The sequence below is a fragment of the Cupressus sempervirens genome, chromosome 2 (genome assembly GCF_028749045.1).
Source record: "Cupressus sempervirens isolate cs-2001-9-10 chromosome 2, ASM2874904v1, whole genome shotgun sequence".
Taxonomy (NCBI): Eukaryota; Viridiplantae; Streptophyta; class Pinopsida; order Cupressales; family Cupressaceae; genus Cupressus; species Cupressus sempervirens.
The window spans coordinates 573,164,687-573,236,775 of record NC_143119.1 but is presented as its reverse complement, the minus strand read 5'-3'; the positions used below and the strand labels follow the sequence as shown (position 1 = coordinate 573,236,775).

Genomic DNA, 72,089 nt, shown 5'->3' with positions numbered 1-72,089 from the left:
AGTCACAAAACCTTTTTGGGTGCGAGATATTCAAATGCAAACATAGCCTCCTGTCTTTATTTGACACTAGAGCAGAATTGTAAATTTGACAAATGCTTGAAATAGGACTTCGCCAAACAGCTCGAAATATCAATTTAACATCATAAAACACTTAGACACACTGAATGCAAGGTGCTAGAAATATTAAACACCATTTATGCGTTAACTCAATAGCGGGGTACATAGACTTCACAAAGCATTTATAGGCCTGATTTTCTCAAATTTCGAGATGTGACTAAAAGATGAAACATGGAAATTTTAGTCCCAACAGGAAGAAGTTACTATTATTGGGACAAATCTAGCTATATCCTCTAAGGATTTATTTTAGTGGGGTACTTTTTTTTTTTTCCTTTTTAGTTGGACTCTAGTTCTAGTTTATGGTCCTAGGCTTGCTTGTTGGTAAGTTTTTTCTTTCTCCCCTTCAGGAATTTTTATTTTTAAAAATTCTATCTATTCTTGGGTTTTAGGTTCTTGTAAAACATGGTATTTATGTTGGTACTATGGACACATCTATTTTAAATTCTTGATTTGTATGGGCTTTTGGGTCCCCTCAAAACCTATTTGCACTTTAATCCAACAAAAATTATATAAAAATTAAGTTAATAAATATAGTTGTTGATTAAGTGGCTACTATTACTCCCATATATATAATCATGTTTCTAATTAGTGTCAAAACGAGTGAAGAAGACATGAACTTGTTAGTCGGTGAGCATAGTAAGAAAGTCACCATATTGACCAAGTAATGAAGGAGGAGATGAATGAGTTTTACAAATATACCCAAGCTCAGTACTTACTAAGTGTTTCTATGTATACTATGTGGAAGACACCACCAAGCCAGATAGAGATCATCAAGAAAAGATACAACTGAGCAACATCACAAAGATTAGAACATTTGCAAAGTGAAATAAAGGACATCTAAATATTTGAACTAGCATATAAAACTATGTGAATGATCTAACCAAGTGGGAAACATGAATCCTAGTGATCGAGACAAAGATTTGAAAATATTTCTTGAAAAATGTGATTTGGTTGTTGTATGACTTCCAGGTATAAAAGGTCCATGAAAAATTAAAAAGGAAAGTATGGAACACAATTTATTCTAGATCATTGATTTTGTTCAAATTCTTGGACCCTTATTTGGTTAGAGATCAAAGAGGAAACATGAAAATATAAAAGGACCTATAAGAAACTATTTAAAAATTGTTGAAAAAGTGAGAACAAGGGGTACTATTTCTACTATTGTTGAGAAAATTTTATGACAAAGGGATGAATTAAGGATATCAGAAGTCACAAATTCAAGTAGTGAACCAAGGAATTGATAATTAGTCACAAGAGATGATAAACATATGAGCAGAAGTGAGATATGACCAAGCAATATAAGTTGCTATCATATAGATCATTTTCTTCTTCTTTCTTATCATTCTACTAGTTCTAAATCCTTGAATAAGGAAGACTTAACAATCTTATGTTAAATATCTTAACTGAGTACACACTTAGGATAATGTTGTAAAATCTTCAAAGAAGGTAGATCCTAGTAGATATGACTATGTTCTCCTAACATAGTAAGTCATTATAAGTGATAAAAATATTATAGCCCTAATAAGATACCCTCTTACAATAGTAGTGATGGATTTGTGCGTACCATTCCCACTTAATTTTCCCTCTAACCAAGGGTTTCTATGTGACCAAACATTTGTGTTATGTGTTATTTTGTATGGTTTACATGGTTGATGAAAATTAGATTAAATAAAGCTATTTCATTTGCAAAGTATTGTGATTACTATTTTAAGCGTATCAAATTGTGAAAAAGATAAGGGAATCACTAAATTTGTTTAAGGAAATTTTTTTTTGAGGATACTAATTCACCTCCACCCTTAGCATCCTACCTTTCCTATTATTCTAACAATTGCTATTAGAGCTTAGTTATATAGTTAAAGGTTTTACCACTTAAGAGTATAGATCTAAGTCATGGAGAGGTATAAGATTTTAATATGACTATTGAGAATCAAATACTAGAGCTAAGGATGGCCATGAATTAAATCAATGAGATGAAAGACATGTTGCAACAATGATTAAAAATGAGGATACAAATTGCTCCACAAAAAAATGAGACAACTTATTAGGAAGAAGTGATTGAAGAACTATCTGATGGAAACATGTGTTATGTATTTGATGCTTCTATAGCTGATCTACTAGAAAGAAAATATAGCCTTTCCAAGTAGAGAAAAACATTAAAAAGAGAACAATAATTGCAATCTAGTAGGACGTGTGAAGTAGTGAAGGAAAAGAGAAGAGAGGAGGATGACAAGAAAATGATGGAAGAAGAAAAGAGACAAATCATTGCAAGACTAGATGCTAAGGATGAAGAAATTTCAAGGTTGACACAAAACCATTATGATATGGTAAATTAGGCACTCAGTGAAAATAATTCAATTGATAGAAAGATGGAAAATATTGTTGAATTAAGAGTTGAGAATGAAAAGATGAAGAGTGAACTAAAATCTAAGAAATAAAAAAATGAGAGACTAAAGAGATTAGAGGAAAGTATCAAGATATTGGGTGAACAACTTAGATGATAGAGGTAATTGAGAGATACATTTGGATTTTCTTACACTAAAAATTCTACTACCAAGAAAGGATAATCATAAAGTAAGCTTAAAAAAGGAATGTGTATGCCAATCCAAAGCCAAAGAAACCTACATGATATGACTATGAAAAGCCTGGACACAATAAATATTTGCAAAAGAAAAATTGGTAAGTCTAATGTCACTCCAAAGTTTGATGGTTATTGATATCATTGCAATGAGTATGATCACCAAGAATATGAATAAAGATCTAAGTTCAATTAGGCACCTAAGAAGTATGCATTCAAAGGATACTATTATCCTTACAAAAAAAATAGACATAAGTCTTAAGACTATAGATCATTGATGTAGTTTAACTAAACATCAAGAAAGAAGGGTAAAATAATGAATTGGGATTATAATATGTGGTATAATAATGGAATGGAATTCTATAATTTCCACATAGCTGATCACTTAAGGAAGAACTATAGGTACCAAGTGTCAACACCTAAGGAGGAAGATCCAAAAAGTAAATGAAAAGGTAATATAGATGAATTTTGTGTGAAAATAAACAAGAAGTGGATAATGAATATAGAAGACAATGAAATATCAAATACAACTGATAGTAGAGTCTAATCAAATGGATTATTTGAAACCTCCACCTCCAACTAAACCTTATATGTGTGAGTGGTAAATGTGGGCCTCTATGATTCACACACACTTCAACATGATCATTATCTAAAGAATCATTCTAAAATGAACATTGGATCATTCATTTGGAATAACCAATAGGTTGATCTATTACCTCCTAACTAGAATAATTTTTCTAATTTCTCTTAGATAGAAAAGCTACCAACCAAACATCTAGAATGAAGGATTTGTAAAGGTAAATGATGTGCAAAATTAATCTATATGATAGGAAAATATTAATCTAGAAATAAAGAAAGCATTTTGATCTAAATGAGTGCATACTTAAACTAAAATGAGATTAATATGCAAGAAGGTCAAAGCTATGAATGTAAGAAATGAGTGATTATTTTAGAATAAGTTAGATATGATTCATTTGAAACCCTCCTAAATGAGGAATTGAGCTTCTTAAATAGAATTATAGAATTTTATAAATGGTCAAGATAATTTGAATAAACAATTGAGATTAGAAATGAGATTCAGTTAGAATGGAAACTTCCTTGTGCAAATGAAGTTAACTATTTTCTTTTGAGTGGAATAATGAGTTAACTGATTTAATTCCTTTTTTGATTTTAGTCCACTTAAAGTTTCCATTTCTGAACTGAAGAGAGTTTTTGGAGAATATATTTAATTCAATAAAATAGAATATGACCTCATAAATGCATAATCTTAATACATTAAATAATTAAATTCAATACATTAAGATGAGGATATAGTTAATTAAATCAAATACATTTAATTCCTTAATGTATATTAGAAAAAGAGGTAAATTAAATTAAATTAAAGTGCCATGACTCATAATTAAATTAAATTTATTAATAGGTTTACCTTTGCTAGTTCAATTAGACTTAGGAATTAAATAGAGTATGTAATTAATGCAGATTAAGGGTTTTCTATATTTGACACTTAGGTCAAGTAGCAATTATAAGAATCAAGATTGACTAGTAAGATAGGACTTATGATTGATTAAATAGACTAGAATTGGTTTAGCATTTCAATGTGCCAATTTTGGGGTATTACATTTTCCCCTCTTTGAATGACTGTCCGAGCAGCACATTCAATTCAAAGAAATTAAAAGTATGAAGCATAGGTCTGTTAGAGTAATTAATTGTTTATACTTATTAATTAAATCACTTTGATTTAATTAAATAAGTTGCCTATTACTCTAGTTTTCTTAAGCTATCTTGTAGGTGCATATAATTAATATTTTATTAATTATATTGTGCAACCTAGCTTTTTTAGGCTTTAGGGCTTTCGTTCACCTTTAAGGTTGAACTCTTGTAATTTTTTTTTCAAACATTCATTCAATCAATCTAGGAATACAGTTTTTCTCTCATCTTGTTGAGTTCTTCCAAGCTCTGCTTTTTCCTTCTTTTTTGGTTTCTCTTCAATAGGTTATTTGCATGCAGGTGACCTTGGCAATCTATGAAGTTGGTTTTCACAACTTCTACATGGTATCAGAGCCTCCCTGCTGCTTCTTGTTTGAAGGTTTTTTGAAGCCACGATTCGAAGACACAAACCCCAGTTTGTTTATGCTTTTTTCTTCAATCGAGAGGAAGACCAATTTTTAAGAGCACTTTGGACCCAAACAAACCCTACCATTAGATTCAGAAGGCCATTTACAATCAAGATCCATATAAAATTTATCTTTTTTTGGCTTCTGAGCATCTGGGAATTTTTTTTTTTCCCCTAGAGAGGTTGTACAGAAGAGATTTTGCATTTATTGCAAAATGTTTTATTTTTTAAAATCAACTTTTGGGCGCTCTGCCAGTTCACCGCCTAGTGGCCACCACTGCGCCACTGCAGCCCTGCATGTGCCTAGCCCGTGAGCAGCCATAGTCAGTCGTGCTACCATAGCAAAATTGCAGCCTAGCTACCACCCACCCATTGCCCTTTCTAGTGGCACTGTTGGCGTCTACTGCCTCTATGACCACCATCGCCTGTGTCTGCCGCCCTCCTATGGCCCCGCCACCTATTTTCCTACGTGGACACTTTAGCAGTCCATGGTACATTCAATGCCCCATAACATGCAACATAGTTGGCATGACACATGGCTGCCATGTGGCACGGGTGCCATGTTGGCATCTACCACGTGGACCCCGACACATCACCAGCACATAACAGCCCTTTGCTATGTGTCATCCATGTGGCACTGCCATGTGGCATGACACATGGCCTTCTTTTTTGTTGCAACGACCCCTAGGCCATCAAATTTAAGCTACGATTTTGATGATGTCATCATGATGTCATCCTACATCAGCACCCCTACTAGCACTCTAGGTCCTTTTTTGATCTACTCATAGTTTTTTGGCCATATCTTGAGCATACAGAGGTCTTTTTCTGATCTAAAAGAAGTGCTAGAAAGTTAGTTCTGAGGCAGAGACAATGGTGTAGGATTTTTTGAGTTTTTATGTAGTTTAGTTTTTTCTTTTTATAGTTGAAGTCTAAAGTTCTATTTTTGACTCTGGCAAGCATTTCTTATGCGTCCCATCTCCATTTTTTGAAAACGTGATATTTTTAGAAAGCTGGTTCTGTCTACTTTTCAGAAATGATGTAATTTCTTCCAAATTCTACCCCATGATCTTTCTATCATTGTTTTGAACTTTTTGATCTATGGTGGATATCTTGGGTGTTTCAGGTCTGAGGATCATTTTCTTGGCATGGGATCTTTTGTTTTGGGCTGTACTATCTTTTATATCAACTTTTTTCACTTTCTAATCATTGGTGATATCATTTGTAAGCATCATTTTGGAAATGCACTAAGATAAAGTGCCACTCTTGCATTTCGAGATCCTTTTCATCATTGTGGTTTGTTCTACTTGCACTATTTTATGAAGTTTTTTTTTTTTAGGGGGGGGAGGGGTAGTTGTTTGCTAGTTTTGTGCCCTCTTCCTCTTTTTGCCTCATGTAGTGTCGATGACACGTGCCTTTATAGGTGTTTGGACCTCACTCTCAATGTGTTTGGTTCTTGTGTTGTAGGAGATTTTTGGCCCATCTTTTCAGTTGCCTGTCACCTCACCCTATCTGCATTAAGGGAGGGTTATATTGTTGGTTCTAATGCTTCCTTGGTTTGATGATTTGTTGGAGTGAGCTATGTATTTAGTATTTTGATCCTATATACTAGGTGATTGCAGTGGCTGGCTACCTATGCATTTCAGTGAGATAGATCACCTACCATATAGACACTCTCAGTTCATGCCTTCTATTTCCATGGAGGATCTTCAGATCAATAGTTTCTTTTTGACAAAGTTTGTAGCTTCTTTTATTTTAATGGTTTTCTTCATAATCTTCTCTTTGTTCCTATCTTCTAGAACATTCTTTGCTATCTCTTTTTGGAGAGGGGTTTTTCCCACTAGGTTTTCTCCTTTGTCTCTGGTTTATAGAGATTTCCTTGTTGTGATTGGGTACCTAATCAGGCCTTGTTGTCGGGACCCATCTTTTCCTGCTTTCTTAGTTGTGTTAGGTTAGCTTACCTCCTAAGCTTCGCTTAAGGGGGGGGTGTTAGAGTAATTAATGGTTTATACTTATTAATTAAATTGCTTTGATTTAATTAAATAAGTTTCCTATTACTCTAGTTTGCTTAAGCTATCTTGTAGGTGCATATAATTAATATTTTATTAATTATATTGTGCAACCTAGCTTTTTTAGGCTTTAGGGCTTTCGTTCACCTTTAAGGTTGAACTCTTGTAATTCTTTTTTCAAGCATTCATTCAATCAATTTGGGAATACAATTTTTCTCTCATCTTGTTGAGTTCTTCCAAGCTCTACTTTTTCCTTCTTTTTTGGTTTCTCTTCAACAGGTTATTTGCATGCAGGTGATCTTGGTAATCTATGAAGTTGATTTTCACAACTTCTACAAGGGCAAGAAATGAGATTGGTTCCAAAATTGATGATACATAGACCAATTGATATGAATTTTAAGGTTATCTCTAGAATGAAGCTTAACCTCAAGGAATCTAGATAGAACACCTAGATACCAATGTTGATAAGCTTTTTAAGGTTATTTTCATAACAAAGCTTAAGTTTAGGGAATCTAAACAAAACATCTAGATACCAACATTGATAAGCTTTTTAAGATTATCTCTAAAATTAAGCTTAACCTTAGAGGATCTAGATAGAACATCTAGATACCAAAATTGATAAAAAAAAAGATTATCAAACTGCACAGAATTGTTCCCAAAATGAGACTCAATTCTTAAGATTTAGGTTTAGAATATCCTGATACCTATCCATTAGAAGCTAACAAGATTAATCAAAATTCATAAAATTATCCATATAACAAGGCTTAATCCTTAGGAGTCAGGGTTAGACTATCCCAATACCTATCAATTAAATAGTGATTGAAACAAAGAGCTTAGAATTGTCCCTAGAATGAGGCTTAATTCTCTACAAGAATTAGGATTATCTTTAGAACATAGCTTAATCTTGAGCAAGAGTTTGGATCTCCTAAATGGAGCTTAATCCCCCAAAGTCTAGATAGAACACCTAAATAATGGTCTATAAAAGATAAAAAGATCTATCATGAGTTATAGAATCATACCCAAAATGAGGCTTGATCCTCAAGAGTTTGGGTTAGACTATCCCAATACCTATTAGACAAAGATGTTTCGAGTGATGAGATGCCTTGAATGATGAGGACATAAGATTTAAATTGAGTCGAAGCCAGTTTTGAAAGATTCAATGGTGCAATCATCCTCTCCCCTTCAGGAGTGATATCAAAAGATGACACACCATAGTAATGATGCTAAGTAATTAGTAATTATTTTGTTTACAATGACCCTTGTGTTCATAACCTAAGATAGAAGTGTGCTAAGTATAATCACAATGACCCATATGTTCACTTAGTAGGGTGAGTATGAATATTTACTCTAGCATAGACAATTCACTCAAACAAGAAAGGAGAAGAACCAACCTCACTATGTTATCCATATAGAAGGAGTTGAGGTACACATGGCCATCCACTATGAGATTGAGGCTCTTATAATGGACACCTCTTTTACATGGATGCTTCAAATCATTGGAACTTGACTATCAAACATAAGATAAAGAAAAGATCATGCCCCTAGTCCTTGCTTCTCTAGTTGAAAGAAACATCGTTGAGTTTCTCAAAGGAACATGATAAAATGAAAGCATATTTCAAACTAGTATGAATGTCATCATTTCAATGTTTGTGTTATAGGATTGATGTCAAGTGTCAATGTTTAGAACATATGTAAAGAAAATCTCTTCAGTAGGGTGACAATAGGAGACACACGTAGGTAGAACAATTGGAGACTAAAGTAAAAGAGGAATCTTTAGTAAGAAGAACCTTAGTAGAAACTAAGTGATAATAGATAGGCATAGTTGGGACAACTGATGACTAAAATGAAAGAGATTTTTCCATGAGAGGAATCTCAATAGTGACACAAGTGAGAGTATGTAGATATCATTAGGACAACTAATGACTGATGTGAAAGAGATTTTTTGTGAGAGGAATCTCAATAGTGACATGAGCGATAGTATGCAAATGTAGTTAGGACAACTACTGACTGGTGCATAAGAGATTTTTCATGAGAGGAATCTCAATAGTGACATGAGAAATAATAGGTAGACATAGTTAGTGTTAGTGTAGTTTTTTATTTTTCCTTTTTTGCTAGGTTTTTCCTACACTTTTTAATAATCTCGCTTAGGTTAATAAAGCATGTCTTATTAGGTGAATGGTTGTGAGGTGTCACCTTCCTACATGTGAGCATCCATTAGCTATCTTGGGAAGATACTTTGCTATCTTTAGTCCGATAGATGGTTGCTCCTCATTGGTTGGTGTTGACACCTCCTCCCTCTTCCTAGCCTATATAAGCATGCTACCTGGCTTGTATTTGCATCTCTTATTTTTGCATCCTCTTAATGCTATTTCGCTTCCAGCATTTGCATTACTCTCTTGGAGACTAACTCTATGATGCTATTTTGATTTTGTATCATTTGCATTCATAGTTTAGATATTTACTCTTTGCACTAGTTTTCTGGGTTATTAATCTTTTCAGATTCTAACATGGTATTAGAGCTTTTCTATGTGTAAGAGTAGATTTTAGTTTCCTTATTTGAGAGATTCGGGGGGGGGAAATAAACTTTATTGTAGTTTTTTGAAAAATGAAGTATGCTCTTCTCTTGCATCTTTGGATGATCCTGAGAATCAGAAAAGTTTTGACAAAAACAGTTTTTCTCTGGGGTTTCAATCTCAAATTTGACAACCAACTTGCATATTTGGAGTTTTCAATCAGTTTTGCAGGTTCTAGCATGCCATTGATGGACTTAAGAAGTTGATCCAGCATTTGCATGTCATATTTTGGTTGCTGGGGTCGTTTTCTGATTTTTGGAGCCGTTTTTTACTGTCAAAAGCGTCTGATTTACACTACAGCAACATCTTCTGTTCATCAGCGAGAAAAATGCTTTCTGGGTTTTGTTCGCAGCCTCGAAAAACCATCTGGGTATCTTTTAGATTTTGCATGCAAGTTGTATATTTTTCAGAATCGAGCATGCAAAGCTACAGCCATACCCCTCTCCGTTGGCAGCCGCAGATCTGAATGCAGTTTTCAAATGTCTCGTTATTGCTCATACGGACTTCGATTTTGATGATTCTTGTTATAAACTTGGCTATTTTTTTGTGCTCTATCTACTAATGGAGTTAGTTTTTGATTTTCATGCATGAATTCTTCAGAAATTGCAGATTCTCAGCCGTGACTGTGCACAGTTCTCATTTTGAAAACTTCGGAGGATCATAACTTTCTCATACGATCTCGTATCGAGGCGATTCTTTTTTTGAAAGTGCATTATTTTTCGAGTAGATCATAGTGGTGCTATTTGTTTTCTTGATTATTGTGCCCAAGTTTCACTTTTAGCATATGCTCTTCATGAGGGTTTGTAATGCATTGAAATCAAGACCACTAAACATCTCTTTCTAGTGGTAATTGTAAATGCACTAAAATAAAGTGCCAAATCATATTTCTTTGGGGGGGGTTCTTTGATTGAGTAAAAAGGGGGGGGCATTGTCGTGGCTGGATTCTCTTCCTTTTAGCATTTCTTTGCATTCCTTCATCATGGATCAAACAAATATGCCCATCCTAACTCCATACAATTACTTTGAGTGGAAATCACGCATGATAATTCACTTAAGGAAAGCTGGATTAAATAGGATAACTATGGGACTTGAAACTGAACCTGCTAAAGATGAAGACAAGCCTAAGTGGTTTAACAAATGTGATGAGGCATATGGAACATTGTGTTTGTCTGTTTCTCCTGACTTGCTATTTCACATTGAGTCTTTGGATACACCAAATGAAGTATGGACAAAGCTAGAAACATTATTTGGCACATAAGATTCAATGAGGGGTCATATGTTGGAAAATGAATTAATTAGTTTGAGTCCAGGCAATTTCAACACAATCCAAGATTTCTTCACCAAATTGAAATCACTAAGGCTGTAGTTAAAACAATGTGGAATTGAAAAGAAAGATGAACAACTGATTCTAAGTATTCTCTCTAAGCTAAGTTCAGAATATTCTGTGTTTGTCTCTACCTTCTATGCTACTAAGGGTGCACTTGGTACTCAATTCACCATGCCATCTCTAGATGATTTTGCTTTCAATCTTACTCGAGAATAGGACAAGCTAATCCAAATGGGCACTCTTAAGTCCTCTAAGTCACATGCCTTAGCAACCAACCAAGGCACAAAAGAACAAAAAGGACAAAGTAGTAACAACAATAGTAAGGATGAGAAACAAAATAATAGTGAGGAAAAGAAGGATCAGATACCAATTGCTTCAAAAGCAACTATTGATACCTCATCCTCCAAGGGCGATAAGCCTAAGAAAGAAAAGGTTAAATGTGCCTATTGTAAAAGACCCGGTCATGATGAACATAAATGTTTGAAGAAACAAATTGATCACTTGACATACATTCTTGAGAAGAATAATATTAGTGTTCCTGAGTCTATCAAACAAAGTTCTAATGAAGAGTCTAACAAGGCAAAAGAAAACAACAAGGGGAAAGGAAAGGGAAAAGCTCTTGTTGCAGTTGCTTCCTCACCATCCACTTGGGTTCTTGATTCGGGTGCTTCACACCACATGGCTTCATCTAAGGAAGAACTTGCATCCTTAGAGCCATGTACTATGCCTTCTATTTTGATGGGTGATGACACTCCTATTGAGGTGTGTGGGAGAGGGTCTGTTGATGTGGGGGATGGCACATTCCATGATGTTCTTTGTGTACCCTCATTATCAACTAATCTCCTATCAATATACCAAATCACTCACACAGGTTTAGGCAAGCGGGTTGAGTTCACTCCTGATTCAGTGGAGATACGTGAGTTGCATAGTGATTCTGTAGTTGCAGTTGGGAGAGCAGATCATCAGTCACGGCTCTATCTGTTTTCTCACTTTGTTCCTGATCCTCCTTCATCTGTTTTGCTCACTCACTCTAATGATGTGAGTAAATTATGGCATGAGCGGTTTGGCCATCTTAACTTCCACTATTTACATCAGCTCAACCAGCAGAGCATGGTCACAGGGTTGCCTTCGGTTCAATTCTCAGGAGGTGTTTGCCAAGGTTGCATTCTTGGTAAGCATCCTAAGGAAAAGTTTGACAAAAGTAAGGCATGGAGAGCTTCACAGATACTAGAGTTAGTTCACAGTGATTTGGCTGGTCCATTTCAACATCCTTCTTTCAGCAGGGCCCGATATGTCCTCACATTCATTGATGACCTTTCTCGATATACATGGGTGTACTTTCTCAAACAGAAGTCAGAGGTATTTGACCATTTTCAAGACTTCAAAATTTTTGTAGTAAAACAATCTGGGAAAGCCATCAAGATTTTGCACACAGACAATGGTGGTGAGTATGTCAACCATCGGTTTGAAAGATTTTGCACTTCAGAGGGGATTGATTTACAGCATTCAGTTCCATACAATCCTCAGCAAAATGGTGTTGCAGAACGGAAGAATAGATCCTTGAAGGAAATGGCAAACTGTATGATTCACTCTAGATCTCTTGCACCATAGTATTGGGCAGAAGCCATTAATTGTGCTTGTTATATCCATAACCGTGTTCCTCACCAAGCCTTGAAGGGAGTTACTCCTTTTGAAGCTTGGAGCGGTCGAAAACCATCAGTTAAGCACTTTCGAGTTTTTGGCTCCCCTGCATGGGCCCACATTCCTACAGAGAAACGTAAGGCCTTGGATCTGCAAAGCAAACCTTGCATATTTGTAGGTTATCCTAATGGTGTGAAGGGTTATCGGTTGCTCCACCCTACTACACATGAGTTATTCATTGAGAGGAGTGTTCAGTTTGAGGAGGGATCTTCAAGCTCACTTTCTATCACTTCTCCAACTTCTACCTTGACATTAGAGTCACTTGGAATACATGACAGATCTTCTGATGAGTCAGATTCACCTGAACAGTCTTCTACCTCTACTTCTGATGCAGAAAGTGATTCAGAGAACTCACCTCCTTCCTCTCCTAGTCATCATTCAGAGGTTAATGATTCCCCTCCAGATTCTCCATCTTCTTGCCCACTTTGGGCTAGACAGACCTTGTAGTCCGCAGGTGATTGGGTTGGGGATCCATCAGACACCAGGCGAACTCGTTCACAATTCCAGGATACTCCACATGTCTTCATTGCTACTGCCTCAGATCCACAGTCCTTTCATGAGGCTTTTGGTATTTCTGAGTGGGATACAGCTATGTAGGAAGAGTATAGTTCCTTGATGAGGAACCACACTTGGGATCTTGTCCCTCTTCCTAAAGGAAGAAAACTTGTTCGATGTAAGTGGATCTATCGGACAAAATTTGCAGCAGATGGGTCAGTTGACAAACACAAGGCTCGCTTGGTTGCCAAAGGATTCTCCCAAGTTCCGGGGATTGACTACTCTGAGACTTTTGCACCAGTTGCCCGAATGAATTCCATTCGAATTGTTCTTGCCATTGCTGCAGCTAATCGTTGGGAAGTACATCAGATGGATGTGAAGAGTGCTTTTCTTCATGGTGACCTTCATGAGGAGATCTACATGGAGCAGCCACAGGGCTTCCTTCAAGATTCTTCACTTGTGTGTCGTCTTCGAAAGTCTCTCTATGGCCTCAAATAGGCTCCTCGGGCCTGGTATGCCAAGATGGACTCCTTCCTTCTATCAGTTGGGTTCACTTGGTGCCATTCTGATCCTAATGTGTACATTTTGCAACAGGGTGATTCACTTCTATTTTTGGTTTTGTATGTTGATGACTTGCTGATCACAGGAAGTTCTTCACCCACCATTAAGGCTGTCAAAGTGGCCCTTCAGGACAGTTTTTTGATGACTGACTTGGGCTTGTTGCATTACTTTCTCGGGATTGAGATCCTTCAGTCTCCTTCTGGGATCACCATCACACAATCCAAGTATGCTCTAGATTTACTCTCAAGGTTTCATATGGCTGATTGTAAGCCTGCTCTGACTCCCTTCCTTTCTGGAGTCAAACTTGAGGCTCAATGTTCTTCTCCACTTGTTGATGGCACTTTGTACCGCCAACTTGTTGGGAGTCTCATTTATCTGACTCATACGAGACCTGACATCTCCTATGCTGTAGGCATGGTCTCTTGATTCATGCAGGAGCCCCATGAGTTACACTGGAAAGCAGCCAAGCGGATCCTTCACTACATTCAGGGTTCTCATAGTTGTGGGATTCACTATGCAACAGGTATTGAACTTGATTTGGTGGGCTACACAGATTCAGATTGGGCAGGTGATTCTGAGGATCGCAAGTCTACTTCAAGGTATAGCTTCTCACTTGGGTCAGGTCCTATTTGTTGGTCGAGTAAAAAGCAGTCTGCTATTGCTTTGTCTTCTACTGAGGTTGAGTATCGGGGGGCTGTAAATGCTGCCACTGAGGCCATTTGGAATCAACATCTTCTCACTAAGTTTGGTATCCAGATCAGACGGCCATCAGTCATATTTTGTGACAACCAGAGTGCCATTCAGATCTCACGGAATCCAGTTCATCATCAACGGACCAAACACATAGAGGTCCACATGCACTACATCCGCGAGCTCATCCATGGTCATGTCATTGACCTTCGCTATTGTCCGACTTCCGAGCAAGTTGCTGATATCTTCATCAAACCCTTCACTGAGAGCAAGTTCCTTCATTTGCGAGCTCTATATGTACATGGGTACCTCATCAGGCTTGACTTGCCGGGACCCATTTCTACATCCACCTAAGCTTCGCTTATGTGGGGGTGTTAGTGTAGTTTTTTATTTTTCCTTTTTTGCTAAGTTTTTCCTACACTTTTTAATAATCTTGCTTAGGTTAATAAAGCATGTCTTATTAGGTGAATGGTTGTGAGGTGTCACCTTCCTACATGTGAGCATCCATTAGCTATCTTGGGAAGATACTTTGCTATCTTTAGTCCGATAGATGGTTGCTCCTCATTGGTTGGTGTTGACACCTCCTCCCTCTTCCTAGCCTATATAAGCATGCTACCTGGCTTGTATTTGCATCTCTTATTTTTGCATCCTCTTAATGCTATTTCACTTCCAGCATTTGCATTACTCTCTTGGAGACTAACTCTATGATGCTATTTTGATTTTGTATCATTTGCATTCATAGTTTAGATATTTACTCTTTGCACTAGTTTTTTGGGTTATTAATCTTTTCAGATTCTAACAGTTAGGACAACTAGTGACTAATGCAAAAAAGATTCCTATGACACTACAGGGTGTTGCCCTCGAGTTTATGACAAAATTTTAGTTGATGGATGCATGAGAGAATGCAACAAGCTAAAGTAGGAAAGCAACTATACAAGAGCTAGAAGATGTGATGCAAGATGTAGCATTTGAATCAAGAGGTGCTTGTTTATCAAGTTTCCACCTTCTTGGCATAGATTCTTTTTTTTGTTACCATGATGCCTGTTTGCGAGGTTTTCATCAATGACACTTTTCTGTTTTTCAATTTTTTTTTTCTTTTTCTCTTTTTCATTTTTTTCACTTTTTTTGGTATTACCAGGGTGTCTATTCCTAGGTTTTCACCAAGATAATGAATTTTCTAGGACTTTTTACAATTTTTAGGCTTTTCTAGATTTTCAAATTTTAAGAACTATTTTAGAGATTACTAGCTCTTAAGCAGGATCATATCATTTTGTTCTAGTGTCTAGCAAGGTATAGGACAAGATGTAGTAGCAAGCTAGTGGATAAGTAGAGATGGATAGGTAAGGAGTATGAAGTGGTGAATTTTACCCTCAAGGAAAGTCTTCACAAGATTACCTAAGCTAGGGAAAAATGATATAGCAATATAAGCTCATGGTTTAGTGAAGGATATGATGTAAGTAATATGAGAAAATGACCATGTCAAGAGATTGCTAAGAACTAAGTTTTCTTCTTTCTGTCATTGATCAAGACTAAAGGGTTAATTGAATAGGATAGAAAAGTTTTTTATGGAGGTTATGAGTGAATGACTTTTGGAATCAGGACACTTGAAGGATAAGCAAGATCATGATAGGATGCCATGGATGGAAGAATTACACATGATGCTTGTTTACTAGGTTTTCATCATGGTATTTATCCAAGGTGCCATAAGAAGTGGTTTTTACCATAGGAAAAATTTATTTTTCTTTTACTTTTGCTACCAAGGTGCCACAAGAAGTGGCTTTCACCAAGGCACTTTTTCATATTTTTTTCCTTTATTTTAAGGAAGAGCTCAAGCTTTCTCAAGTTAGATAGCACACCTATAAGAAAGATAAGTTATGATAAGACAAGGCCATAGAAAGGTACATTCAAAGATGCTAATAAAGTAATGAAAGGGAATTGATAGGAAAATGATAGGTAGATAGATGATAAGGTTGTTGGTTTTGGAAGACTAAAACAAGAAAGGATAGCAAGTAGGCATAAGATTTAGAGGATTTCATGAGGGTGGATGAGATATTAGGCAAGATCAACATTGAAACACACCTTGAAGGGTGATGGAATGATGGGGAAATCATGGAAAAAATAGATTGTGACTTAGATATATGAAGAAACAAAGCCATTTTGGAGGAACGTGGAGTTGAAGGTTGTGAAACCTTGACAGGATGATGTTGGGAAGAAAATGGAGTGGAAGCCTTTGGAAGCTTGAATGTCAACTTTTATTTGTTTTCAATATTCAAGTCCTTCAAAAGAGACTTGGGAATCCATATAGCTTTTGATATTTAATTAGATGATTTGGAACACATTTCTTCAATAATATATTTAAGAATCCACACTTTCATTGGTTAAGCTCTTTGAATAGTGGACCTTTGTGGACTCTTGGTCTTCATCAACACTTGTTTCTTCATCATTTAGATAGTCCTCTTGACATGAAACTGTTGATCAAATAAGTAAGATTGACAAATGAGTGTCAATGCACTTAACCATTTTCACTATACATGGCAAGTCATAGATTGTGCCAAGCAAACTATAGTTGTTGCTGAGAAAAACACATTATAGTATATGCTAAGCTATACATGTGCTGAATGACTCAAGATCCAATAGGTGCTGAGCAATGAAGAAAACTAATAGATGTCGAGTGACATAGCAATTCTATAGGAGTCAAGTAATGTAGAAACACAGTGGATGCCAAGCAATTCAAAATAGATGATATCGAGCATCAGTATTACTTCATGTGCTGAGCAACACAGGATTAGCATAAGAGTTTATGCAATTGCAAACAAAGATGTAAAATGGTTATGCATGACTCATGACATGATAAAAGAATGAGATCAAATCCTCACATCCACTTATGCAATCCTCATGCAACCAATTAGAAAATTGGAGATTACATGTAGCCAATGGGTGAATTTCAAGGGTTTGAGCAGGAACACTTGAATCAAGGATGCATAATGAACCACTAATATTTATAAGGGAGTCTTGATGCCATTGAACAATGTGAGAGTAAGAAGAGGAGTCAAAAGAAGAAGGAAAAGTAGAGCCTTTTGTTAAGGTCATTGCAGAACATTGGTGTCAAAGATTTAGTGGAAAGGATGACATTTACACATCTAGTTGATCAAAATAGAACAAGGAACATAATAAACATATTAGATCTAGAAGATATTAGAGATAGAAGAGAAGTTCAAGAGCTTGAGATCAGCATTAAGAGATTGCATTAGATCAGGTGTATTATTCTAATACTCTCTCACAATTGTAGTGGGAATTTGGAAATCCTATTGAGTTAGGTGGGTTTAACAGCCTTATGTAAATCATTTAACAGGGTGGCATTCTAAGTTGAATGTTCTTAAGTCCTCTAACAAGGCACACTCCTAACAGGGTGTTAAAATCCTTTAACAAGGTCACATTTAATAGTGTGTTGTTGCCTTTAATAGGGCAGGCCTTTAACATGGCAAACCATCAGAAGCGGTTGAAATCAATTACTGCAATAATTTTGCGAGTATCATCCCCATCCTAATTTTACCTTCTTTTTCCTCCCATTAATACATTCCAACAGAAACCAATTATGAGGATGTGTGAGTATCTAAATCTATATTTGAATCTATTTCTAGAGTCTACATAATAGACTCTTGAAGTTTAGAAGGTAAATTAATTGGAGTGGACTTCATAGACATAGCAAGGCATGAAGACATATGATCTGTGAAGGTAGTGTAAAGACTTGCAACCCAATATTTTTTAGCTTGAGTTTCTTTTAAAGGAAGTCCTTGAGGGTACACAGTCAATAGGGGGTGTAGTGAGTTCTTTGTTTGGTGAATATGTGTTGGAAAGACTAAACACTTTAGAAGGTGATTTTATGTTAGAAGAGATAAGTATCACATTTAACCATTACTAGAATTGGTTTTATGATGTTGATCCTTCTTAAGAGTAGAATCTTTAGTAGATAAGAGCTTAGATTTTTGAATTATTCCATTGTCAAAGATATCTTGGATCTTGTTTTTTAGCTCCTTACAATGTGAAGTTTTATGTAAATTATGTTTATGATAGGCACAATAGTTAGCCACCAAAGTGACCTTAGGTAAAATAATGAGTTGTTCTTTAAGAAGGTCTTCCAAGGTTAATTTGTAAGATTTTCCCAAAGGTGTGAAATCATGCTTTGGTTTAAATTTCCAAGGTTTGTTTTCAAATATACCTTTAGATTTCTTGGGTACACTATTTTCCAAGGGTTTGGTTTCAACATCATAAGAATTTTGATGACTCATTATCTTTAGAGAAACTAGAATAACTTTGTAAGGAGAATGTGTTTGATGATGTGTCTTCTTCTTCTTTTAGTCTTTGAAGTTGAGTGTTTATTGTTTTGATTTTTTTCTTCATATTTGTAATTAGAATCTCTTCTTCATCACTAGGAACATTAGACTAAGTGTATTTATTGCTATTCATTTTGATGTACTATGTTTCAAGTAGTGATAGCCATCGAGAAAACTTGGATCAAGTTTTTGAAGAGGAAGCTCAAAATGGTTCGCTATTTTTGATAGATTTTAATAGATTTGTGTAAGGAAATCACTCTAGGGTGAGGAAATACAGACTAGGCAAGAAGATGCAATTGGCTGAACAATTTTGATAGCTTTAGGACAAGATGTTGCATGAAGATTCCCAAAGAATAGTGTGAAATAGTACAAAGAACTAGACAACATTTCAGAACAACAATTTTAGACCAATTTTCTCACATGAGAACATGTACAGAGCTATGCAAAAATTTGATAGTTGACTAAAAAAGAAAAAAAATTGACTGAAAAAGATAGGATTTGGTAAGATTTCATGTGAAGATACATAGAAGTATCCAAGGAACTATAGAGAACCCCATGAGGAAGTACTAGGAGACTATTTTCTCACATGAAATTGTGTAAAACCAGAAGTGAGAAAAAGACCAAACTAACGAGCTTTGACTGAAGAGATTTTTAGAGGTTTTGACAATTTATGAATAGAGGACTAATAGTGTTTACAAGTTTCAGGTAGATATCAACATAGTTTTCAAATTTTGGACATCATTTTGGTTCGCAAGTAGACAGCTATTTTTAGACCCAGGAAGCAAGCAATAGTCACAAACAATCCAACTAAGGAAAAAAGAACTTAGAAGATGGGGAAGTCTTGATCTTTTGTTTGTTTAAAATATTTGGACAAGTTTAAAGGCTCCAAAAAGACACTCTTTATCCCTATAACCAAAAATGGTAGAGGAAGCAAAACCTTTGTCTCACAACTTGACGCAAGGAGGGAAAGAATAACTAGGGCCAAAGGCACACCCAACAATCCAAACCAACCTTGCAAAGTAAACATAATGGAAGTAAACACACAAAGAGAACAATGCCACAAAGAGAGAAAACAAGATTCTTTTATTGATTCAACATATAATTAGCATACATGACTAGCTTTAAGGCCTTTTGGGTTATGGCCAAATACAAAGTACATTAAGATCTAAGATCCAACTTCAAATTCTCACTTCTAGACATATATGCAACAAAGTTTTCAAACTTCCTCATTTTGCCCTAACTCTAAGCCTAAACACCCTATTTAAACTTTGCAAAATGGCTTACATAATATTCTAGATCATTACATAATAGAAAGGCTAACCCAACAACAGTCTAGACACATTCCAAGATAAGATCTTATCATAAATATCATGATCAAAATTAATCCCACAAGTTGGCTTGCATAAAAAATACAAAAAACTCATCCAAAATGTTGACACTCAACATTGATAGGAATACTCAACACATATTCAGTAACTCAACACACACGAAAAAAGTGAGATGGGATAACACACTAACCCAAGTGTTAACATGATGTGGGATAACTTCAACTCGATTTAAACTGCAAAATTACTAGCACTCAACAATTACTACAACTCAACAATGACTGTCTCAACAACAACTAGTAGAATTAACACAAATGAATAGGATAACATGTCAACCCAGGATACTCTTGCATTAGACAATGAAGGTAGAAAGAAATGATTCTCCTAAATCATGCAAGTGTCACAACCTAAGCTAAATCCAACTCAAATTGAAAAATCCATGTAGCATCTTCAACTAGTTTGTTCTTCTACTTTACCAAATATTCATAGTACTCTTTTCCTCTTGTGATTTTACTAACTCTTTGATCCAATATATGTTCAACCTCTTTAATATACTTCTTAGGATAATCATCAGTTACAACAACTTCATCATCTAACTCATGATACTTATACAAATCAACAACATTGAATATAGGAGATATATCTATGTCATTAGGTAACTCAATTTCATAAGCATTTCCACTGTCAAACTTCTTCAAGATCTTACAAGGTCCAAACTTCTTCATCTTTAGCTTATTGTATTTTCTAGCCAGAAATCTTCCTTTCTTCAAATGAACCATCACCTCATCACCAACTTCAAAAATATGATGTCATTTAGACTTATCAATATTCTCCTTGTACTCCTAATTACTTTGTTACAACTTCAACTTCACTTCCTTATGCAAAGACTCCATAAAATTAGAAAATTCTTCTCTTGAAGAACTTCTTTTCTCTTCACCAAAAACATCTCTTAAATTTGATACTCCTCTAGGCTTCATTCCAGTAACAATATCAAAAGGTGTCTTTCTTGTACCCCTATTCACATAATAATTATATACAAGCTCAACTTGTGCTAATACCATCTCCCAATTATGTGGTTCATCTCTAATTAAGCATCTTAGTAAATTACCCAAGCTTCTATTCACAACCTCTATCTATCCATTAGTCTACAAATGGAATGTAGAACTACTCTTCAGCTTAGTACCCATCTTCTTCCACAAAGTCCTCCAAAAATAACCAACAAACTTATTATCTCTCTCAAAAATAATACTTCTTGGTAATCCATGCAATCTAACAATCTTTTTGAAAAAAATTTCAGCAACATGCTCAACATCTAATGTCTTTTGACATGGTATAAAATGAGCCAGCTTAGAAAATCTATCCACAACAACAAATATAGAATCATACCCCTTTTCTATTTTAGGAAATCCAAGAACAAAATCCATACTAATGTCACTCCAAGGTTTCTCAGGAATAAAAATAGATGTATACAATCCACTATTCTAACTTACTCCTTTTGCAACTTGACAAAATCCACAATTGCTCACAAATTTCTAAAGATCCTTATACATCTATGGCCAATAATACTTCTCCTTCAACAAACTCAAGGTCTTATCAATTCCAAAATGTCCATCCAATCCACCACTATGCTTTTCCTTAATCAAATTCATCCTCATAGAACTTCTAGGGATACACAACTAAATACCTTTGAACAACATACCTTCTTGAATGGGATATTTATCATACTTATTGATGTGATTTATTAGATTTGGTGCTTTGTACTCTCTCCATGCCTCAAAAAAATCAAGATCAGTATTATACAACTCTTTCATTTCATCAAAACTAAGAACTTCAATCTTCATCTTAGTCAACAAAGAATGTCTTCTTCTTAATGCATCAACAACTCTATTAGTAACTCCACTCTTATGCTTAATCACAAATGTAAAACTCTACAAATACTCAACCCACTTCATATGTCTTTGATTCAATTTATGCTGACTTCCTAGGTACTGTAAAGCTTTATGACCAGTATATAACACAAACTCCTTAGGAATCAAATAATTTTTGCACTTCTTCAAAGCTTAAACAATAACATAAAACTCTTAATCATACAAAAAATAATTCCTTTTAGCATCATTCAACTTCTCACTAAAGAAAGTAATAGGTTTACCTTCTTGACTTAATACAACTCCTATTGCACTACCACTTGCATCACATTCAACTTGAAATACCTTATTGAAATCAGACAAATCTAATATGGGTAACTCAACAATGTTTTGTTTCAAAGTCTCAAAGCTCTTATCAGCTCCATGTGTCCACTTGAATTCATTTTTATCTCCACTCATTATCTTAGTCATAGCATTACAAACAACATTGAAATTCTTTATAAATTTTCTATAGAAACTAGTCAAACTGTGAAATGATTTTACCTCACCCATATTCTCAGGTGTAGGCCATTCCAAAATTACTTTAACCTTCTTAGGATCCATTCTAAAACCATCAGCTGAAATCCCAAATCCCAAATACACAATCTCCTCTTTCATAGAAGAAGACTTTTTCAGATTAATCATCAACTTCTCCTACTTCAATCTTTGCAATACTTGTCTACCATGCTCAAGATGTTCTTCCTTCATCTTATTGAATATCATAATATCATCCAAATAAACAATCACAAACTTACCCAAGAATCTTTTTAGAACTTCATTCATCAACCTCATGAAAGTACTAGGTCCATTAGTCAAACCAAAAGGCATAACCAACCATTCATACAAACCATTTTTTGTCTTGAAACCAGTCTTCCATTCATCTCCTTCTCTAATTCTAATATGATGATAGCCACTCTTCAAATCAATCTTGGTAAAATATTTTTCTCCACTAAATAATCCATTATGTTGTCCATCCTTGACATAGGAAACCTATATTTCATAGTGATCTTGTTAATAGCTCTGGATTCAATACACATTCTCCACTCTCTATTATTCTTAGGTGCTAATACAATAGGTACAACACATGGACTCAAACTTTCTCTAATTAATCCCTTCTATAGCAACTCATGCACTTGCCTATTAAGTTTATCATTATCTATAGGTGTCAATCTATATGGTGCTTTGTTCAGAAAACTAGCTCTAGGAATCAGATCCATACAATGACTTATACTTCTTATTGATGGTAAACCATTAGGAATATCCTTAAGAACAATATCCTTATACATGTTCAACAATTTTAAAATTTCTACTAGTACTCAACTACCACTATCTACTTTCGCTTGACCATTACTACCCAAACTCGATCCTCTAGGAATTGTAAAAAAATAGACTTGATTCTTCTTTACTTCTTTTTCAAATTGTTTCCCATTAACCATGCAAACTCTCATAGTAGTACACTTAACCTCATCTATAATTTTAATCAAAGGTAGTAATATTTTCTTCTACCCATTCATCCTAAGAGTATATTGATTCAATCTTCCATCATATACAACATATATATCATATTGCCAAGGTCTACCCAACAAAATATGACAACAATCCATAGGCACAATATCACATAAAAATTCATCAAAGTAATGTCCAATCTTGAACTTCACAACACATTGCTCACTTACCAATATCTTATGCTCATCTTTGATCCATGAAACATGATAGATTTTGGGATGCTTTAGCCTTTGCAATTGCAAATTTTCCACTATCAATGATCACCTTGCAACATTTGTTGAACTTCCAACTCTTTTGATGCCAAATTTGTTGAGCTTCCACTATTAATGATCACCTTGCAAAATTTTCCAGCCATCTTACATTTGGTCTTGAAAATAATTCATCTAAGGATAGGTTCCTCACCACTTCCCTTATTATATAAGGTTCTTCTCACCATCAAATTTTTTCTAGCCTCAATTCCACTTAGTGAACTCTTAATGTCTTCTTGAATCATAGCATTTATATTACCTTGCCCACTTTTAGAGGATCTAAATTCAAAAGATCTATGCCCTTCCTTACCACATCTAAAATAATTACCACCTCTAGGATAAGAATTACCTCTTCCTTAGCAAGAACCAATACCTCCTTGGTATGAACTACCACTTTTCCACTCGATCTTGTCTTTGTCATCATTCTACCTGTTGTCACTTAGGTTTGCACCCTTGTCCAAGGCCTATGCACGAGGACAACCTAGTGAAACATGGAAACAACCTCCAAGCTGTGGGACTTGAACTACAAGGTTGAGTCTCCAGAGAAGGCCGACTTCCTCTTACTATCAGGGCACACCTAACTACTCTCAAAAGGAAAAGGGGAAGAAGGAGATGCAGAAAACAACTCTACCCTACCTAAACTACGGAGGTGATGCACCAAAATAGAGTGTTCAGACCATTTCTACCCATATATGCACTATTGAACCAGAATGAAACTAAGGATATATACATACAGGCTTGTTTTGATCTAATAACCTCATGCAGATCAAGAAGAACAACTGAATAACACAAGGAAAGAGGAATCTCACTTATATATTATCCAGTAGGCAAAAATAGATACAGTATGCAGGCTACAGATCTCGACAATACAACAATGAGAGGTAAAACGGGATGCACATACACATTGATGGCTAAAGGAGATAAAACAAAGAATCATTCAGTTCAAAGGCATAGGGAATGTTACACTAAGAGTTGCAGAGCAATATCAGAGAAATCAGAAAGAATCAACCCTTGGAAAAGATTACAAAATTGCCTTTATAGTTCAGGCATAACTAAGGGAAATGATTCTACATTAACTGCTCAACTACTGCCATTGAACCCCAAAATATCCGATCAAAGATCACACTCAAGCATGGTTCTAAAGTACAAAATTAGATATTCGACTGAAAGAACACCTCAAGTAGACAAAAGTGGTGCCAATGAATGATCCTGACATAGCAGATGGATCGACTGAGATGGTGGAGTGTTTCCCTATGCCTTGCATTCATTTCAGGTAGGTCAGAATTGATTGCAAAGATCAGATCGCAAGATAACCTTGATAATTTTTGCTTCCTAGTTCGTGAATTAATAGGGTTGAAGCAAGTCAAATAGGCTATATGAGCCAGCTTGGTCATGTGGGCCAATCACCTTTCTTTGTTCCACCACCTGGGGAAGTCTTCGTGGTTGACCTTCTATCATCAGACTAACCACACCACCCTTGCAGATATTCATATTAACTGTGATGATTACATTAACCGCCAGCCACCGATCGTCCTTTCTGACTGGACCAGCGAGACATGTGTCAACAAGGTGCTGTGTCGCCAACATAAACCTCGAGCAACTTACCCATAGCGAAGTGACGACGACCATAGATCGGCCTAGATCCGACGATCATGAAGACTCGTCATACTCCATACTGTCCTTACCCTAGGCCCATCATATTTGGCACCACCTTTGTGATCTTGTTGTATCCAACTGACACCTAGCAATACCTCAGTGACTGCACCCTGCCGAGACCTGACCCCACTGACACGTGGTGACCTGTCGTTACGTCGCTATGGTAAAGATCACACATCTTCGCCATGGCGATATGGCGACAGTTGTTGATCTTCTCTAATCTAATGGCCACGAAGACCCAACTTCCTGCAACCTTCCTCCCTCGTAATTCACTGGGCCCGTGGTCCATGTGGCACTTCCCTGTTGGTCTGTCAGTTATTTGATCCCTACTGCACTAGCGAGATGAAATATGGTCTGACCAGGATACGTGGCACCCTATCGCTACATCGCTATGTTATCTCCTGAGCAGTTTTTGATGGCGAGATAGCACCAGCCGTAGATCTCTACAGATCTGACAATTGTAAAGACTCGCCTCTTGACTGTGCTGGTTGAACTGAAGATCTAGCGCACGTGGCTCCCTGTGATTCACTGCCGTAACACCAGACTCTGCCAACTGGGTAGATGAAGTACTTGATATAACCCAACTACTTGCCTGAAACCTTTCCATTATCTTCTCTGGCCCGCCAAACCTTGCCACCGGACATGCTAACTCACCGTCGTCAGCACATCTTTTCTGACGGGTGCTATGTCGCTATGGGAATTTTTGAGCCAATGCGTGAGAGTGACATAGCACCTATGGTGCCGCAGAACATTTCTGACCTGCACCATCCTCTAACCTGCAAGCTGGACCCACCAGACACATGGCACCCTGTCGCTACGTCACCATAATAAAGGTCGCACATTTTCACCATGGCGATATGGCGACGACCATTGATCAGCCCAGATCTGATGGCGGAGAACTTGCGAGGCATAAAAATATCATAAGGTTTGAAACTTAGGTAATTTTGATATCTTCATGGGTATTAAAATATTAGTAATTGGGGAGGTGACCGTTGGGCAGGGTAACATTCAAATTTTGAAACTTGGTGGGGTAAACAAAATGTGGTAACATTCTGTCGACTCACAAGGGGCATGAGCCTGCTCGATGCATAAGACCAGTGCTTGTAAACAATCCATTGGGCTATGGAGTCAAAAATGGGTTTGATAGGTACAAATCTGAGAACTGCAAAACCCTAACCCCTTTTTGCAAGGAAATCAAAACATTAAAAAACCCTAGTTTTTCCTCTGTAACTGAAGCAAAACAAAACTTCCTCTGCAACCTGAGACTGTCAAAACTTTTGAAGCTAGCAACTCAAAAGGAGAACCCTGTGCACACACACTTCTTGAAAGGAAGGAAATACTAGAAAGGGAACTAGACTAACTATGTACATGGATTCACAATCTTCATTAGAAGCAAGCTTTAAGATAAATCCCATTGACTGGGATGGGCAGAACTTCACCATTGGGTCTACTCAGTTGGAATGCATTAGCTTTTTTGCAACTGGCAATTAGGTAAGGGCCACTCCACAATGCATCAAACTTAGAATGTCTTCCTAGTTTCGCCCTATCAGCATCCCATTTTAGAACTAGATCCCCCTCTTTGAAAGTCCTGTCCCTGGCCCTTCTATCAAAATTCCTTTTCACCTATTGCTGATGCAACTCCAAGGTCTTCATAGTTTTATCCCTTTTTTCTTCTAGCTCCATCAGCTCTACCATTCTTACTGACATGGCACTATCTTCAATCAATTCTAGCTGATGAACCAACTCCAAGGAAGGGAATTCCAGTGAAATTGGGAGTCTAGCCTCCCTACCATATACTAGCACAAAAGGTGAATTCCCAATAGATCTCTTGGGTGTTATTCTATCAGCCCATTGAGTAGTCTTTAATTTTTTATGCCAGACCCTCTAATTGCCTTCTATTGTCCTCTTCATGATTCTGATCAGATTCTTGTTGGAAGACTCAGCCAAACCATTTCCCTGGGGATAATAATTTTATGATGTGCTTAGGTAGATATTGTGATTCATTGCCCATGCACAAATCTGGGTTCCAACAAAAGATTTAGCATTATCTGAGATGATAGTAGAAGGAGCACCAAACCTAGATACAATCCCATCAAGGAACTCAACCACTGATGGTTCTGTGGCATCCTTCAAGGCAACTGCCTCTGTCCATCTAGTGAAATAATCAGTAGCAGCCAAAATCCATTTATGACCTGCACTAGATGGAGGGTTAATAGGGCCTATAAAATCCAACCCCCACTAGGTAAAGGGTTGATCCACCTGAATAGGATGAAGGGGGAGAGCTGCAAGCCTTTGTTTTCCTGCAAAGAAAGTACATTTCTCACATTTTCTCACATACCTATAACAATCATGGAACATAGATGGCCAATAATAACCAAACTTCATAATCTTCATAGCAGTTGTTCTTGTAGAGAAGTGGCCACCATCAAGGCCATCATGAAGTTCTTTAATCATCCTCTTAGCTTGATCCTCTTCAATGCATATCAATAGGGTCCCATTAAAATCCCTCCTGAATAGGATAACATCAACTACAACATAGGGAATGGACTGCAATCTATATTGTCTTCTTTTAGCTTTGCCTAATCCCTGAGGGTATCCATCTCCTGATAAGAAGTTCTTCATATTATTTATCCAGCTCTTTGGGCCATTAACATTTCCTTCCTCTTGCTACTTTGTTAATACCATAGTAGCCTCTTTATCAGAATCTTGACCTGATAACATTTCTTTGCACAATCCTCTCCCCCTTACCAGCTTGGTAATCTGAATATCAACATCATATTCCATTACCCTAGTGATCCATCCAGCTATCTTTTCACTGATATCCTTGCTTAACAGAAAATCCTTTACACTGGCATGGGGCACCATCAAATGGATCCTATTGTGGGATAAGAGGTGCTTGAATTTCTTCAAGGCTTGAATGACTGCAAGGGCTTGCTTCTCAACAAAGCTATACTTATCTTCATATTCTTTAAGCCCCTCACTAAAGAAAGCTATGGGCTGCTCCTCATCCTTGCCATTTGTCTGAGTCAAGACAGTAAAGATACTCAAATCACCACCTAAAGTGTAGAGGATGAAATCTTTCTCAAAATTTGGGTTCATGAGAGTAGGGGCTGAGGCTATGGCTGTCTTGATCTCTTCAAAACTCTCCTTCCCCTCCTTGGTCCATGATAAAACCATGTCTTTCTTGAGCATTGATGTAAGAGGTCTCACCATGGTAGCAAGATTAGGGATAAACCTCCTCACAAAGTTTATTCTACCAAGGAAACTTTGCAGCCCCTTCTTGTGTTTAGGAAGAGGAAGGGCAAGCATTGCCTTTGTTCTTTTTGGATCAATGGTCAGACCATCCTCAGACACAATGTGTCCCAATAATTTTCCTTGGCTTGTAGCAAAGACACACTTGGCTGGGTTGAGGGAAACCCCAAACTCTCTACATCTTAGAAATAACTGCCTTAGATGATCAAAATGATCTTCTACATCTTTTGAATATATAGTTATATCATCAAGGTATACTAAGACAAACTTATCAATTAATTTTTTGAAGGCCATCTCCATTGCCTTCTGAAATATGGTGCTTGCATTTGTTAGTCCAAATGGCATCTTGTGGTAAGCATAGGTGCCCCATTTAGTAGTAATTTTTTTTTTATGTCTATCAGATTCTTTAACCAGCACTTGGTTGTAACCAGAGAATCCATCAAGAAAAGAGAATCTCCTTGATCCACTGACCTTGGATAGAATTTTCTCCATTGAAGGGAGAGGATGGTGATCTTTAAGAGAAGCCTGATTAAGATCCCTAAAGTCCACACACAATCTGATTTCCCCATTCTTCTTCCTTAAAGGGACAAGGTTAGCTACCCATGATGAGTGTTTGATAGGAAATATTTTATTGGCCTCTATCAACTTGGATAATTCTTTTCTCATTAGGGGCTTAATCTTAGGATTCACTGGTCTCTATTTTTGCCTTACTGGTTTGGCCTTATCAACTAGATCTATAGTATGCTAAAACAAACTAGGGTCAAACCCTTTTAAGTCATCATATGTCCAAGAAAATACATCATTAAATTCTTGACATAAATGAAAGAAGTTTTCTTGCTCAGTTTCAGAACATACCTTCCCCATATTTAGAGATTTTCCATCAACAATTGTAACTGGGGCATAATCATCCTTTTCTGCAGCTAGATTTATTCCTTTTCCTCTTGTTTGATCATCAGGATTAAAAACACTCTCCAAAGTAATGAGATCCTTGGGCAACTTGTTAGAACTAAGGTGAATGATCTGATCACCATACTGATCTTGCAGCCTTGACTGGTTTCTATCTGAGAATTCTGTCTCGTTCTACGAGAAACTCACAATTTGCTCATCAGAGTCAAACACTTGCCAATGAGTGTTGTTGTCAGGGATGGCAGGCCTCACTACCATCCTAATTTGTTGCTTCCTCTCCTCCTCAAGATTCCCTGGTACATCATAAGCTGCACCCACTGTTGCAAGTCTATCAGCATGTTTATTTTCTTTCCTAGGAATGCTCTGAATATTAAATGCATTGAAACCCTCAAGAAAATCCCAGAGTCTGTGTTTGTAAGACTTGAGCAGGCTATTTTTGGTGATATTCTAGCCTCTCACCTGATTCACTACCAAGTCACTGTCTCCATATACTTTCAAGACTTGGATTCCCCTCTTTTGGGCAAGTAGGAGACCTTGAATCAAGGATTCATACTCGGCCACATTATTGGTGCAACTGAATTGGAGCCTAAAGGAGAAGTAGTATCTTATTTGTGTAGGGGAGACCAACATAACACCGACCCCTAATCCATTTTTATTCCTTGAGCCATCAAAGTACATACTCCATATTCCATTTATATCATCATTAGTCCCAACAAGATCAGGAGCTTGAGCCTCTTTCTCTATTGTGCAATATGTACTAAGGCCTGTCTCAAGAATTTTTGACATAGGCTCAAATTGATATGCATTTGCCCACTCATCCAAGAAGAAATTAGGAATCTCTTCTATGGAAGTGACAGGCTCATTTACTATGTCATTTTCATCCATCTCTAGAATAGGGCAATTCATATTGATGAAATTGGGGGTGTAAGATTCAGTGTGATGAAGGGCTTGAGGTTCTGCTCTAATTGAGGCATTGGCTCCATATCTGGTCTTAAATGACATATATGACCAATCAGCAGATATGAATCCACCAATCTGAGCAGTGAAGTCTCTTGAAAGATAGATGGAAAAATAGGGCTTGACTTCAGCAACAGATATATCTTGAATCACAGTGCAATCGGGGCATGCATGTAGGGCCATCTCTACATTCCTAAGGATACCTATGGTTTTGATGGTACTACCATCTAGTTGTATCACATCCCTAACAATGGGCTCATATTTCATCCCTAAAGCATCAGCAACACACCTAGGCATTACTGAGCTACTAGCCCCTAAATCTATCATGCAATTGTGGACTAATTTGCCTCCTATAATCAGGGAAACATAGAATGGGGGAGGTCTAACCCTTTTATTTGTCTCCACATCCCCAACTGGTTGTACAAGACTTGTGGCATTCTCCATGATAGATGGGTGATTCTTGAGTTCAATCTTCTCTAATTCTTGTTGCAACATCCTCTTATGCATTGGTATGGTAGCAACAACATCCCACATAGAGATATTCACATTGGTTTTCTTCATTTGCTCTACCACACTGAAAGGTGCATTAGAAACTTTGGTAGAAACTTTGGGAGCTACAATTATAAGAGGTTGAGGTGGGGCAACATAAGGGCCACCTACATCTTTCTTTCTTGGATCTTGCTCTTGCTGCTATGAAGTACTTGCTTGTTCATTTGCTGCTTGTATATGAGGTGTAGTACTCGAAGTTGAGGCCTTCTTAGGAGAAAGGGGGGCATCATGTTCCATAGCTCTCTTCCTACTCCTTGTGTTATGAGCAATGGAATCCTGGTTTATATTACAATGCTCCCCATCCTGATGATTCATGAAAGAGAAATCATCATGTCCTTGAATATATGATGCCTCCTTGGGATGATCCTCCTTGTATGATTGCTTTGCTGCATGCTCTTGGACAGTTAGGGCCATATAAGATTCTGCCTTTTGGCACATGCAATAGGTATAAGAATAGTTGCAAGAAGGGTAGAAATCTTGATCTTGGGTCAAGTTATTTTGAGGGACTATAGCTCTGTTCTAATTTGAGCTTGAAGCAAAAGCATGACTATTTTGCCTACCTTGATCAAAGGAGCTATTCCACTGATTAGGAAGCCTACCACCACTTGGAGCTTGATATTGCAGTTGGGGAGGCTTGCCACTTTGAGCTTGCTGCCTTTCTAAGGACACCACCTTGTTACTCATCTTTTGTATCATAGAGAGACTATCCTCTAATCTCTTCCCCTGGTCCTTAAACTCCCTCCTCCACTCTTGCAATTTTTTATCTAGGGTCTTCTCTCTTTTATCTGTATTCAGCACTAGACCTTGGAGCATTTCTTTGAGCTCATCTATCCCATTTGAGGATGTAGAAGCTCGAGGGACTGGAGTAAAAGTTTGTGATGTAGAAGTTATAAGAAGAGGGGCCATTGCTGGTTGGTGATTAGGAACATCAGGAAAGAAAGGCATAGGGGGCCTTGGAGCCAATTTTCCTCCCTGTATTAGGATGTTCTCAGCTTTTATGGCTATCTCATAAGCATTAGGCAAGGTATCCCCTCCCATAGTTTGGATTGTAGTGGCAATATCACTGTTAAAAGCTCTAAGGTAATGCAAGAAGGCATTACCAAGGGTAGGTTTCACTATAGTAGGTATTCTATCACATGTCTTTTGGAATCTATAATTAAAATCAGTCATACACTCATGGGGGGCTCTTTTTATTGTAGTCAGCTACTCTAATAGTGACAAATGGTCACTCTTATCCTCAAAATGTTTACATAATCCTGCCCCTAGTTCATCCCAATTAGTTATAGAACCATGAGCTAAGCCTCTATACCACTGTAATGCTTTTTCTTTTAAAGATGAGGCTAGAAGTCTGATAGCAACATCATCCTCTGTAATACCATGAATATTACAGACATTTGCTACTTCTTGGATATGCTCTAAAGGGGAGATGGAAGTTTCACCAGTAAAATTAGGTATACTTTTTAGTGCAGATACTAGTATATCATGTCTTTGGGCTAACAATAGAGGACTTCCACCATTAAAGGTGGCAAAAGCATGAACTCTTGGCTGTGCCATATAAACAAGTGTTCTATTAATGAGCATTGATGGCAATCTAGGCTGAGTTCGAGTAGTAGGAGGAGTAGAGGCAGACCTTACAGGTATATTAACTGTTTCTTCACCCCTAACTGGTGATAATGAAATTCTAGTCCTCCTTATTCTAGGATTTGAAAGGGAAAGCTCTTGATATTGAAATTTACCTCTAGAAGATGCCCTTGTTTCAGCTCTGGGCATGAATCACTGCAACTTTGGCCTGGAACCAAGTTTGTTGATGTTCAGAGTCACCAAGTACTTTGAAGGACCAACCTCTCAAAGGCTTGAATACTGAAGCCAGCACTACCTCTTCAGTATTAATCTCTGAAATTCTTCCTTCTTCGACACCGGTAGACTTTAAATCTTCAATAGGATTGTCCCACCAGGCATGCCAAAAACTATTGTCACTTAGGTTTGCACCCTTGTCCAAGGCCTATGCACGAGGACAACCTAGTGAAACATGGAAACAACCTCCAAGCTGTGGGACTTGAACTGCGAGGTTGAGTCTCTGGAGAAGGCTAGCTTCCTCTTACTATCAGGGTGCACCTAACTACTCTTGAAAGGAAAAGTGGAAGAAGGAGATGCAGAAAACAACTCTACCCTACCTAAACTACGGAGGTGATGCACCAAAATAGAGTGTTTAGACCATTTCTGCCCATATATGCACTATTGAACCAGAATGAAACTAAGGATATATACATATAGGCTTGTTTTGATCTAATAACCTCATGCAGATCAAGAAGCACAACTGAATAACACAAGGAAAGAGGAATCTCACTTATATATTATCCAGTAGGCAAAAATAGATACAGTATGCAGGCTACAGATCTCGACAATACATCAATGAGAGGAAAAACAGGATGCACATACACATTGATGGCTGAAGGAGATAAAACAGAGAATCATTCAGTTCAAAGGCATAGGGAATGTTACACTAAAATTTGCAGAGAAATATCAGAGAAATAAAAAAGAATCAACCCTTGGAAAAGATTACAAAATTGCCTTTATAGTTCAGGCATAACTGAGGGAAATGATTCTACATTAACTGCTCAACTACTGCCATTGAACCCCAAAATATCTGATCAAAGATCACACTTGAGCATGGTTCTGAAGTACAAAATCAGATATTCGACTGAAAGAATTCCTCAAGTAGACAAAAGCAGTGCCAATGAATGATCCTGACACAGCAGATGGATCGGCTGAGACGGTGGAGTGTTTCCCTATGCCTTGCATTCATTTCAGGTAGGTCAGAATTGATTGCAAATATTAGATCGCAAGATAACCTTGATCATTTTTGCTTCCTGGTTCATGAATCAACAGGGTTGAAGCAAGTCAAATAGGCTATATGAGCCAGCTGGGTCATGCGGGCCAATCAGCTTTCTTTGTTCTACCACCTGGGGAAGTCTTTGTGGTTGACCTTCCATCATCGAACTAATCATGCCACCCTTGTAGATATTCATATTAACTATGATGATTACATTAACCGCTAGCCACCGACCATCCTTTCTGACCAGACCAGCAAGACACGTGTCAACAAGGCGCTGTGTCACCAACATAAACCTCGAGCAACTTACCCATAGCGAAGTGGCGATGACCATCGATCGGCCTAGATTCGATGATCATGAAGACTCGTCATACTCCATACTATCCTTACCCTAGGCCCATCATATTTGGTGCCACCTCTACGACCTTGTCATATCCAATCGACACCTCGCAATACCTCAGTGACCGTATCCTGGCTAGACCTGGCCCCACTAACATGTGGCGACCTATCGCTACGTCGCTATGGTAAAGATCACACATCTTCTCCATGGCGATATGGTGATAGTTATTGATCTTCTCTAATCTAATGGTCACGAAGACCCACCTTCCTGCAACCTTCCTCCCTCGTAATTCACTAGGCCCGTGGTACATGTGGCACTTCCCTGTTGGTCTGTCAGTTATTTGATCCCTACTACGCTGGCGGGATGAAATACGATCCCACCAAGACATGTGGCACCTTGTCGCTACATCGCTATGTTATCTCCTGAGCAATTTTTTATGGTGAGATAGTGCCAGCTGTAGATCTTTGCAGATCTGACGATCGTAAAGACTCGCCTCTTGACTATGCTGGCTGAACTGAAGATCTTGCACATGTGGCTCCCTATGATTCATCGTCGTGACACTGGACTCTGCCAACTAGGCAGATGAAGTATCTGACGTAACCCAACCACTTGCCTGAAACCTCGCCGTTATCTTCTCTGGCCTACCAAACCTTGCCGCTGGACATGCTGACTCACTGTCATCAGCACACCTTTTCTGACGGATGCTATGTCACCATGGGAATTTTTGGGCCAACGCGTGATAGTGACATAGCACCTACAGTGCCGTAGAACATTTTTGACCCGCGCCATCCTCTGCCCTGCAAGCTGGACCCACCGGACACGTGGCGCCCTGTCGCTATGTCACCATACTAAAGGTCATACATTTTCACCATGGCGATATGGCGATGACCATTGATTGGCCCAGATCTGATGGTGGAGAACTTGTGAGGCGTAAAAATATCATAAGGTTCGAAACTTAGGTAATTTTGATATCTTCGTGGGTATTAAAATATTAGTAATCAGGGAGGTGATCATTGGGCGGGGTAACATTCAAATTTTGAAACTTGGCAGGGCAAACAAAATGTGATGACAAAATGTGGTAACACTACCATTTAAATTTTCCTTTATCTTGCATAAAACTCTCAAATCTACCACCTTCACCATAAGATCTATCTTTGCCTCTCTAGAATCTATCACCTCCACCTACTTTGTCTTTCTTCATGCTTCTTTGTCAAGATCTCCTCATCTTTTAATGCATATTGATATGCTTCTTCCACACTTTCTAATTTCACAAAACTTATTTCATCTTGAATTACATATCTCAATCCATTTAGATATCTTGCAATTTTCTCAACATCATCATCCACATGTCTAGATTTGATGTCCAATCTATAAAATTATTCAGTATACTCTTTCATAGTTATGTATCTTTGTCTCAAATTTTGCATCTTTCTCAAAAATCTAACTTGGTAAATAGTACGAAGGAATTTGTTCTTTACCTTGTTCACCATTTTTGGCTAAGTTCTAATCTTCTCCTTTCCTCTTCTTTGTCTATCAGTTTGCAAATACTCCCACCACAGTGAAACATGACCTTTTAGCCTAGTAACTGTAAGTTTCACCTTTCTATTATCAGGAGCATTTTCATACTCAAAGAACTTCTCCATATTAGAGATCTAATCCAACACACCATTGGTGTCCAATTTCCCATCATAAGGAACAACTTGTGTAATAGGCTTTGAATGTGCTCTAAACAATACTCTCATCAATCTTTCCTCATCTTGATCTTCCTTAGGTTTTGGATTTGGGTTTGGTGTTACTACTTCATCATCACTCATATCATCAAGATTCACTCCTCTCCTCTGGGCCATCTCCACAACATCTAATCTAGCTACAATTTTTCTCATTGTATCCAATATGGCATTATTGGCATTTCCTCTACAATGAACCATCTTTAAAAATTAGGTTCCTATAAGATCATAACCTCTGCAAGTTATAGGTCAAATCCATAGATCTGTAACCCTACAACAAAATCTAAATTAGGGTGGACAAAGCTCAAAATTTGATGCAAGGAGGGAAAGAATTACTAGGGCCAAAGGCACACCCAGTAATCCAAAACAACCTTGTAGAGTAAACACAATAGAAGAAAACACAAAAATAGAATAGCAGCATAGAGAGAGAAAAAAAGATTATTTTATTGATTCAACAAATAATTAATATATATGCCTAGCTGTAAGGCCTTCTAGGTTATGGCCAAATACAAAATACATTCAAGATCTAAGATCTAGTTTTAAATTCACACTTCCAGACATATATGCAAAAAAGTTTCCAAACTTACCCATTCTGCCCTAACTCTAAGCCTAAACACCCTATTTATATTTGCCAAAATGGCTTTAAAAACATTCTAGATCATTACATAATAGAAAGGTTGACCCAAAAATGCTTTGGACACACCCCAAGATAAGATCTTATCATAAATGTTGCAATCATAATTAATCTCGCAAGTCAGCTCGCATCAAAAAGGCACAAAACTCATTCAAAATACTAACACTCAGCATTAACTAGAAAAATCAGTACATGAAGGGTCACTTGGCATGATGGCACTCAAAATTGCATTCCCATTTTGAGTGTTCATTCCAAATTTTGAGTCAATTTGAGCCACCTATGAATGCTTTTAATGCTTTTGTACCCAACTATTGTATTAAGGTCTAAAGGTGTTTTATGTTTATAAAACCTTGAATTCATCTTTTTCATGCATTAGATAATGTTAAACTAAAATTCTAAGTCATTCTGTGAAGTTCCATTTTGAGTAGTTTTCAGTTCTACATTTTCTGCCCAAGTGTCAAACAATGACAGAAGGCCCAATTTTCCTTTGAATATCATTCACCCAAAAAAATTTAATGACCCACCACTTTGGAGATGATTAATATGCATATCAAAGAACCTATGTTCCAAGTTTCAAGTCATTTCAACATGTTTTGACTAGGTTTTGAATGTCTCAAAGTTGGTCAGTTGCCTTTGTTGTAAATCTGCATATTGTTCACAATTCTAGATAGCCCTATTTGACAAGTTATAACTTTCAACCAATTGAACCAAATAATAAAATTAATTTTGCATCATATTTTAGAGGTTAGATTCTTGCCATGCTCTAGATTTGAATCTATGAAAAGTCCATTTGATTGGTTTTCAAATGCAATTCTGAATGCAATTTACAATTTTTTATTGGTGTCATAAAATGCAGAATGGTCAGAAGCCATGTTCGGGATGTCATATCTTTGAGTCTATGATTGGTGGGATCAAATAGTTTATACCCCTACATTCTACTCTAAAAATACTTCAAGTATACCAGTTTTTAAACCTTGACAAATCCATTAGCACACTTTCCCAAGGCCATTCCATTTGTAAAAAACATTTTTCTACTAATGTTTCTAGTCCTACAATTCTAAGTAGCTTGCTTTGCATGCTCGCTAAATGTGTCCTATGATTTTTCATGAGCCAAAATCACAAAATTACATTCTCCTCATGACAATGAACTAATTCTCTAGGTTTTGAGCCTTCAAGTGCCCGTTTGCCTAGTTTTCAAGGCCAAAACCGAACACATTTTCCAGTTTTTTGACATGTTTATTTGTAGATGATTTTAAGTAAGAAAATTTGGAGGTTGATATCATTTGACCCTGATGTGGTTGGATATGTTAGAGAGGCAAGATATTCAGAGTTTTGGAGCTTGGTTAGTTGTTTAAATCAATTTTTAAAGCTAGGCAACAGACCTCCTAACACAAAATTCATAGTGGTGCAGAAATGATTTAAAATAAGTATTCAATGGTGAATTTGTGCTAGATTTTGATTTCAGCCAGTCTACGATGATTGATGGATTATTTTTTAGTATCAATTGTTCGAAAATAATTTTTTTTTAGTTGAACCCACTTTGGGGTCTAACTGATTACATCAGATTGATAAATTGCACATGGATTAAGTGGGTTTTCTTCCAAATTGGTGCCCAAAGCACATTGACATTTTTTGATTCTCACATGTTAAAATAAATGTGTTATCCTAATGATCATAAGAGAGGAAAAGAAGAAACATAATAAACAAGCCATCTCACGACAACATACAAGGAAGGTCTATGCTATCATTGCACTCCATGACATACAATCCAAGATAAAAAAGCTACAACATGTAGGTGGCAATGCTACCCATCTAGAGGACATACATTATAGCTTGCAAATAGAACATCCGCAAGCATAAAAAAGCTCCACACACAAGAAGGAAGATCAGCCTTTGTAGGAAGAGGGCAGAGCACCCCATGCCAAGTGAGAGGGACCATATTTTGAAATAGGGGGCTCCATATGGGGACGACATCTATAGGAGTCTATGTCCAAGGTGTTGGTGTTTGAAAAAACTGAAAGGTTTTCAATTATCCCAATGAGAATATGACATATCTAGGGGTAGCTAACTCCCATTTTCAACATGCCATTTCAGACACTAGGCCAACTATAAGGCATGACCCTTCTTCTACTTCAGGCTCTGCTAAACTAGGCAGGTAGACCTTAGATTCAATTGATATCGTACCAGTGCAAAAACATATCCCTAAATCTATTAAGCAGATGAAAACCCTTATATCTCCTAATGACTCATGAAATGACATAGATCTATAGTAGCTAAATGAAAAGCTAGGAATCTCATAAGCTGAGTGAGGGTTAAACATTTAGGTCCTTCAACATGAAAGGGAAAGAACATTTAATTAATAATGTTGAATTCAACAAAACCTCAGATATTGAATAGTAAGACCTAGTGATCCTGTAAAATGATTAGTGCCTAATCCATTGGAAAAATTCATGAATCAAATGCATACATATGGATATCTGATACTCATTTATATATTTAGATATCTGATCTATCTATTTACCTTGCAAATAGACATTTTTGCTCAATTTGAACCTCATTCTTACATGATATCCCCATCAGTAAACTTGCAACCCTATTAATTCCCTGAAGCATTTACATAACTTCTTGTGTCATAAGAAACAACAAAATAACATATAGCCTTAAGGGACTGCAACTACAACCTAAGCTCTTTGTCCAAAGATCATAAAACATTGAAGATCACTGATAAAGGAAGATGAGAATTAGAATGAAACTAATGAATCTATTGTTCCTTGTATTAATTTTCTTGAAACAATACAACCATAAGCATGAAATGAAAACATGAAAACACCTAACAAATATGAACTATCTATATTATCCTTCCTAATGCTATTCATACAAGAGAGATTTTCTAAAAAATGAAGGTGGAATCATGGTTCTAGATCTAGAAAAGTGGTCTCACAGAATGATTGAAAATTTCCTACCAACAATGGTCTCACAATAACAAAAATTGGAACCCTTACAATGGATGAAAGAAATAAACATATAGATCAAGATGAATTCTCAGATCTGATCTAAAGATGACATCTGTCCACTTGGAATTTCATCCTAGCAATTGCAAAACCTCTTTTATCTATCCACCCATTTGATCTGATTTTATTTCATCATTACTTGTAAAAAACTTCTAAAATATCCTCTTGTTGAATGATGATATCCCTTTATGCATCTAAAATATCTGATAACCTTATGGAAAGCTGGAGGAATTGAAGTTCAACTATTTGAATGTGACCAAATTCGACCCCAATTTCCTTTTCCTTGTCTTTTATGCATATTCAAGTCATTACCTTGCTAGAAATCACAACTGAACTCTGATACCTGAATTCAGTTGCAAGATAGGAACCTGAGACAAATCCTCTTGTAGCTTGAACTAGTAGCATTCTATGCAGAAATTGACTCGTCTTCTCCAAATTCTAGAGATATATAACATCGCTATATTTGCATACCAAGAACCTTTAGAATCTTGATTTGAAAAATGTCCTCCTAGTACAAGTGTCTAGGTCTGCAACTATTTGAAATTTAAAATTTCAAAAAATTTAAACATTCTAATGTCTGAACATTAGATTTAATGCCTTGTTTGATTTTAAAAATTGATGTTCATATTTAAATGTGGGAAATATTAAAATATTTGATAGTTTAATTACTTTCATTTTTTCCCTTATCTCCATCCGGGTCAGACAAACTTTGACCTTTATGACACGTGGTAGCTTTTGATTTGCTGATTTTTCACACACTATCATCAAACTACCACATGGCACTCATTTATTGGTTGACCTCAACTTGCCACATCATCTCCACATGTCAAAATCCCACTTTCTCACAATACTTATATTGTGCACATCTTTGTCTTGCAGGATAGCATCATCTATTAGATCGTGACACATGTCACAATCTAAGCACTTCTTACCTAAACATGCTCCTGATCACCACCTCATCATCCACTGGGATCCATGCCATGTGTCAAAATCCTACATGCCCACATTTTTTAATGGCCTTGCATCTTCATCTTGCGGTATTGCGCAGACCATCAATCTTGCAATGTGTCACTTTTCCAATGCATCTCACCACATCAGCGTGCTTGTACTTTGGTTTAAAATTTCTTGTTGGGCAACCCACCAGCTATCCTCCACCTATGGGTGCACTCAACCATGAGCTTAAGTACTTTTCATAAATTGCTATGGCTTTAGACATTTAGCACTTGTGTGGTTTGTTATTTAAAGTCTATACGAGTCTTTTGTGGCTCGAATGTGGGACTAATCATTTGAAAAATGCTTACTCCATACAATGGATTTTCTAGTACCACCTTTACTTCTCCTCCTTCAATCTCAAAAGAGGCAATTGATTTAATATAGAAACTATGTTTTTTCTTGCAATATTGGGCATCTTTTCTTACTAGCGTGAATGCTCTTGGCTCTCCTGCCACGACTCTATTTAATGCTTGGGAGTTTCCTTGATTACATGTGGTCTTTCTATAGATGTTGACTACATACCTCAATGGTGTTCAAATGGATCCCCTACCTCTCATGAACCTCCTTATTTGCCCCCTTCAAACTACTAATAACTCTCCCTATATTTGTGCAGGGTTGCTTCTTATAAGTGAAAATCTCCTTCAGCTCTTTCCGTGTGGGTCTATGGTTTCAATATGAATTGTGAATTCCTTCCTCTTTGGTGGATATTCCCTTTTTTAAACATTGGCCTCTTCTATTTTACATGTGTTCCTCTGTAAAGGTGTGGGCTTCTTTTTGAATGGCGTGAAGTTTCTTTTATATGATCTTGCCCCTACAGATTATGCCTTCTACAAGGCTTCTCTTTGTTTTGGGCCAGCTCTATTGCCTTTGTCTCACGTGGCTACCCAGATTTATGTGTGGATTATGTTCTAAATATTTACATGGTCCTATTACTCCCCTAGGCATTGTGTTGGTTTTTTCCCATATAATGGCAACTTCATGATTTAGCATGCTTGTCCATTATAGCATGAGCTTCTTCTTTTAGTGTTGACTACTATTGTTGCTAATTCAAATGGTTCTCCTGCTCATAGCATTTCTGCTACTTCTTAACCACTTCCTGGTACAGTTGGAATGCTAGCCTTTTTCATTGTTTCCCTAGCTATGGCTTTGTCACCCATTACGTGAATATTGTCTAGACTTTTCCCAATGAAATTGACTCCATGTTCTTTACACATGCTCAAAAAATTAGCATTTTCTAAAAGAAAACCATATTTGGGGTGTAGCATGGTACAGTTATAGGTAACTGCCACTGATAAAATATTTGAGGTAACTAAATAGGATTGACTGCTTGGTGTTTCTCCAATGCAAATAGCTTGATCTACCATTTTATAATGGAGTGCATCCCTATCGATGGTTGAATGCACTACCACACAAGGGATGTCCATTTCATGGGCTACACAAATCACACAAACAATAATCTTACCTCTATTTGCAACCAGGATCTTCTGTCCCTAGCATCTACATACAAGTGCACCAGTGCGAGATTTCCCTTTTTTGGTTAAAGAGTAAGCATTTTGGGAGAAGGAATTGCTGCTATTATATGAAAAATTGTAACTTCCACTCCTTGATCCTTTGGTTGAACCCCTTAATTCATTGCTCCATCCAAAAACTTGGCATGATTTTGGCTTAATGCCTCTTGAAATGACCACAGTACTTGGAAATGAAACTGAGCATATGGTATTGGATAAAATTGAAGCCTCCACTCTATATCACAGATTGTACGTTGCCCTATAGACCTTCAAATTGTACATCCAGAAGTGGAGGGAGCATGGGTATATAGGAACATGAATATATTTAATGCATATCTATTTAGTATTTTTTGAAAGAGAACCTGGAAGTTTTGTGGAGCTTGGGATAATGCTCCTCTGCACTTGTCCTTTCTATGATTTATAATGCCCCAAATAATGACTCCTTTTCTATCAATAATTACATGTAATTTTGTACTTCAATACCATCCTACTTAAACTATCACTTATCCCTTTACAAATGTCCCAATTTGTATGTTCAAATGATCCAATTATGCATTGCATTGATATTAACAAATGTTGAGAAAATGTTGCATCCATCATTACTATACCACCTTATATTTCAAAAGATCACATTCATTCTAGCCCATTTCAGTCACTTTGAAAACTCCATGAAGCCTTAACAATCCGATGGAATTTAGTCGAGCCCCAAGGCGGGTTCGGCTAAAAAAAAATTCATTTTCAAACAACTGACATGAAAAACTAATCCATAAACCACCTCAAACTGATTGGAATCAAATTTGATTACTAAACCATCAATTCAAGCTCACTTTATCACTTATCTACAAACTACCAATTTAATGCTAGAGGGTCCTTTGACTGGCCTTAAAAACTGACCAAAACACCTGATCAGGCTCTGAAAATTGGCACACTGACTCTTTGTTCCACATATTTTCATCATGTTAAATATTTTCTCATGATGAATTTCTAGTCAAAAGATATTCATTGTCAAAGTTGACCTTTGAGAACTGTCTGCAAGAAAATATGTCAGAAAATAACAAATTGCGTCTAGACTTGAGTTTGAAAACTAGGCAAATGGACACTTGGAAAAATGAAACTTGAAGTGTTGGTTCTCTGTCATGAGGACATTATGTATCTTTTATTTGGGCTCATGATGAATAATAGGATGCAAATGGCAAGCGGTCAAAGTAACCTACTCAGAATTGCTGACTAAAAATATTGACAAGATAATGATTTTTTCAAATGGAATTGACCTGGAAAAGTGTGCAAATGGATTCGTCATGTTTTGAAAACTAATAGATTTGGAGTATTTTTAGTGGAAAACACAATGGTACAATCCATTTAATATAGGAAATCATGGGTCTCAAGTTATAATGTCATGAATAGGGATACCAAACAATCTACAAATGCTGACACCAGTAAAAAGATAGAAATTGCATTTGGAATTGCATTTGAAAACTGACCAAATGGATTTTTCATAAGTTGAAACTTGAAACATAACTAGCCTCTAATGTCTATAATGCAACACAAAAGGAATTTCAACATTTGGGTCAACTGGTCAAAAGTTATAACTAATTAAATAGGGCTTCCCAGAATTGTGTGCAATTTGCAAATGCATGAAAATAGTAAACTACCAACTTTGAGGGATTCGAAACCTAGTCAAACAAACTCAAAATGTTTTAAAATATGAAACATAGGTTCTCAAATATGGATATTAGACACTCCCAAAGTAGTCAGTCCTAAAACATTTCTGAGTGCAAGTTCTTCGATGAAAAACATAGCCTCCTGTCATTGTTTGACACTAGGGTAAAATTGCATATCTGATAATTGCTCAAAAAAAGACTTCACAGGATGGCTCTGAATTTCAATTTAACTTCATGAAATAGTTAGATGCACTGAATGTAGGGTGTTAGAAACATTAAACACCTCATGGGGTTCGAAGGTACAGTTAGGTAGGTATGCATTTAAAAGCATTTATAGGGCTCAATTTCTTCAATGGTGCTCAAAATTTGGGCTACAATTTTGAGTGCCGACACAAGGAAAAGGGGGCACATTGGATGTAGGAAGTAGCCAATGGTAGGAGTGCAAGGAAGCAAATTGCCAAATCTATTTGATGAGTACTGAAATGTTGTGGAATTGGGTGTCACAAAGGATTTAAAGCCCACTGCTCCATTAGGAGGTGTTGCTCAACATTGCCAAAAATGTTTTTCAAGCTGATCATTGGACATAAAAATGCAAGAATGAGAGAGAATAAGTAAAAGCCTCAACCTATAACTCGAGGGCACTCACATTAGCATAAGAACACCCACATCCATGCACCCCATGTGAAGAATGAGGAGACCAAGTGGCAGTATAAAGGGTGGAAGACGTCCAAAAAAAAGAGTTGTAGCTTGTGATGGTATTAGTGCTAAGGAAGAAAAGAAGAACACATGTGTTAAGGAGGCAAGGAGCTTCAACATCCAAGGAAGAAGCTGCAGCATGAAACCAGATCCCCACACAAGGAATAGGGTATCAACATCAGCATGGCAGAGGAAATAGGGAAGATCCACACATGAGAAAAAGGCAGCTCACTTAAAGTTCATGCAAGGTGCAAGAAGAGGGGCCTCCCACCACTACAAAAAAATAGGGAAGAAGTATCGCATAGTAAAGGAAGGCTAATAAAGTTCCTGTCTATGGCTTTTGTCCCACATTGAGAAAAAAATGAAGACTTTTTGTTTTTATATGCCTAAGCCCACAAGGGACTAGTGTCTTTAAGGGCACACTTGGACAATGAGCCACTACTCTAGCATGGTGGGGCCACCTTGGCAGAGTAGACAAAGTATGGTCAAAAAAATTTGACTCACTGAGTGCTTTGGTCATCGTGAGATTGTTGGATGATGTTAAGGAGGCCACAGTCTTAAAAAAGTTTGTAAGGTCATGAGGCAAAATTTGAGGCTCCACAATCTTACAAAATTTTGTAAGATCATAAAGAAGATTTTCAATATGGTAGATGATACAATAGGGCCCATGTCGTAGGGTCATAAAACAAAAGTTTTAGCCATGAGATATTACAAATTTGTCTTTGTCGCAAGGTCAGGAAGTGGATTTTTTAGAGTAAGATTAAAGTGTTAAGAAATAAGATGCTCCAATGGGAATTTTTAAAAATTGATATAGTTAAAATTAATATGCTCATCATGGAATCATAAAGAGAAAGTATTGAGTCTAAGATAATATGATAAATTTGTAAATTTCAAATGCATGATTCATGTGGGGCCCGCTTGAGCATTTCAACCAATGGAGAATGGACATGTGGCAATGGAAGATTGGAGAGAAAGTGAAAATAAATTAAAAAATAAATATCAAACATGTTTCAAATGCACAGAGTTGTAAATTTCAAGGATTTGAATTATTTTAAGTTTTTATATAGCTCTAACTATATAGAACTTTCAAATTTTTCCTTTTTAATGCTCTGTTCATAGCCCAGGAGCCAAAATTTCAAATTGGTCTTAGGGGGATGATTTTTGTGCAAAATATGCAGTATAATATATTGAAAAAATTGGAAAAAGATGAATTTTTCATTTCTACAATCAGTTTCTACATGGGTATTTTCTAGAAGCAGCTACAAGTAGATTTGTATTTCTAGGGGCTTCTCATTGAAAATTGCAGATTTATGTTTCCAAATGAAATTGATATCAAATTTTGATCAGATTTGATTTCATTGACAACTTTAAGGGGGATTTGATTGTTTTAAATGCAATTGGTTGTAAATGATGTTTTTGGGCAACAACACAATTGATTTCATGGCAAAGATAGAAGTGATATGCCAAAATCAGATTTCAAGGCTCCATCACAGATTTGATATGTACTTGATATTTTCTCCATAAGATATTTTGCTAATTGTTTAAATGAGATATATTAGATATTTTGTTACATCATTTATTAATTTTGGTTACAAGAAGATGAAGAAGTTTAGTTTCAACAACATCAAATTGAAGACACTTTCAGTGGGACACATGTCAATTTTAGATTATAGACCCAGAAATATCTTCTCTTCTATATATTCTTCCTCTCTACTCATTGTAAGGGTTTCAATTTTTTGAGATTTTCTCACAATTTGAGACCAAATAGGTTCCAAAGTTAAGGAATTGCCTGACTATTGTGATACCATTCTCAGTGTTCCTCTATTATGAACAACAATATTGTACTTCTTTTGAAGCATTTCATATTACACAATCATCTTTTTGTGTATTTTCTAAGTTTTGATATATATATGATGTATTGGTTTCAATGAAATTAATGCAAGAGCTTCATTTTTTTTAGTTTCATTTTGATTCTCATCTCCTTCCTCTGTTATCTACAATCTTTTGTGTTTGAGAATGAAGAGCTTAAACTCATTTGCAATCCTTTAAGGTTGTATGTCTGGATAAATTTGTTAGTGGAACATAGATCCATGTAAATTCTTGTTTACATTGAAAGGGTTGTAGGTTACGCCAGGAGGATTTCACCATAAGTATGAGAGTTTTTTATGAAGATTGATGTCTATTTGCAAGTCAAATAGATAGATCAGATGTCTGAATATATGAGTATACTTTAGGTATCCATTTGCATGTTAAGGTTTAATTAATACCCAATGGATAAGGGACTGGTTAGCTTAGAGGGTGCATGTTCTCTATTGTTGCATACCTAGGTCATGCTAAGATCCAAATTATCAATCGAATATCTTTCCCTTTATGTTTAAGAGTTGAAAGAGTTTTCTCTCACATGGTTTATCAAGTTCATGTGCTTTGTTATTAGCTATTTCACCCATGAATGCTTGCATAATTACAGAAGAGAAAGGGGCCTTATCTATTATCTAGATTTAGTTGTATGCCTTTACACTGGTACCATATAAAGAATCTAAGGTCCACTCACCTAGGTTTAGCAGAGCCTAAAGAAGAAGGAATTATTCTTATAGTTGGCACAAGACTGTAGTCAAGTGCATCTATTATAGAAATTTTCTAGCCTTAGATGTATTGGTCTAGTTTCTTGGTTATTTTCAAATCTGTTAAATCAAGATCCAAAATGGCACATGAAGGGTCACTCAACACACACTGGGTAACTCAACACATAAAGGATAGCTTGATACACACTGTGGAACTTGACACACACTACAAAGTGAGATGGGATAACATGCTAACCCAAGTCTTAACATGACATGGGATAACTTCAAATCAGCTTAAACTACAAAATTACTAGCACTCGACAATTGCTACAACTCAACAATAACTATAACTTGAAAACAACTAGCATAATGAATACAAATGAGTAGGATAATATGTCAACCCTGGATGCTCCTACATCACAACTTATGTGTATGCATTTACCTCACACAACCATTTCACCCCACTAGAGGGTGTCTATGTTTTTGGTGTATTCCAAGGACTCAATAACATATATGCTAAATGAGCACCCTTGTGGTAGGGGTCAAGCATGTATACTACCTTCTAGTGTCTAGATAGATGCTTATGGTGAGGATCTATAGGAGAAATTCTTCCCCCTCCTTGCACAAAGATTATTCCCCCTTTTGGAGGTGAATTGGGCAGTAACTATTTAAAAGTTTTTACTTGGCTTCCATTCACATTAATACCCGATGGCTTCATGAATGAATTTGAGGCTAGCAGCCCACACCAACATCTGAAAGTGCACACACTTGACTAGCAAGACTAGGGTCAGTGTCAGCTAGTGCAACAGACATAGCCTTCTCTTCATATGTGATATCAGGAATCAAGAGGAAGAAATTAACATGGATTTGGAGTCTTTCACTCTACAAAGCTTCTTTATTATAATGAGCTAGAATCACTGGCAAAAGGTGTGTGCTCACTTCAGTCATTCCTAGAGGTTGGATCACTCTAGTAGGCCCTCTAAAGGTTGACTCAAACTGGTGGCTTAGATTGAAGGGTCCAAGTTTCTCATTTCCCTAAAGGGGAAAGAGCATACTCCTCTACCTCATCACCTTACTCAAACAAGCCAAACATGTTCATCACTGAGTTAGCTTACTAATCCCAACTTGTCTTTTCTCAAGATTTTGATTCCCTAAAAAGAAATCATCATCTTTTCATAAAAAAAGACTTATACAAGAGAACCAATAACTTTTTTTCCTCCCTTAGGTACCACCTTCCAAAGGTGTCTAGGTTTTTGATTTACTCTTGGGCATCACTTCCAAGTAGCAAAGAGCATACTTCCCTATTCCTTTGTCTAGAGCCCTACAAAGTTCACAAGCCCTATTAAACTATGTTTTGAAAGCATGAAAAAGACACAATTTTTCTTGAGTTATTCTTTGACATGCATCCTTCAATCAAACCATTAGCAATATCCACTTTAAGGTCTTCAAAAAATGTCCTACAAACCACTATTCAGTTGCATCAAAGGTTAGATATCATCAAATAAATGCTATAAAAATAGTCATCAAATAAAAGAAACCATGAAAATGAAGCAAAAATGTAGACTTTTATTTTACTGGTATCAAGTGTCATGCAAAGAAACACAACATATGACATGAGAAAGTGCAGTTAACCCCACAAAGAAGTATAAAATGTGTATTTTCTCACACAAGAAAGTATAGTAAGCCACATGAGGAAACACAAATTTGGCATTTTCTTGCATGAGGGAATGACTTCTAATGCAAGAAAATGATGTTTTGTATGGGTGGAAAGCTGAAAAATAAGGAAAAAAATAGAAGAAATGAGGCCTAAAATTTTGATTTTCTCTGCCTCAAGATGGGTGCCAAAAATGCGAATGCTAAATGTGGGCCTCTATGATTCACACACACTTCAATATGATCATTATCTAAAGAATCATTCTAGAATGAACATTGGATCATTCATCCAGAACAACCAATCAGTTGATTTTTTGTGTCCTAACTAGAATGATTTTTCCAATTGCTCTCAAATTGAGAAGCTAGCAACCAAACATCTAGAATGAAGGATTTGTAAAGATAAATGATGTGGAATACTAATCTATATGATAGGAAAATATTAATCTAGAAATAAATAAGACAATTTAATCTAAATGAGTGCATGCTTAAACTAAAATGAGATTAATATGCAAGAAGGTCAAAGCTATGAATGTAAGAAATGAGTGATTATTTCAGCATAAGTGTGAAGTGTTTGATTTTTGAGACCCCAATGTGCAAAAATGGCTTCAAGCTCTACAACCATGTCAAAGAAGACTAAAGTAAATTTTTTGGAATTGATCCATGATAAATCTTGCAAGGAGATGAAGTACAAACTATATCCTAAAGTCAAAACTCAAATGGACCAGGTGGATGCACTATTGTTGATACCACTTAAGGTTTTCTAGTTAATGACATCCATTTATTTTATCATTTTAAAATTGGAGATATTTATGATTTTGAGTTAGGCTAAGTATATCAAAAATTATGTGTTGAGAAGAGATTGAAACATGAAGACAAACATTTGGAGACTAAGGGTCTCACCCATGTGCTTCATTTCTCAAAGGAATTTAAAGCAAACTAGATTCATATTGTCTTAAGTTGAGTTCATGATATGAAAATATGACTGGACGATATAATTAAGATTACACAAAAATGTAATTCATATGGTGACATTCATTCCCATAATAGAAAAGGATAAATCAATCGATACATCTTGAAAGGAAGAAATTGAGAACAACATGAAGGTACAATGGGATAAACAAGGGTTAAATGTTGTACTAATTGAAGACCTAGAATTAAAATTTGTAGTGTATGTTATGGAATATAAAATCTCTCAATTAAGAATACTCAAAAGTATATCATGTCTAGCAGTTGACCTAGGGTATAAGATTGTGAAGAAGGATAAAAATATGACCTAGCTGAGTTACAAGTAAGGCAACTTGCAAAAAACATGAAGATAATTAGGGTTGCAAGGTCTAATACTTGCACATTTGGTTCATTACTAGTATGCATTTTCTTTTATATAAAAATTTATTTTTCCTTGACAAGATAAGTTAACTAGAGGACAATTTTATTAGATAAATGAGTTTATTCAACAACTAGGTAACAACTTTGATAGTGTGTTGATCGCATTCCTTCAAAATGTTAAGGAAAGAATGAATCAAAGACACAAAATCTCACCATAGCTAGTGGAGAAATATCATGATGATATTTTCTTTCTTGTTGATACTAGCAATACACTTATGAAGGTAGTGATTCCTAGGGTTACATTACTTGAACCCAAGGAATGTGAGATCCATGTAGATCAAGCCACCAAGGATTTTGAAGCTACACTAAATGAGTTGGTTGATAAAGAAGCCCAACCATTTAGGACATATGAAAAAGATAAAGAAAATATCAAAATGGATATTGTTTCCCCTGAACTTACTAGGAAATCCAAGAAATTTATTAGTACTTTGAAAAGTGCATTCAGTGCAAATGAAGAAAAGAAATCGTTGATGATTATAGAAGTCAAAGGAGAAGATGCTAGCAAAGAAGAAGACAAGGGTAAAGAAATTATTTTTTGTGGATAAATAGAAAAAGAAAGGTAAGAAAAGACCTTTGGATATCCATGTATGTCTGAAGAATACAAGGTTAGGGACTCTAGCAACACAAATAATTTAACCACCATTGAAGAAGGGTAAGTGAGAATTACCAAGCCTACTCAACCACAAGTTAAGATATATAAAAAGAGAAAAGGAGGTACCTAAATCATCAATAAAACCTATTAATAATCTTGCACAAAGAAGAATAATATTAATTCTCAATGATGATGATGATGAAGGAAATGACAGTGAAGGAACCAAATCATATGAAGGAAGCTATTTTAGAATTACTGTAAGCAAGAGACCACAAACTGTTAATGAAATTATTGAGTCTATTAAAGAGAGTAAAGGTTTGTCAGCTTTCAAATGTTTCAAGTATGATAATATGAATTATGAGGAAAAAAAATAAGATAGAAGATGCCATAATAGTCATGATGACTAGAATTCAGTACACACCACTTGAAACTAGAGACTCAATACTAGAGGAGCCATATCAAAGATTTGATAATAGATGGAAGTATGTATTACAGATTGAGAAAAAAATGTGAGGAAGATATCTTGCAAAATTAATTCTTGAATTTATAAAGGAATAAATGGAAGAGAAATTAGACAAGCACAAAAATAGATTTATACAAAAAGGAGACCACTTTATGTTTTGACAAAACACCTTGATTGTGTGGATGAAGAATCTTAGTTGATCTAGAAAAAAATATTTAACGTTTAAGATTTAGAAGAAGTAATTCAAGTTAACAACACTGAGACTAATAAAAGCATTGAGCTTAACAACAAAGAGGAATATTATAATTGAATTTCACCAAAAGAATGGCTAGATTCTATACACAATATGGTAGAAGATATAATTAGGAGACATGAGAATGTCATTATTGAAGATTTGATAGAGAATGACCCAACCAAGAAGCTAAATAATGATGAAGATATTATAGTAGTAACTAAGCTAGATACCAAAGGTTTAACACTTATTGAGAAAGATCATGCACACATACCTAGCTTTGAACCTATAATTGAACAGACTAAATAATTTCCCAAGCTAGGAATACAAATTGTAAGTGATATACCCATTGGATCTCTACATATATTATGATGAAAACTATCCCATAGAAACTAAAGGACAACAAAGGGATTCATACACCAATCAAAAGACTCAAAAAACTCAAGAGGACAAGGGGAGAAACAAATATAACTATAGATACCAAACAAGAGAATGCAAATATTGATGTTGAACATGCTCAAACTAGAGGAGACTCCACATAGCATAATGTAGATGATTATGTGATAGGTGAAGAAGCGCTATCCCATAGACCTTTGAGTGAGGGAATTATTGGGCATGACCAACTTGTAATTACAAAGACGAATTTTTTTGAAGATTTGTCACTTTTGACCTATAGACCAAATTATGTATTCAATCCCATGGTTCTATATTCTACCAGCCTGGAACTACTAGAATTAAATAAAGAAGAGAAATAAAGTGAAGAAACAAAGGAATATGAGGTTGTTATTACTTTATCAAGAATGGCTCTAGCACCACTTGTATAACCCATGGTTGTCGCTACTATTGACCTAAAAATGAAGGAAAATCAATCAAAGAAAGAAGCCAAAATCAAATAAAGATATCTATAAGTAAAAGTTCTTGTGCAACAGAGTGTATCAACAAGCACTGGTGTTATAGATTTCAAGGAGAATAAGACAAAGAAGAAAAAGAAGAAGAGTGCACCAGCTACAAAATACAATATGTGATACTAGATGAAGTTATTGTTATACAAAACTAGGATCTGAATACTCTTGATGAAGATAGAAAGGTTATATATATTGAGCTATGTGAAAGAAAAATAGATCAAGCTAGATTAAGAAAATAACATAAGAAAAGAAATCACTACATGATGTGATGGACATAGTTCTAGATGTTGTACCAAATTTTGTATTTAATGAGAAGACACCAATTTTAGATCAACTTGTACAAATTGTGGACAAGATCAATGCACCTTAGATTGACACTCAAACAAATATTATAGAGTAAGAACAAAAGAAATTTCAAGGAAGAGTTTTGGAGAAAATTCCAAATGAAATTTCCATACAACAAGTAGCATTGTCTACACAGATTACCAAATTGGAGAATATTGTGAAGAATGTTTTAATATAATTTCAAAAATTATGTGATATTATCCTACTAACGAATGAAGTTAAATTTTTGTTTGCAAAAATTCTAGTGATGATAAAAAGGCAAGTAAAGATGAATTGAAAATAGATCCAAGTACATCATCACTGCATTATTCCCAGGTGATATTTCTCATAGGACCTCAACATGAATTATTACAAGATGAGAGTAATTTGAGAGATGAGATCAATGAAATACAATCATTTCTATTACCTCATCTTGAGGTTATGAAAGATCATATTAAAAGCTCCTATGATCTCATAGCTTCACTGAGCCTATCAATTGTTGATCACATGACAAATGTTGCAGCCAGATAGAAAAGAAGACTATTGAATTGATCAAGTTCAACTGGGACAATACACTAGAGATTATGTTGGAGAACCCCAAAGAGTTTCTTGATCACTTTGTATTGCATCCAAAGGAAGTATTTTCATGTTTAAAGTTTTTTTGACATCAATGTTAAAAAAGAAGAAAATTATATATTTCTTGTCTACATGTTTGTATGTATTATGTTTCATTACAAAGTTATAAAGAAATGATATAATATAATGCTACAAACAAAAGAATCTTGAAAAATATTTTGAAAAATAGGTTCTACCAAGGAAGTACATATAGAGGGGGAGTTTGTATATATTTCTATACATGATGTTTTTGCTGCTAATGTCAAAGGGAGAGAATGTTGCTCCCATTTATATAATAATGTTGCTAGTTAGTGCCAAAAAGAGTAAAGAAGTGAAGTTGTTAGTCGATGACTATAGTAACTGAGTCACCATATTGACTGAGAAATGAAGGAGGAGATGAAATATTTTTTTATAAATATACCCAATCTTAATACTTACTAGGTGTTTCTATATACATCAACAAGAATAAATCACTAAGCCAGATATAGATCACCAAGTAGATAGAGATATGACTGAGCGACAATAGAAAGATTAAAGCATCTACTGAGTGAAACATAGGACATCTAAATATTTGAATTGGCACATAAAACTATGTGTAATGATCTAAATAAGAAAGAAACATGATTATCAGTGATCAAGACAAAGATTAGAAAATATTTCTTGAAAAATGCGATTTGATTGTTGTATGATTTCAAGGTAGAAAAGACTAATAAAAAATTAGAAAGGGAAGTCTAGAACATGGTTTATTCTAGATCATTGATTTTTTTAATCATACATTCTAGAAAAATTTTGAACCCTAATTAGGTCAAAGATCAAAAAGGAAAAATAAAACTATAAAAAGACCTAAGAATCATTTAAAAGTTGTTGAAAAAGTAAGAAAGAAGGGGTACTATTACTACTATTATTGAGAAAAGTTTATGAAAAATGGATGAATTGAGTATATCACAAGTCAAAGATTTAAGAAATGAACCAAGGAATTGAATATTAGTTACAAGAGATAATAAAAATATGAGTAGAAGTGAGGTATGACCAAGAAAAATAATTTTTTATCATATAGATCATTTATTGCTACTTTCTTATCATTGTAGTAGTTCTAAATCCTTGAAGAAGGTAGAATTAATAGTCTTATGTAAAATCTCTTAACCAAGTACACAATTAGAATATTGTTGTAAAATAATTGAAGAAGATAGTGTAGACACCTAAATTTGATTAAACTATTTTAGTAATCCTATTTAGTTATCTAAAAAGGCATTATTAATTAAATTTCTATTTAATTAATCCTTTGTCATCCCCTAGTTGATTAATTTAATTAATCATCTATAGTCCTAATTGATAAATCAAATAATCTATTATTTATCAATTAATCCTTTTCTCCTATCTAATTCCAAAAATCCCCATTTATTAAATAAATCTATTTGATAAATGAAATCCTCAAATTCAAAAACCCCTAACCTATCTCTGATCCCCCATTTAGCCTAATCCACCACATCCACCCATACTAACCAAGCTTAGCCACTAACTCACCCACCCTCATTAATGCCATCCACTTGCACATCTCTAACATCCCTAATCTAATCCTAAACCCAAGCCTAATCCACCCCCTAATGTTGTCACATTCCTTAAACAAGTTTAAGACTTTCCTAATCCAAACCAAAGTCTCCCCTCAAAAAACCCAACCACTAAGTCATGAGTGCTCTTACAAAAAATAAAAGACTCTTACAAGCCCACTCATGACTCTTACATCCATCTTACACACTCTTCCCTCTTCCACACTCATTCCTCTTACATCCCTCTTACATACTCAACCCCACTCATCATGCCTTTAACCAACCCTTTACCCTACCCTCTCACACTCATCCTCCTTGTGACAAGTGTCACCTTCCCATTGGTGCTAAACAAGCACAATCCATGTGCTCTCCTTTGAGTGCATCCTAGCCCTCCTTAAGCCTTCATCCATCCTTGCATCTAAGCCCTCCATCCCTCTACCCCTTAGCCTATAAATTGAATCCCATCCCAAGACATTTCATCAACAATCTTTGAGCTAAAGTTACCATGCTATTTTGAGAACCAAAGCCATCAACCATACCCTTATAATGCCAAATTGAGAGCTCACAAAGCTACCAATTTGCCATTACCCATCTCCATTGAAGTAGCTTTTGAGCATCTTGAGCATACAGCCACAGCAAAAGGACACATCTACAGAATCAAGAAAGCATGGAGTGCTTTTTCTTGTGAGGTTTGCACTTCTTGTTTTCTTCCTTTGTCTAAGCATATATGTGAATTTAGTTTTTGGTTTGTGAATGTTTACTTTATTTGTTAATGTTCTTTGCATACTGATTCTGGTTCTACAGATAGATCCTAGAAGATTTGATTGTATACTCCTAATAGAGTAAGTCCCCACAAGTGAAAAAAAATTGTATCCCTAACAAGGCATCCTCTTACTATAGTAGTGATGGATTTGTGGGTACCATCCCCACTATAATTTTTCCTCTAACCAAGGGTATCTATGTGACCAAATATTTGTGTTATGTATTATAATTTTATGTTTATGATTTACATTGTTGATCAAAATTAGATTAGATAAAGCTATTTCCTTTATAGAGCATTGTGATTATTGTTATGAGCTTACCAAGATGTGAAAAAGATAAATAATCACTTAATATGTTAAAGGAAAAAAGTTTTTAAGAATACTAACTCACCCCCCTCTCAACATCCTACCTTTCCTAATATTCCAAAAACTACGAAATCTAAAGGTGCAACTAATTTTTCCTCTATATGACATTTTGATCATAAGTAAAATCAATTATTTGAACCTTTGTCTAAGGTGATGACTAAATTGATTCATGCTAGAATTATTAAACTTCCTCCTATTTTTCTATTGATACTAGTGAACCACTACTTAAATCCTCTCATTCAAATATCCTCTATCAATACCACTGTCAACTTGGTCATGATACTCAAATGTGATATGCTTTGAAGAATTCTATTATGGGCATTATTAACTCTATTTATACATCTATTGATGCTAAACTTAATAATATGAATAAATATATTGTGCTACTTATTCAAAATCTACAAATTTACATTGATCCTTTTCCTTCACTTATTGAATGTTATTAATTAACCTTCTTCTTCCTACCACCATATTGATTATGATAAAAAGATAAAAGAAGTGAAACATGTGGTTAATCATGTTGAGTTAGAATGTCAACCTCCAATTTTTCTCCACCCAAGCATAAATATACACCTCTTATTAGCTTTAGTTAGTATGATATATTTAAGGCACCTAATGGTCCTCTTTACATCATTGCTAGAGTTACTCATATTCCTTCTTGTGGCACTTTGGTTGATCCCCTTTCTTCTATGAATGTTATTACTAAAAAACACCCTTTTTAATAAAGGCTTTCGTAGAATTACCTATGATACAAATCTTGTATGGATTCAAACTTATAGTGGTATTCTTTATTGTCCTCAAGGTTCTATTAGTTTACTTGTGCTATTTTAGGGAAAGTTATTTATACTACCTTTTTAAATATTCCTACTTCCTATTAGTTTCAAGTTAAGATTTTTATTCCATGGCTTTCTTCCATTCAAGTTGTAGCTTATCCTATTCATTAAATTCCTTAAATTTCCCCATGATGGAGAAATTTTCACCATTAATCATTCCCTTTACAAACTGTGGCATCCTAGAGATTATGTTGAGATTGGTAAGTTTTCAAATATTGCATCTTATTTACATGATTTGACAAGTACTAAGAACTTATTTCAATGCGGATAAAAAATTAAAATAGTATTTTAAAATTTGAAAGAATATCAACACATCCCAACTTATGGTATTGCTAGATTCACAATAATCGAGGATTAAAATTTCCACAAGTGATTATATTATTAGATCAATACAAATACAACAAATAAAATAAATTTGCTACCAATATAACACCTTTAGTGGTGCAATGAGAAAATATCCTACTTATGTCAAAGAGTTGTATACATTGGTTAAAAGTGTGAAGAAGAAGAAATACTATTGGATGGAAAAGTGACAACCATCCATATGGATCATCAACCATTGTAATATCTTCAATAAAAATCCAAGATACAAAAAATCACAACATATTTAGTTAATAGGAATATTGCAATAATTACTTTTTAAAATTAAGTATAATAATTAAAAAATAGCAGCTTACTTGAAACACTATTTCCAGTAGCCTTTGATGAATGAAACCATGTCTAGGTATTTAAAGGAACATATCATGCGTGCTACTAGTAACCCTCTTAACCAAAAGATAAGTTGGTATATGTCATTTTGCATACCTTCTTATCCATGGGAAAATGCATCTATGGGTTTTGTAGGTGGTCTACATATGTATAAAAAATGGAATGAATAATTTTATGTAGTAGTGGATAGATTTAGAAAAATGTGTATTTTGATGCCTTGTAAAAATGAATCACAAGAGGGAAGATTGCATGCATAATATTTCATAGTGGGTTTATCTTTGTTTTATAACATCAATTGTCTCTGATCAAAATTTATAATTTATTGGTAGTTTTTGGTCAAATTTGTGGAGGTTTAGTGAACACCAAGCTTTAAACAAGACTTATTTTCATCAATAATTTGATAAATAGATTGAAATGGTAAACACAAAAACAATAAATATACTCCAAGGATATTGTAGCAAGAATCATAAGCTTTGGAATGAAAATTTTCATGATGTTAACATACCTATATTTGTTCCATACACTCTTCTAGATAAAAGTTTCCTTTTGATACATTTTTTGGTTATTTGCATAGTATCCTTTAGAATTTCTTGGGAAATTTTTTGTAGAATATGGTTACAGTGGTTTAGAAAAATATGCATTGTTTATTCATAAGATCCAATTAGTTCACTAAGTTGTGATAGAACAATGGGACAATAACCAAGCCAATTATTAGGATAGTTATGAGAATCATGAGGTTGTTCATCATTTCCAAGATTTTGATCAAATTTGGTTGGACAACAATAGAGAACACCTTAAAGCTATAGGTAAAAGCCCAAACCAATAAGGTATAGTCCATTTAAAATTTTTAAAAGGGTTGTTACTAATGGATTTTAGCTGAATTTACCTCCATTATCTAGATGTATTTAGTGGCGAATGCTTAAAAATCATAATTATATGAGCCTCCTATGATCATAGATCAAAATAAAAATATTTTAGTTTCAATTGTCGATGATTTTGGTCCTAAATGTCTTGATAAATTATAAGAAGATGTTATTCTTGATAGAAGGATTATAACTTCTCAAAGAGATTATGTAGAATAACTTTATGTAGGACTAAAAGGAACACATCAAAGTAAAACATGATAGTTGGAAACTAGAAGGATGGGGGCTTATACACTCAATTGTTAAATAGAATAAAACTTTTCATGGCCAAAGGTGTCTTAGTAAGGAGCACCGATCAAAGATAATCATCTACATTAATCTAAATTTATGGTGTCGAATATTGATAAAATACACTTAATGTTGTAGGGATCATCAATATTTTCCAACACATTTTTGAATTTACTCAAGAAAATTTCATATGTAAATGTCATGGCCTTTGGAAGTTGGATGCAAAACATAGGCATATTGACATGTTACACACTTACTTTTTGACATGCGTCATGATGAGAATGACACATTGCATGGTAAAAAATGATGTGTTGCATAGTTGTAGTTGACCTATGATATAATATAATGATTATATATGATAGTAACTAAAATTACCACATGGACAAATCTGAAGCTAACATACCAACTAAATAGAAGATGTCATATGGACCAATCAACAACCTCTACATAGAAAATTTAGGAACAACCACATGGATGAATTATGACATAACATGTTGATAAAATTGGTGAGTTAATTTATGGGCATAATGAGTGAGATTCAAACACACAACCTATCGAATGTCACTTTGTAACTTTACCATTTTGTTAAATGCTTTACTTGTGAAGGGATATAAATATAATAATATTTGAAAATAAGATGAGGATAAAGTATTTTAGTAAAAAAAAATTTGGTGAAATTTGATCCTGAGACCTAGCCCACATAATCCAAAATTTTAGCCAACATGTTGTTGGAAAGTACTATTGGAACAATTGTTATGTTATCATTGATATCAAACCTTATTGGTAAGATAATTTTTATCTAAGTAGAGTGTTGTATCAAGATGATTAATGGAGAGGATTTGAAAAGAAGATATAACAAAAATACCTAGAGGAAAGGTTGAGTTATGAAAAATTACAGCGGGCACTTGATCAACTAGAATTTGACAAGATAATATGATTGTTTAATCATAATTCAACTGGAGAAGATAGTTGTATTGAATCCTAGAAGAAGTAATCAATAGAAGACCAAATGCATATATAAGATTGATTGAGAAAAAGAGAAGAAGATTAAGGAACTAGAATTTTATACTGAGTGATGCTAAAGTTAACCGAGTGACGGTATAAGCCAAGAAAAATAAAGTGTTGACTGAGCATCAATATTGACTAGGTATTAGGGAGTATGTTGAATAGAAAATTTAGTATCAACCAATTAATTCAATGAAGACCAAGTGTTAGAACCCAGTGTTGGCTGAGTGACAACATTTTTTAGTTTGTAAGGAAATATTGATTTCTAGTAGACACAATTGAATTCTTGGGATATGGAAAACATGTTGAAGATAAGGATAGATGACCTAGAGACTCTAACTCAAGGGAAATCATGCTTGAGTGTTTGCATGCATGAATTGAAAGAGAAGTTTGGAGAAGTTTCTAGAAGAAAAAAGGGTAGACAAAATGATGGAAGGATTTGATAAATCAGAACAAACTCAAAGATCTATGGTGATGTTTAAGAAAAAACAATTAGAACTACCTATTTAAGGAGGCATAAGGTTGACCTAACAAGGTTAACAAGATAGATGTTGTGTTGATGCTATTAACTAGCAAAATTAAGTAGGAGGCTGAGAATATTTATGAAGGGTTGAAGTGTGATCGCTTGAAGGAGTGCCAAGAAGATCTGAGACATAGATGATAATAGAGGTTAGTCAGTGGATCAACATATGAGCTAAATTGTGATTTGTATTTGCAAAGTCAACGATATTTATCAGATCAACTTGTTGTTACTTTCTATACATTATATCAGTTTGAAATCCTTTAATCAAGGTTGACCTAAGAGTTAATTGTAAATTGTTTGATCAAGGTAACATTCTAATGGAGTATATTAAATCCATCTAACAAGGCCACTCTTAATAGGGAGATTAAATCCTTTAACAAGGTCACATTTAATAGTGTATTTTGTAGCCTTTAATAGGGTTGGCTCCTAATAGAGCTCACTTCATAAGAGTGAAAAATTAGTACATAATACTAGTGATTTTTCCCAAATTAGGTTTCCATGTTAAATCATGCTATCATACTTATGTGGATGTTATTTAAGATGTTTACTATTAATGTTTTACATTCTACAAGTTTGTTACTATTAGGATAGTGGATTGCAAATTTATGTTGTTGATTATTTTCTATAAAGTCTAAGCTACTAAATCTTTAGATCTAAAGTATTTGAAGGGATTAAAAGCTCAATTGGTACATTTAGAATTGAGGATAACTGATTCACCCCACTCTTTGTTATTATAAATCATTCTAACACATGCCTCACATGTGGACATTAGCATTAAAGAGGGAAAACTATATTTAAAAAGTGACAAGTGTTGGAAATATTTGTAAACAAAGGCTACTTATACATGGATTTGAAACCAAAACATTTTGGGAATACAGATATGAACATGCTTGAACAAGAGTGAAAATGTATTTATATTAAATCTTCTTGTATAATTTTTTTTAATGTAACAATAAGATTTGAAGCTATAACCTTACCTATATAAGGATTGAATGTTACCATTGAAAAACAAGAAATACCTATCTGTTGGGACTCAAAATTGAAGCCCCAATTTTGAGTACCATTGAAAAATTAGACCCTATGAGCGCTTTTAAATGCATATGTACCTGACTATCCTTTTGAGGCCCATGAGGTTTTTAATGTTTCTAAAACCATGCATTTAGTACATCTATGCATTTCATGAAGATAAATTTTCATTCCAAGCCATTTCATAAAGTCCCATTTTGAGCATTTGCCAATTCTGCATTTTCACCTAAGTGCCAAACAACAAAAGAAGGCCATGTTTGCACGTGAATATCTCGCACCCAATAATATTTCATGACTTTCCACTTTGTTAATTTTTAGTTTCCATACAAGAGAGCCTAAGTTTTATTTTTTGAGTTGTTTTGAATCAATTTGACTACATTTTGAATCCCTCAAAGTTGGTCATTTATTGATGTCATGTTGATGCAATTTGTTCTGAATTTTGGGAAGCCTTGTTTGATTTGTTATAATTTTGACCCAATTGACCAAAATGAGAAAATTCCTTTTGCATTTTATTTTATAGGTTAGAGAAAAATTATGTTTAAATTTTAAGCCTTTGACGAATCCATTTGATCAATTTTCAAATGCAATTCCAAATGTAATTTCTAACTTTTTACTAGTTGCAAAAGGAGAAGATTTATCAGTACCCCTATTTGTGATGTTATATCTCAAAATACATAATAGGTGAGATCAAATGGATCATAGCATTTTTTTCTACTCTAAAAATACTTCAAGTGTACCAATTTTCAAGTTTTGACGAATCTGTCTGCACACTTTCCTAGGTCAATTCCGTTTGCAAAAAATGTTTTTTTGTCATTGTTTCAATTTGCAAAATTCTAAGTAGCTCACTTTGACCATTCTCCATTTGCATCCTATTATTTTTAATGAGCCCAAATCATTGATTCATATTTTCCTCATGACAGGAAATAAATGCCCTAGTTTCCATTTCCCCAAGTGTTAGTTTGCCCAACTTTCAAAGCCAATTCCAAACACAATTTATAGTTTTCTAACATGTTTTCTTGCAGGTAGTTCTGAGAAGGTAACTTTGATAGTCAATATCTTTTGATTAAGAATTCCTCATGAGATTAGATTCATCAGGGTAAGAATATGCAAAATAGAGAATCAGTGTGTCAGATTCCAGAGCCCAATCAGGTGTTCTAGTCAATTTTCAAGGCTAATCAAAGGACCTCCTAATGAAAAATTGACAGTTTGCAAAAAGATGTAAAATGAGCTTCAAATTCACTTTCAGTGGTTGAATTTGTTTCAAATTAGTGCCAGAGGGTGAATGAGTCAATTTTGCAGTTCAGCTGTTTGAAAATGAAATTTTTTTTAGCCAGACCCACTTCGGGGGCTCAACTAATTTGCATCAAAATGATTAGAATTGTAGGTTTTGAAGGTTTTCAAAGTATTATAATTGGTTATAATCATATAATTACTTCAAAGTGTATAAGAATTTTAAACTTCAATCTTTTACTACCATGAAGGAGCAAAACTTTTGATAGGAGAGGAAATTCTAATAACTTTTGCAAATTCTTAAATTGAAAAGTTCATAGTCAAGTGGTGGATGGATAGTTTGACAATTTTGGAGAGATTTTCTAGTTGATTCCATTGATAATGTTCCATTTGAAGAACTCTCTTTTCATAAAGGCTAATGAGGACAAGGAGAAGGCAATGGATCTTGGGGGGTAGTTTGCAAAGTACAGAGGAAGCAAAGATTAATTATCATGATATTAAAATCGTGGATCATTATTATTATATAAATATTAAGTGGATGCCTTTATTACAACTAGTAGAAATGCATTTATTCATGGGGAAATTCCTTGGCAAAAATGCCTATGACCAGGTAGCTATTAAGTATAATTGAAAAGAGGCAATTAAAATTTTTGATCCCAGCATTTACATCAATGAATTTCTTGTAGAACCTATTAAAAGGAAGATTGGAATTGAAAATTATTCAGCAGTTGGTCACTCTTTCCATTATTCAAAACCTTATCAAGATTCTCACTCCAAAATGGAACAGGTCATCCTTCTTCAGATTGGATGTACAATTCAACTACTGTGGCAAAACATTCAGACACTAAACCATTGTCTACGACTGGAAATTCTCATATGCCCATTTTTGGAGGAGAAAAGACAAGTGAGTAATTCTTGTGTTTTAACTTAAATTAATTGATCGAATGAGTGACACACTCAGCCTTTGAAGCACAAGGACATTCACTGCTTAATCTCTACCACATAGCAATTGATTTTTTGTTAAGAGAAGCCCACGACATGGGGACTAGAAGGAACAAATTAGTAAAGAGTAGAAAAAAGGATAATGCAATAGAGTTGATGCACATTAGTAGGGAGAGGGACCTACTATCAAAAATTAACTCAAAACCACATGCTCTTGCATGGATGTGTGGCCACATGACAGAGAGGAAAAGGAAAATTAGAGCCATGAAAAGAAGAAATTGTAGGAGAAAAGGCATCCATCAGCAAAAGCCACAACACAAAGGAAATCAAAGTAGTACCAAGGAAGTTAGCACGTGAACAAAGGAAGGTGCCCTATTTCTAAAGCACATGGTAGGGGATATTCAAAGGAAGCCATCTGAAAAGGCCAAGAGCTTGCAGTTGTTATTGGTGGTGATATAGCTACAAAGGAAGCTATATACCTCACCAAGTATGCTCATCATGTGCATTTGTTGGTTAGAAAAGATAAATTGAGGGCTCGAAAGAAATGTAGGATAGGTTGGTTATGACAAATGTTTCACAAAATTTTCAACAATCCAAATGTAACTATTCACTTCAATAAGGAAATTGTTGACATCATAGGCAATGAGAAAGGCCAGATATCTAGTCTCTTACTAAAAAGTACAAATACAAGTGAACATATGACACTAGATGTTAGAGGACTATTTTATGGGATTGGCCACACCCCCAACAACCAATTAATACAAGGGAAAGTTGAATTGGATGCTTATGGTTATTTGGTTGTGAAATGTGGAGTGAACACTTCTATAGAAGGTGTCTTTGTAGCTAGTGATTTACAAGATCCTGAATGGAGATAGGTAGTAATAGTAGCTAAATCAGGCCATATGGAAGCTCTGTCTACTAAATGTTATCTTGTGAAGAATAATCTTCTTGTTTAATTCCATCAGCCTAAGACTAAAGAGTCAAAGAAAGATATCATAGAAAGGGATGTACAAATGAGTTTTTATATCATATTAACCAAGCACAAGGGTCAGTATGCTCTCTGTAAACTATATCATGAAAGCCCATGCTTGATATGTGTGTTTTACACTTATATAACATGTAGGCCTTGTCAAAGTCTCAAGCCCATTATCAACAAGGTCATTGATGAATTGGACAAGGATGATCACTTTGTTGAGATTGACATAGAAGAAGATCCATAAATTGCACAGCATTGCTAGACCAGAGTGTGGAACTCCATGAGTGGATTTTGAGAAAGGGATTTGAATATGATGTTTTCATGGCTCTAGCCCTCATCGACAGGTATGCAAAGTGTGGAAACATATAGAAGGCATGGATTACATAGAGCCAAGTTGTGTGGAAAGCCTTTAAAGGTTTTTATACCACATACATAATGTGGTGAAGTTTTATGCTTTTTAAATACAATCCCACTCATAATGCATCCTGTATAAGGACATTGGGATTTTTGAAAGCCAACGCTTGCAGGTGGGGCCCAAAATGAGTAAGTGCCAGCTGGTAGGTTGCCTGAGGTAATTTTGGACAAATATGCAAATCAAGAAGATGATGTAGAGTTGGAAGCACCAGATCATGACATGTGGATGATCCTGTGCTAGGCACTATGTCACCAAGTGAAGATGCACACTAGATAACCATGGTGATATCGCAACCAACGAGGTGGTGATGACATGTCTGGCTAGGTGGTAGTGATTTGGCACTAATGTGGTGTTGGTGGGCAGAGGTGTATGCTAGAAAAGTTCACCAGAATCTATTGGTCGACATGTCACCACCAAAAAACATTAGGATTTTTTGGTAGTGACATCGCGACTTGTTGAAAAATCCAAAAAATTAGTGAGTATGGTGTGGGGCCTACCTGAGTTTGTTAACCAATGACATGATGACAAGTGGTTTTATTCAAATAGTTGAGGTGATATAAGGAGATTTTTTTAAAAATAAAATATATTCCTCTAGCGTTTAGTCCAAAGATTCAAAATTTTGTTTTAAAAGACTAACTTCCTATAGTTCAAACTATGGAAATATCTAAATTTTTCAAATGCATTCTTTTAAATTGATTGTTCATAATTAGGAGTTTGAACTTCAAATGGCCACCATAGGGGCATTTTTTATCTGAAATATGGACTTCAATATATCGTCAAAATTGGGAAGAGACAAGCTATCCAATTTTGAGGTAAATTTTTGCATAGTTGCTCACTGATTCAAGTTATAAGTGAATTTGTGATTTCTGAGGCATTCTTAGTAGAATGGGTAGTTTTCACCATAAAGCATCAAAATTGGCTAGGAGGCAGATATAAAGGCTTGTTGAAGCCTAAATGTGGAAAAACCAATTTTGAAAAGATTATATTGCATTCTAGAGCCATTTAACTAATTTTTGCCTTTGCCTTGATTTGAGATTTGGCATCGAAGGCGATTATTTTTCCATCAATTTTTGGAATCACTTTATGCTTTTAGGAGGCAAAATCATCAAGGATTTGGAATACAATTGTAGAGAGAGATTATAGAGATTATTATCACTACTAGGAGAGGGAATTTCAAGTGGACACATGTCATCTTCAAATTACATCTAGGAATTCACTTCCTCCTATATCATTCTCTTTCTTTCTCATTGTAATGGTTCCAGGTTTTTCACTATGAGACCATTGTTGGTTGGAAATTTTTAGTCTTTCTATGAGACCACTTTGTTGGATCTAAAACTATGATTCCAACTTCATTCTTCACCATGTTTTCTCTTGTATGAATAGTAATAAGAAAGATAATATAGCTAGTTCTGATATGTTAGGTGTTTTCATGTTTTGATTTCATGCATTTGAATGTATTGTTTCAAACAAATGAATACAAATGAGCTAGAATTTCTTTAGTTTTATTTTGATTCTTGTCTCCTATCTTAGTAATCTACAATCTTATGTGGTCTAGGAACAAATAATTGAGACCCTTTTTCATTCCCTTAAGGTTGTATGTCTGATGTATTTTACTATAGGAACAAAGGACCAAGTAAATGCTTGATGCGTTTGACATGATTACAGGTTATTGGAGAAGGATATTTTTCATGTCCCCTATTCAAATAATTTAAAAAAAAAAAACTTTACTAAGGCAGGCAGGCTCCAAAAAGGTGAAGTCGGAAAAAAGGGGCTAATCTTTGGAAACCAATGGACTAATAAATAAAAATTATTATTAAATTATATTTTATTAACCCCTCTTGGACATGAGTTAGGGTTATTCCCTCTTTAAAAGGGGTTTGGAGGCATTTTGGACTCATTCCAGAACTTGATTTTGCTCATTTCTTTGTTATTCTTCAGAGGCTGCCAAACCTGTGGAGAAGGAGACCCAAGAACGGGAGTTTGCAAGTTTCCAGGGAGACCCAAGAACGGGAGTTTGCAAGTTTCTAGGAAGGCTAAGGATGGGATTTTGAAGCCATTCCATGTGCATGCTCATACAGAGTTTGCCTTTGTGCTGAACAGTGCAGATTTGTGGGTTTTCGGGTGTGTTTTTAGTATGAGTTTGGTGTTTTCAGTTGAGTATTTCATATCAGTTTGGGTTGCTACTGTATTTCAGACTTTAAGGTGTTAAAATAGAGCTGAATATATGTATTGGGACATGATTAAACTTCTGAGATAGATTATTAGTGTTTTTGTGGTGTTTCCGGACATTTTTGTGTTAATTTCGGGAGCCCGATGAGCATAGTTTTTATCCTACATTTGAGAACTGTTGTGTAAATGTTATATGGATCTAGAAATTTCATTTTGTAGGATATTATGCTGCTGAAATTTCTATAAAAATGTCCACTTTCAGATTTATTAATAATAGGTGAAGCTGTGAAGGTTTTGGCACAATTTCTGGCATACCCGATTTGGGGTTTCTTGGTGAATTTGGTGGATCTTTGTGATATTAGTTGTTTGATCTTAAAAATCTGATTAGAGGTTGAAAATATCATACAAAATCAGAAAAGGGACATTTCAGTGGTATCAGAGCCGTGATCTTGCCAGCCTGAGGGTTTGTAGAAGTTGCATGTCAATTTTAATAACTACCCAGATCTTGCATGTCATTTTTGACAACTACCTAGATCTTGCATGTCATATTTTATGGTTGCATGTTGCTTCTAATTAGTTGCATGTCAAAATTTATGATCGCATGCAACTAAGTGAAAGAGAAAAAAGATATTTGCAGCGAGAAAAGAATAAAGAAATTTTGATCAAACCCCCAGTTGAAAGCAAAAGTACAAAATCCAAGGAAGAAAAAAGTATGGCTGATCCAGATGAGATGGCAAAGAAATTCTTCCAAGACATCCAAAATACTCAGAAGCAAACAGTGGATGGTTTGGCGAAAACTAAAGAGGCTTTGTGAATATTGATAGAAAAATTACAAGGAGTTGCATCTATTAATGAGAAAGGGAGCACTTCAGAGGAGCCAAGAAATGGGAGATCCACACCATCTAAATCAACCAAAACTATTTTCTTGCCTGCAGATGAGCCACCAGTACCAAATCCAACCATTAATCCAGTGGAAGAGGTTACAAGTAACTTGATTACATTAAGAGCTACTTATAATGGCTTAGTTGATGACTTTCGTAGTTTAGTTCCTTTTAGAGAATATGTGGATGTAATGAACACTTTGATGCCCAAGAAAGAGAACAAGAGGGAGCATGACACACGTGGAAGAGAGATAAAAAATAAAATAAGCAAGTTTACAACACCTACTTTTGATGGAACAAATAAAATTTCAGCTAGAGCATGGCTACAAAAATTACAAACTTTCTTCACACTTAACCCCATGAAAGAGAGTGATGCTGTTCAATTTGCAAGTCTCCACTTGGAAGATGCAGCCTATGATTGGTGGTATCATGGAATTACTACTCAAGGTCACAATCAAGTAACTACATTTGAAGATTTTAGTCAAAGAGTGATAGATAGATTTGACCTCAAGGATGATGAAGAGTACTTTAAAGAATTGTCAAAGTTGAAGCAAACCAAATCAGTTAATGAGTATATAGAAGAATTTCAAAAAGTGGCTGTTATGGTACCTGATATGAGTGAAAAGAGGATCATTTATCTTTTTCTTGATGGTTTAGAAGATTCTGTTAAGGGTTTGGTTAAGGCTTTCTCACCCTCAACCTTACAGGAAGCTATCAAAAGAAGCTTGCAACTTGAAACTTGCGTGCCTATGAAATCAATCACTAATCAAAAACCTCCAAATCTTTGGCAACATAAGGGAAATTTTTAGAAAAAGACTTTCCCAACACTACCACCAAAAGATGTGACAAATGTGGCAAAAAAGAAGGTAGATGAAGAGACTAGGAGTGAATTACAAAGGAAAAAGCTTTGTTTTACTTGTAGAGAACCATGGGTTCCAGGACACAGATGTTTGGGGAAAGGTCAAGTGCACTATATTGAAGTTGCTTCAGAATCTGATTCAGATGAGCATGAGGAATTTCATGATACGAAGGAGGAGGTAGAAGAAGAGAAAGGAAAAGAAATCAGCAAGGATGGCACTTTAGCAACATTATCAGGAGTCCCAAGATACCATCCCTTTCGAATTCGAGGGGTACTAGCAGGGAAAAGGTTGACCATTCTTCTTGATAGTGGGGCAACTCACAATTTTATTGATGAGGGATTTGTCATGAAAAGAGGGCTTAAAGCAGAATATTTTGAGGGATTCAATGTTAGTGTAGCTAATGGATTCACTATGCCTTGCACACAGGTGGTGAAACAACTCAAGATGACCTTAGGAGATTATGAGTTATGTGATGACTTCTATGTGGTTGGTATTGGGGAGACAGATCTTGTATTGGGTGTTCAATGGTTGCACTCTATCGGAGGCTATTACATGAACCATCAAACTATGGAGTTTAAATTTCATTCCAATGGGAAAGAAGTCATATTGAGAGGGTTATCGAATGGAGCACCTAAGGTAGTCTCTGCAAAGAGGATGGAGAGGACTTTTTGAAGAGGACAAGTAACATGGGCAGCAGGAGTCATAATCCAACCAACAAGCTCTCCAAAGAATCAAGGTAATTTCCATTTTGAAATTCAAAATATTCTTGATAAGCATAGTATAGTTTTCAATGATTTGCCTCCAGGATTACCACCAGATAGAGGTTTTGAGCATGTTATAGAGTTAGAACAAGGTGCCAAACCAGTTATAACAACCCCATACCGCCATCCAAGAGGTTATAAGGAAGAAATTGAAAAAACTATTAAAGAACTCCTGGACATGGGATTCATAAGGCCTAGCTCTAGTCCATTTGCATCATCTGTGGTACTTGTCAAGAAAAAGGATGGTACAATGAGAATGTGTATAGACTATAGGGCTCTAAACAAGAAGACCATAAAAAATAGGTATCCCATACCACGCATAGATGAATTCATTGATGAGTTACATGGTGCTATATACTTCTCAAAAATTGACTTAAGATCAGGCTACCATCAAATCCGAATGAGGAGTGAAGATGTGGAAAAGACTGCTTTCAGATGTCACTATGGGCACTTTGAATTTCTTGTTATGCCATTCGGACTCACTAATGCACCTACAACATTCCAATCTTGTATGAATAAGGTATTCAGTCAGCATCTTCAAAAATTTGTTTTGGTATTTTTCGATGATATCTTGATATACAGTAAAACATGGGAAGAGCATCTAAAGCACATAGACACTATTTTGGGAATCTTGGAGCAGCAATCCTTCTATGCTAAGCTATCTAAATGTGAGTTTGGTTTGACAGAGATCCTATATTTGGGACATATTATAAGCTCTAAAGGAGTACATGTTGATTAACAAAAAATCCAGGCAATTTTGGATTGGCCTCCACCCACTAATCTTACACAGTTGAGAGGTTTCTTCGGGTTGTGTAGCTACTATAGGAGATTTGCCAAGGGATTTTCTCAGCTTGCTGCCCCCTTGACTGATTTGACAAAGAAAGGAGCTTTTGTTTGGATAGAAGAGGCACAAAAAACATTTGATAAGCTTAAGGAGGTAATGAGTTCATGCCCTGTGCTTGCAATTCCAGATTTCTCTTTACCTTTTGTTGTTGAATGTGATGCTTCTGGAGAAGGTATAGGGGCTGTCCTAACTCAAAGGGGACATCCAATAGCATTTGAGAGTAGAAAATTAAATCAATCAGAGAAAGGTTACTCCATCTATGATAAGGAAATGTTGGCAATCATGCATGCACTTCATAAGTTTAGACAATATTTGGTATGTGGGAGATTCATTGTAAAGATAGACCATAATAGCCTTAGGTTCTTCTTGAACCAAAGGGATTTGAATGATCATCAACAAAAATGGGTAAGCAAATTGCAAGCTTATGATTTTGATATTGAATACATGAAAGGGAAGAATAATGTGGTTGTTGATGCTCTCTCAAGAAAGCCCACTTTGTGTTCCTTATCATCTATCTCTGCTGATTGGAAAGTCTCCATAATTTTAGAGTATGCTAAAGATTCATTTGCCACCAAGATTTTGGATAAGTTAGTGGATGATAACAGGTACAAGGTTGTTGATGAATTGATTTATTACAAGAACAGGATCTTCTTAGTGCCAGGGTCAAAAACTAAGGAGAGGATATTGAGGGCCTTTCATGACACACCTTTGGCTGGTCATCAGGGATATTTCAAGACATACAGGCAAATTAGAGAGCGGTTTTCATGGAAGGGTATGAAGGAGGATGTCCTTAAACACATTAAGGAATGTATGGTATGTCAAAAAAGCAAGAGTGAGCAAAATTTTCCTGTAGGGTTGTTGCAGCCACTTCCTATTCCCGAACAAAAATGGGAAAGTATTTCCATGGATTTCATCACTGGGTTGCCCAAGGTTCAAGGTAAGGATTGCATATATGTGGTGGTAGATAGACTAACTAAGTATGCACATTTCTTTCCTATCACATCTGATTTCAAGGCATCACAAGTGGCTGAATTGTTCTTCAAGGAAATTTTTAGATTACATGGTTTGCCTAGAAACATTGTTAGTGACCGGGATAGTAGATTCCTCAGCTCTTTTTGGAAGGAGCTCTTTCATTTGGCAGGAACTGAACTCACTCCCAGTACTAGCTATCACCCTCAAACAGATGGACAAACAGAGATAGTTAATAAATGGATAGAGGGATATTTGAGGAACTATGTTTCCAATCAACAACATGCTTGGGTGAAATGGTTACACCTAGGGGAGTATTGTTACAATACATCTCATCACATGTCTATTGGTATGCCTCCTTTTCATGCTCTTTATGGTTATGATGCCCTTTCCTTTGTTGATCTAATACTTTTCGATAGCAGAGTACCCACAGAAAGTGATTTCATCAAGCAAAGCCAAGACACAATAAGGTCCCTCAAGGATAATCTACAACATGCACAGAACCAACAAAAGATATATGCTGACAGAAAAAGGATTGAAAGATCTTTTGAGGTGGGAGATTTGGTATTTGTTAGGTTGCAGCCATATAAGCAAAGCACCTTGAAGAGGAGTGGGGCAGAGAAACTCAAGCCAAGGTTCTATGGGCCTTATAAAATCATCAAGAAGGTAGGAGAGGTAGCTTATGAATTGGAGCTCCCACCAAACAACAAAATACATAATATTTTTCATGTATCTTGCTTAAAGAAGGTTCTAGGCCAGAAAACCATAGTATCTACAGAATTACCACCTCTTGATGATGAAGGGAAATTAGTTTTGATACCAGAAGAGATTTTGGATACAAGAGAGAAAAGGTTGAGAAATAGGAGCGTCATAGAGCATTTGGTCAAATGGAAAGGATTACCACTAGAGGATGGAACTTGGGAAGGAGCACATATTCTTGAGAATTCCAACCTTCATTTCTTGAGGACAAGCAATATTTGGGAGGGGAGGACTTTTCATGTCCCCTATTCAAATAATTTTATAAAAAAATAAACTTTGCTAAGGCAGGCAGGCTCCAAAAAGGTGAAGTCGAAAAAAAGGGGCTAATCTTTGGAAACCAATGGACTAATAAATAAAAATTATTATTAAATTATATTTTATTAACCCCTCTTGGACATTAGTTAGGGTTATGCCCTCTTTAAAAGGGGTTTGGA

The 72,089-nt window shown here is 35.6% G+C and overlaps 1 pseudogene; it reads left to right on the top strand.

The window, feature by feature from the left end:
• The first annotated feature begins 25,988 nt into the window (after positions 1–25,988).
• Positions 25,989–64,259, top strand: LOC149574731 (NADPH-dependent thioredoxin reductase 3 pseudogene; annotated as a pseudogene).
• The last annotated feature ends 7,830 nt before the right edge of the window (positions 64,260–72,089 follow it).